Genomic DNA, 72,089 nt, shown 5'->3' with positions numbered 1-72,089 from the left:
ATTCTTTTTTATGACTGAATAATATTCCATTGTGTATATATACCATAATTTCTTTATCCATTCTTCTGTTGAAGGGCATCTAGGTTGGTTCCACAATCTAGCTTTTGTGAATTAATTCTATTTTTGTGGGTAGTCATACTTTCTATTTATCTACTTTCTCAATCCTTGGTGCTGAGGTTTGCTTTGTAGGTTAACCTTATACAGAGTGACTTTCCACTTCGGTTACCCAGTGACATTGGAGGTTGTTATTCTTTCAATAGAACCTCCCATCAGGTTTCCTTTATTAACACACACCTTCAACCTCCTATTTCCTAAAAAGAAAGACACTTATATAATTCTTTCTCATGTCTCTTGACATACATATGTGGTCCTCGATATACAGAATTTAAAAAAAATAAAATATAAAAATAAAAAAAAGCAAATCCCTAATGACCAAGAAAAGGCAACCCAATTGCTGCCTGTTCCTCACCATCTTCCTTTGAGGTATGTACAAAGCACCTGTTGCTCCTTGAGTAGATGCTCTAATTAATAGTATAAATTCCTACAAAGTAGCTACTCTGTGGTGTTTCATTTTCTATATTTGTGTTTCATTTTCTGTATTGGAGATTAAATTTTTAAAATGCTTATTGGAGATTAAATTTTTAAAATGCTATATTTTCCTACCTTCAAAAGTATTTTTCAGTATAATACTCTTGGTTTAAATTATATTATTTTATGTTAGACCAAATTTCAGTTTATTTTACCACATTTGGCTCATTGTATAATGTCATGATTCATAGAAATCCCAAATATTCTCTTTAAATCAGACCTCTGAAATACAAAGAAGACACTAAGAACTGAATGTGAACAAAAAAACCTAGATCACATTAGAAGTATGATTCCTGGATTAATTGGTAGAAAGCTACCTCAGGGTTGTTGCTTCTCAAACTTTCAAATAAGGAACACATTCCATTATTCATTCCACAGTGTTTGGTGAAGGTCTGTTACTGAAGACTCAGTTCTAGTAATTAGAATGCGGCACCAACAGAGTTCACATGTTACAGTGTTCTTACCGAAACAAAGCAATCCTGTGAGGATAGATAATAAAAATTAACCAAAAAGTAAAAAATAAAAAAATAAAAAAAAACAAGAAACAAACAACAATTGTGGTACATACTAAAGAAAATGATAGTAGAATATAAAGACAGAATAATGGGAATTGAGCATGTTCTTTTATCTAAATCCAGTAGTAAAGATCTCTTTGAAGGAGGTATCACACAAATTTAAAAAAAGCATTGTATTGGTAAGCTTTGCATCACTGTGACAAGAAGAAATTAAAGAAGAAAAAGTTTATTTTAGTTCTCCGATTCAGAGATTCATTCCATAGTCAGCAAACTCCATAACTCTGGGCCTGAGGGGAGACAGAAATTGTGGCAGAAGGGGGCTCAGCTCACGACAGCCAGGAAACAGAGAAAGTTGCCTCATCAGGGAAAAAAATATACATCCCAAAGACATGCTTCCAGTGCCCTACTTCCCAATTGCCAAAAGTTAGCAGCCATTTAATCCATTCAATTGGATCAATCCACTGATAAGGTTACAATTTTTATAATCAGATCATTTTTTCTCTAAACATTATTGGGTTATTTCATACATGAGCTACTGGGAGGCACCTCATATCCAAATCATAACCTTACACCCCTGGCCCCCAAAAGCTCATGCCCAACTCTCAATGCAAAATACATTTAATCCATTTATAGGAGTCCACAATTGGTCCTAACAATTCTAACATTACTCAAAAGTCCAAGTCCACCATCTTATCTGAGACTCAAGGCAAATTCTTGACTGGTAAAGATCAAAAGCAAGGGACAGGTAAATGGATGGAAGCAGAGAATACCATGCTAAATGAAATAAGCCAATTCCAAAAAACCAAAGGCCAAATGTTTTCTCTGATAAATGGATGGTGATGCATAGTGGGGGGAGGGACAGTAGGGAAGAATGAAGGAACTTTGGATTGTGCAGATAAGAGTGAGGGGAGGGGTGGTGCAGTGGGGATGGGAAGGGGGTGGAGTGAGACAGACATTATTACCCCATATACATGTGTGATTGCACTACTGGTGTGACTCAGCTCCATGTACAGCCAGGGGAATGAGAAGTTATGCTCAATTTGGGTACAGTGTGTCAAAATGCATTCTACTGTCATGTACAACCACTTAGAACATATTTTATTTTATTTTTTTAAAAAGCAGGTGACATACATTCAATATGTAATGGCACAGAGTAAACATTTCCATTTCACAAGGGATAAATAGGGGCATTGGAGGGATAGAATGAATATAAGACCAAATGCCACTAGGCAGGCAAGTCCTGTAGCATCACATCCTGTATTTGGGGCACATGGCACTGTGATATTTTCTCCAAAGATTTACATAGCTCCATCCCAAGGTTTTGATCATTGCAACCCAGATGGCCTCTTTCTTAACTTGTTTCTGCTTGGTTTCTGCAGATTTCCTTGGCAGACGTTACCCATTGCTGATCTCTTAATCTCGGGGGGCAGGACTTCTCCACTACAGCTTTGGTTTCCTTCCTACATCTTCATGCATCCCCTTCTCAGCGGCTGCCTGAAGGGATTATGATACTGGTGCTCTTCACCCTTCCCTCCCAGTCCTTCTTCAGAAATCATGATGGAAGCCGCCATGATCCCTAACTCCAGCATCCTGCTTTCCTATAGAATAAGTACCACGTAGATAATGCCGAGGTGTGAAACCTTCTTGAGCAGTAACTAGGCCCCCTGAGGCTATGACTGCACTGGTCCCTGAGTCCTTGGGTGGCTTAGCATGAAGAAACCAGTTCCTAGGATGCTGTGCAAGCAGGGTGCCCCACATGGTCTCTTCTCAGGATTTTTGTTTTCCTTATACAGACGTGAGTCTGTAATTGGTGTGGTCTTGCCCATTATAGAGATACATTCAAGCCATCTTTTCCATTGTTTCTGTGTAAAGTACTTAGATTTCTTTAGTGGATTTAATATCTTCAACTATAATGTCTTTCTTGGCCCCAGTTTTATATGTACATTGTTTGCCAAATTGCAGGTTTTTCAAATCTTTATGCTCTTGATTTTCACAATAATCTTGGCTAAAAGCCACCAGCAATATACATGCCAATGCCTGAATGCTGTGTTGCTTTGAAATTTCCTCCACTAGAGTGATTATCCATCTTTAAATTCAGTCTCAAAAAAAGTCTCAGTACATGGGTAAAATGTAGACAACTTCTTTGCTTAACATGAATGGCCCCTACTCCAATTTCCAGTAGAGTTCTCCCTCCCCTCTGAAATCTCATGAGCCCAGTCTTTACTGCTTACATTTTTTTTTATTATACTTTTCTTTATATACAGGTCCTATTTTAGTATCGAGTACTATTATGTTTTAAATTTTTGAATAATATGTTTCTTAACATAAAGATTAGTATTCGAATATTTTGATCACTATGTTGTCCCCACCACTATATGATATTGATCCTAAATAAATTACAATCTATACCTAGCTTTCTTAGTTGAGAATTTAACACTGTTCTCATCTAATATCAATACTTCTAAAGAAGTACACATAAATGGATAAATAAAACTCTATAAAAACAAATGATTCCAATATGATAGGGGATTCTACCAAGTATTGGATTAGAAGAATGAACATTGTCTTGTTTAATATAAATAATCAAAAGCCAGTCAGCAAATAATAATAAACCCACTGTTTAATACAATCCCATAGGTAGATGTCAGACGTGAAATGACATAACATGTGTTAGTTGTATAATACTAGCAGCAATAACAGAATTAAAGAGTAGTATTAGGAATAAGAACAGAACAATGTAGAAAAGGAAGAAAGTGGGAATTAATAGGAATAGTAGCAGCAGAAACATTGTTAGATGTAGTTGTAATTAAAACATGGGCATGAACAGCATTCTTGCCAAAAGTTAATAGTTCATTGGTCTTAAGCAGCTTGGATAATACATGAGTAATATCTTTAATTCCATTCATTGATTTCACTTGGGTTTCATCAATTTGGATAATTCAAAATATGTATTTCTAAGAAGGATTATCCTGGTCAATTGTAAATTTAGTCAGAATTACTGTCAGTGACAGCCTCAATGGTTTTATTCAGGTTGGAAGCAGTGAAGTTTAAATGAGTGATTAATTCATTAAAAATGTATCATGGAATACAGTAACAGACTGAATATACTTCTCACCTATAAAACTAATTAATCCGAACTAAATTTGTCTTGTAAACACTTGAGTCATAAAATAGAATTGACTTATAGAATTAAAGCAGATGGCATTCTTGTTTGCCTAATGATCTTTTTAGTGGAATGACTTATTAATAGAAGGCTATGAAATACGACCACAACAAAACTTTGTTATATGTAGACAGAGTGATATGGAGGTTTGTATAAATCAATTCAGCTAAATAGCCATCCTTTTTGATAGAAATATTAGGTAACCAAGCACATATTTATTTTTTCTTTGAGTAAATCTTATATAAAGATATAGGGTTGGTTACTTAAACAGATAATATCTGCATTTTTCATTAGTCTTTCAAGAAATTATGCAATGTGGCTCAAGTATTAAATTTTAGATGTGAAAGCTAAATAAACATCAACATAGCAATCATTTAGTTTTTTGTTAATATTTGTCATGGCCTATCAGAATCTAATTTCATGTTAAGTTTTCCTTTAATTGCTGGAATTAATTTGAGTGTGCTAGTCTAGCAATTTTCATATTGATTGTCATCATCAAAATAAAGCATATTTTTATGGTGGTTTCTTGTTGTTGCCTTTGTTGCTAAGATTCACATTTTAATTAAATTTTTATGTTAATGGATTTAGAACTAGTTGCCACCTTAATAAATCTGAACTACCAAATCTGTTCAGTTTACTCCAACTGCAATCAATGCTAATTTCCTTTTGGTTCAGCAACTTTATTTACTTTTGTATTGGAAGTTCAATTACTTGCAATTACAGTTTCAATACATTAGGATAAATGTGATATAGCATCTAAATTGTAACGTACAGAAGCTCAATTTTTATTATTTTGTACATTTGAACTTATTTAGAAAAATATCTTTGGAGGGAAGTGTAAATGCTATTAATTTGAATATGTGTGTATTTTGTCCAAAATTATTTATGCAAATACAGGCACATGCATTCCCTGAGAGCACACACATTTTAAATAGTAGTAAAATTATGCAGCAAAAAATGGGGTAGATTAAAGCCACTGAATTACTCTTCCATAGTATGAGTATACTTAACATAGATGTTTTTCTATATTCTATTTACAATTTTTTAACATTTTAGTTTTTGAACAACACAAAAGTTATCATAGCTGCCAATTTTATCACTTTTTACAATTGTACTAGATCAATTCATTTTATACTATATATCTATAATAAATTTTATTTTTAACTTTATTTCCATAAGAGAAATCAACATTTTAATTTGCCATACATATATATGTATATATATATGTATATATAATTGCAAAGACTGATCATCCTTCAGTGAGGAATTTAAAATTTTAATTTCTTTTAAATATGGAGAATGTCAAGTAAGAATATCTAATGATCATTTTATCATTATAGTAAATATTTTAATATGTCATAATATTTTATAGATTGTATGTGAATTTTCTAACTATATATTTTGTGTAAGAAGTAATGCTCCCTATATATTTTAGAATAATATTATAATAAAAATGATGGATGTTTTCTTAATGACAAAGTGGAAGCAATTTGTTGGACATAGTTTTCAAATCATTTGAATTTTTTTTAAATCTGTGCTTAATATTATAATGAAAAGTTTTAAGAGCCACTAATACAATTTCATTAAGAGATTTATTTCATCTTAACTCTTTGAATTATTTTCCCTTACAACCTGCCTATATATCTTATATTTTTACAGGAAAATTTTGAATCTTTTTAGATTTTGATTTAAAAAATTATAAAATCAGAGGTTTTGTAAGAAACCAGATATTTTAAATGGGGAAGTACAACCACTTATCAAAAAAAAAGTGAGAAGATTTTTCATTACTAATTTAACATTAAAAAATTGGAGCCAGATTTCACATTCAATGATTCACACAACTCTAACTCTGTGAGCAATGATTCATAACTCTAATCCTGCTGAAATTCTGTTTCCTATACAATAAATATTTAAAATCCATGATCCCATTGATATATAAATATGAACTCTAATTTCTGTTAATTTCTATTTTAATTGCTCTTTTTAAAGATTTACACTATCTGATATTGGGTAGAAGGATTGAGAACACAAAAATAAAATTATTAATTATGATTTTTAAAGGGAATGGTAACAATTGGGCACTTGAACTGCTGGTCAACTTAATGTTTCCTGGCTAATAATACTTAAGGTGATTATCTTAGAATTTACTTTGGGTTCCATTTAATTTTAAATTAATGTGAAAAATTTATCTTATTATCTATTATTAAAAATATTTACCTTCAATTGATGAATGAATAAAGAAACTGTGGTATATATATACAATGGAATATTACTCAGCCATAAAGAATGATAAAATTATGGCATTTGCAGGCAAATGGATGAAATTGGAGAATATCATGCTAAGTGAGATAAGCCAATCTCAAAAAACCAAAGGTCGAATGATATCGCTAATAAGTGGATGAGGACACATAATGGGGGGAGGGAGGGGTTAGTGTTAGGGTTAGAGTTAGGGTTAGGGAGGGGGGCAAGAATGGAGGAAGGAAGGACTGTATAGAGGGAAAAAGAGGGGTGGGAGGGGAGGGGGAAGGGAAAAAAATAACAGAATGAATCAAACAACATTACTCTATGTAAATTTATGATTACACAAATGGTACGCCTTTAAGCCATGTATAAACAGAGAAACAACATGTATCCCATTTGTTTGCAATTAAAAAAAAAAGTCACCCAGAATTAAAAAAAAAAAAAATATTTACTCAGGTTTTCATTTACCTTTATGCCCACTTTTTGATACAATCTTACATCAGAATTTTTATTATATTAGAAAATATGGTTATGGAATAGTTCATTAGTTTTTAAATTTAATTCATATGTATGAATTTTTTTTCATTCAATTTAGGTTAAAATAACATAATACCTGAGACAAGGTGATTTATCAAAAGCAGAAATTTAGCTGGGGGCAGTGATACATGCCTGAAATCTTAGTGGCTCAGGAAGTTGAGGCAGGATGATCGCATGTTCAAAGCCAGCCTCAGCAATTAGAGAAACCTTGTCTCAAAATAAAATATAAAAAGTTCTGGGGAGTGGCACAGTGGTTAAGTCCCTGGGTTCAATTCCTGGTGCCAAAAATAAATAAATAAATACATAAATAATAAATAAGGCAGAGATTAATTTCTTAAAGATTCAGAGGCTGGGAAGTCCAAGATTATGGAACCAACATTTGGCAGGAGGCTTTGTGTTGTGCCATCCGTGGACAAAGGTGGAAGAGGCAAGAGAGGATGAAAGAGAGAGAGAAAAGGGAAGGGAGTCAAAGACATCCTTTTATCCAGAACCCACACTGAAGATAACTAACCCATTCCTATGATAACAGCATTAATCCATTCCTGAGGGCTCTGCTTTCCTGATCACTTTCTCACAGTTTCACCTCTCAATACTGTTGCACTGGAGATTAAGTTTCTAACACAGGAACCTTGGGGGACACAATTAAACCATAGTATTGATTAAGGTATTTATTAATCTTAATATTTTTTGAATATAGGAAAAGTTCTTTATTTGTATTATAAAGGACACTTAAAAATCTCTAGGCATTTAATAAACACTCGAGTTAAAGATAAGCTTTTTCTATTAAAAAAATCCCCATTAAGAATTATCTAAGAGATTATGATTACACTTGAAAATTTTCAGTGAGATAGCTGGACATAATGCAACGCAGAAATGAAGATTGCCCATGGTTAATTAAATTGCATTTCTTGAAAAAACAGAATGTGAGCCAATCAGATATGAAGCTCTTGCTCTATCTCCCTGCTAAGCATTTAAGACTGAGGAAAAAAAAAATAAAGGAATATGTTGGGTTTAGCAGTATTATAGATGTGAACCACATCACTAGGAGATAATACCATATTATTTTTCTGGAATGACAATGAGGACATTCACCTTAAGAGGCTCCCTTTGATGTGGTATTTAAAATCACAAGTGAGGGATGTGTTAGGAATAAAACAAAACCACAGGTGGTGTTTTGGTTCTCAAGTCCATAATGCTTCAAATAGAATGAATTAACAGATGAAAACAAAAATCTGTATGAAGTCTGGAATAAACTGTTCAAATGCTTAATTTTCTTGTTTAGATCTTATTACCAGTAACAACAAAACACTATATCACAATGGTGAATAAGGTTCATGTAATTACTAGCTAGTGAATAATTATCACTTGTCTGCTATTATTATAATTTGAGGTTTGTTTTATAGGACGGGTAAACTATCTTTTTTGAGAATTTTCCAGTGAACAAACACATTTACTTAGAACACTTTTTATTACATTATCTTTAGACTGCCTATTTTCTTTTTTTTTTTAAGTTAATTCATCAAGCCTTTTCCACTGGAGTAAACCTTGACCATGAAAAGGATGTTCTGTTTTTCTTTCCCTCACTGTAAGGTATGAAACTCCACTAGCTACTGAGGATCACAGTTCACATGACTTCCCACTGAAGTCATGAAGTCACTACCCCCTGCAGGGTGATGAAAGGAAGGATTGCTAGTTAGACTTAAATTTTCAGGACTTCTGCAGAGCTGAAGTCATATTACTTCATTGATGATACTTAGAAATTATCTTAAAAAGTATTATATTAGAGGCGGATTATATTAGAGGCTAGGAAAAGCAGCTCTTTTTTTTTTTTTATTTTCAGGGTTACATCAATGATGTAGCATGGGAGGGATAAACAAAAATCCTTTGGAGAACCTGAAAAAATAAAGTACCATTGTTAAAGAAATACAATACAAACTTAAAAGAGAGTAAAATAAAAATTGGAATAAAAACCTTCCAGGTAACTGTTCAAAGATTTGAAAGTCATCATTAAAAACCATACACTTGAAGGCTATTTTTCATGCATGGGCAACAGATTAATGATTTTGGTAATGAAAAATCATTCTTATTAAAACCAAGAATATTATGATTTATTACAACTTTTGTACACTCATAAAAATATCTGTTCTGAGACAAAGATACAAGCTTCAATGATTATTTTTCACTAGTGGTTCAGTAAAATAGTGTTTGAAAATACTTTGTGTTTTCTTCACTGCAACACCTAAGTAATTTGCAATCTCACTTGATTCTTTTCTGGCTCATGGCTCTTCAGTTCTTTCCCAAGTGGGTTAAACATGACTTTACTTCTTAAATTCACCTATGTCATTTTTATAACAAGAATAATTATTATAAAACATTCTTTGTTAATTTTTTGCATAGCTGTGCTTCTGGTTCTTCTAGAAACAAAAAACAAGGCAGAAATTCAGTACAAAATGTTGGGACAAATTAGAGAAATAAGCTATTGAACTAACACTTGTTCTCTCTAAAAGTTGTAATGTAAACTCAGATACAACACATTTTTTTCTTATGGAATATTGGGCCAATGTTTTCAATAGTCTAACTTTTCCAAAGAGAAAAGAAATTTGGGCTTAATGTCAAGTATCTTGAGTTTCAAATGTAAACAACAAATTGAAATGCTTTTGAACATTCTCTACAGAACAAAAAAATTATAGATGAAGTCTCTATTTGGCATCTATGCTTCCAGTTTTTCATCTCATGTTACTAGAGTGAAAGAGAGAAGAAATATGTGTTGAATGTGTTACTCTTTCCACTGAGATTAATAGTTCATGCAGGCAATCTATTCAAAACTTCAACATTTTTTTGCTATGTTTAAAAGACTGTTTAGTTTTCTGAGTTGCAAAATTACTTTTTATAGTTGTTGAATGCAATACTGTCTAACTACATATGATTGTGTAATAAGTTATAGATAAGGTGGTTTGAGAGTTTAGAAGAGATCATATCCATTTAGTGAACCCTAAAAACATTTCCCTAGAAGAGAGAGAATTTGAACTTAAATATTCCTTCCATTTTGGTAGAACATTTTATTTTAACCAATATTATAAACCATAATTGAAATAAATGGCATAATACTAATAATATTTGTAGTAAGCTTCACAGTTTTGTTATTTAGTTAGTTGTAAAACTATGAAAGCATGAATATTTATGAAGTGCTATTTTGAGGTATACTAGTTTGAGCACTGATTATTCTATTAAGCCCTTATACTCATTCAAATTTCTCACATGCTGCTTCTATTTACTAAATGTTATCCTGGCCTCGAAAGTTTAATGAATTTTTAATTGTGAAGTGATGATATGGCTTTCTGCTAACACTCAAAAACCATCCATCATCAACTATATTTTACTAACCAATTCCCTTTAGCTCCTGATCACCTGAAGCTTACCTCTTCCTTTGACAACTTATAATTTGACTTGTTTGAAACAAAACAAGATACACCCTAGTTTGCTTTTGGATTTCAATCTTATTGTGGTTTCTTAAATTAGAGTTTCTCATTTACATATGGTAACAGCCTAATTGGATTGTTATCTTAGTTTCTCCTGGGAAATCCATTCTGCATACAAAACTCTGCTTTTTAGGCTCACCCATGTTGATCCTGTTTATTTGCAAACATATATCTATTTATTGTTCATTGAAAAACTGCCTGTTCATATTTCTGCATATTCTCATTTTTAAGTTAAGAGAATCTTTGCAAATCATTTAAATATGGTTAACATTCTGTCACCTTCCCAATTAAAAAAAGTGCTGTTAGCTTACCTAAAAAATACCACGTTTACTTAAAAATATAATTTTAATACTTCTACACTTGAATAGTCTGTTTTATAAATGATTGCACCTAGCAATGAAAACTACTTTGACAATCAGTGATTATATGTGTTGTATAATTAAGGTCAAAGTTTCCATTTTATTAATAAGGTTGTTTAGGATCATATGATTTCAGATTTTAATTTAGAACATTATTATAGGAAAAGAAAAATGGTAAAAGGTGAGAGAAATATTAAAATTAGAATGGTTGCAGGGCATTGAAAAAGGCATGAATTGGAATTTCCAAATTCAATGAATTTCTCTGCATCAAGGAGTTAGATGACTTGGATTTTTAATGCAAATTTCAGTCAATGATTTTCTGGTATTTATAAATAATTTTGATTAAAATTAACAATTTTGTGCAATTTTTAATCTTAAATATATTGAATTTCAAATATATACTGAGTGTAAAATATATTTTTTATATTTATATGGATATTTATTATTCTCTCTTACCTTCATTAGATATGACTCTTATTCAAAGCCTTGAAGATAAGAAAGTTTATATAGCAACAAATGACTCTAAATATACAATACTAGATAAGAAATAAACACTCTCATCCATTTATTTTATCCTTACTTTTAATTCTTGTTTCCAAATATCCTGTGGATATCTAAAATACTATTTTCTAATAAAAGCTTCCTCTTGTGTTGAAACAATGGTTCATTCTAGATGATCATTTACTACTTCCATAACAAAGCTGGACTTTTAATTAGGAGGCTTGTTCGTCTCTAATTTCTCACCCACATGCCAGTGTTGGAAATTCTGACTAATAACCATTTCTCTGGGTTAATGCTTTGCCTACTGTTAGAAAACAAATTAAGCCACTTTGGTCATTAACTTTATTGCCAATTCCTATAGCTTGAGTTATGATGCCCCAAACATGTGTCCAATTGACTGTCATATCAAAAAATAATGTTGAAAACATTAAGCCAACAGAAAAGTGTGTGTATACATATATACATACACACACACACACACACACACACACATATATACACTATACACATATATATGTGGTACCAGGGATTAAATCCAAGGGCACTTAGCCACTGAACCACATCTGCAGCTAATTTTGTTTTTTAGAGACAGGGTCTTCTCCAAGTTGCAAATCTGACTTTGAACTTGTGATCCTCCTGCCTCAGACTCATGAGACACTGGGATTATGGTGTGTGCCACCATGCCCTACAAGAATATATTCTAATCTGTTGGAAAACACAGGTTTGAGGAAAGAATGGTGTGTATTTAAATTTTGATTATTAGGTCTCCTACATATGGGTAATTTGCATACCTCCTTAACCATCAGTGACCCCTATATAAAAATGGAACAGACAACACATAACAGTAGAGATCAGACATTTCCAGTGTTTCTCCTCTTTCAATGTGCTTATTAGACCACAGATGCAAGTCTATCTTCCCCAGCAGCTTCCAGCAGTGTGTTTCTTTGAAACACATAAAATAAAAAAATAAATCCTATTTTAATTTTTTTTGTATTTCATAAATATTTGTAAATTACAAGAATGAAGAAAGAATACACATTAGTAACATCTCAAGAATCTCTTTTCAGGGAGAATGCAGGCTGAAAGTCACATGAAAAAATTAATTCAGGGATGTACTTGCATAGTTTTTAATGCCCTTGATAGTGAGTGTCCATAATTTCCTGTGCATGAATAAAACCAGTAATTGACCCCCAGAGAAATGGAGAGAAAAGCTATTGACGCCTAGGTTACTGATACAGTATACAAGGTGAAAAGCTTAGTTTTGGATTTGCACCATTCTTTTTTGGATGAGCCATGATCATCAGTGAGTCATCTAAAGTTCTTCAATTTTAGCAACTAGTAAGTATTTCAAGGAGTGCTTAAAAAAGATATGAGATTATACTTAAGGAGTTTTATGTAAAACAAGTATTTACTAACCATCTTAACTAGCTATGTTTAAGTGCTTACATGGATTAACTCAATCTCCTGCCAATTCCATGAAACAATTTTTATAATTATATCCAGTCATCAGATTGAAAAACTGTTTTACAGCCAGAGAAAATAACTTGCCTAAGATTGCAAAGACGAGAAGAAGTGAACAAAGTTTTCAAGTCCAAACAGTCCAAATTCATAGCATATGTTTTCAAAAAATAGAGTATATTTTTCCTTAATTGTAGTCATAATGTTTATGATTAGAGGGAATGTTTACTTTGTTTCCATGTTAGCTTTATCAAAATAAAAAGATTTTTAATATTACTGTAGTATATCAGTTTTAGACATGGGTAATAGATGTTTCTTGAGTTTATGCATAAGAGTTTGCCTGGGACAAAAGACAGCATAAAAAAGATGATCTACTTTTCAAATTTGTTTCATATTGGTTTAAGAATATTATATGATTTTGTGGTGAAATGCAAAAGAAAGTAAAATTATTGTATATTTTTCAACTTAATTTATTAAATATATATATTCAAATGCTAAAATCATTCTGTTTGTTATCTAAGGATCAAATATAAATAAATTCTTTTGAATCGAACAAGTGAATATAGATTCTTTGAATTCTCCATTGAAATAGATTGACCACTGAATTCTCTACTTATGGTTCAACTCTGTGTGCCTTCTGAAACCTATCATTCTAGTAAAAGCAATTTCACATTTCAAATATAAAGATTTTTTAGGCATTATTTTTCTTTACTCATGGGAACTCTTAACTACAGTATATTTTGCTTCACTAAAGTTTCTCTTCATTTGAAGTCATTCTATTAATTTCCCCTGGCCCTTTCAGAATCTTTGCAAGCTCATCCTGTTCTGTATTTTATTTAATTGAAACCAAGCCCTTGGTTATTGTCTTCTCTCATTGTTGCTCTTCCTAGCAAGACTTTCATCTACACCTCTGTTTGAATCATTGCCTTTTTGTCAAAAAAAACCTTCACTGAATTTCAAAAGTAGTTTGAGTGGCCTGTAAAGTAGTTTGAGTGGCCTGTAAAATATTCCCATCTTAAAATTGCTGAATGATCATGGTGAAAACTAATGTCCTCATCTCTTTTTCTTGGTTGTGTTATGCCAAAACCAAGCCTAAGGCAGAGGTTTTGGAGCAGGTGGTTTACTGAGATGTGACTTCCGGAAGCAGAAGGAAGTACTGGTGAGAGTGAGATGCTTCAGAAAAGACTGTGTGTCTGTGTCATAAATGACTATGATAAGCAACCATCATTTTTCCTTTTGCAAAAACCAAATTTACAGTATGATCTCTTCCATCACATAAGGCACAGACCATGTCTCACTTTGGTAAATCCATTAATAAATTACAAATTGTACAGGGATATGTGTATTTTAAATGTTTATTTAAAATTAAAATCTGTCTCTTAAAGCAACTCTTTGATTCCTTATTACCCTATAAAAACGCTACTCAAAAAACAACAGGTAACCAAATTTTTATTGATGGCAATCCTTCATTGCACAATTTGAATTCCAAAATCAACAGAATAAAATAAAATATTTTATTTTTAAGTCTAAAACCAAAAAAATTCTAATGCAACTAGATTGCAACTTAACTAGAATTAATATGGAAAATGCAAAAGTTTTTTTTTTTTTTAATTTTGCTTGCTTTTTAAAACATGTCTCTGATTTAAAGAGGACACATCATTTAGACAGATGGTAGAATTGTATTTATTTGGATATTTGGGTGTTTATGCTATATGGTCATAGTTTTTATTTTCTTAAACAGAGCAAGTATGTTTTCAAGAAAAACAAATAGCATTTGCAGGTATATTTTCCAGTTTAAGTTGAATTACTTAATACAATGTTTAAATGTATGGCGTTTTTAGATTCCTGTCTGTAGTCAGTTTTCTATGATGATAATATTAGTAGCAAAATTTAGCAAAACAAGGCAAAGACAGACCATGAGATTGTATTTATTATTAGAATATACACATAATATTACAGCAGTGAGTTATTTGTGATCCCTAGATGTGACCACATATTCATACTGTTAGGTTTTCCTTGTAACTCTTTTTCCAATAAAAACTTTCACTTAATAGTATCATTATAGTTACAGAATCAGCACAGGAAGGTGCTATGGTTTGAAATTTTTATCTCCTCTAAAATTCATGTTGAAATTTGATTCCAACATTAATCATTTTTGAGAGGTAAGACCATTGGGCCGTTACTGAGTCATGAAATCTCTGCCTTAAAGAATGGGTTCGGGTGTCCTTATAGAAGGGATTAGTGGAAAGAGTTTGCCTCTTTTGGCCCTTCTGCTGTGTGAGAACACAGTGTCCCCCCGCTCCAGAAAACACTTAATGAAGGTGCCACCTTGGAAGCAGAACTGAACTTTTACCAGGCAACAAATCTGAAGGCATATTGATCTTGGACCTCCCAACCTCCATAATTGCGAGAAGTAAATTTCTGTTCTTTATAATTATCCAGTATTAGCTATTTTGTTAAAACAGTACAGCTCTAAGACATAGGACTCAGAGCTTTCCAGAAGAGATAAGGAGCCAGACAGCTAGGCTTAACTCTCTTCCAATATTTGTGCATGTGTTTCAGATAGAGCCATAACAATCATGGAGATGTGTGACTTATACACTTATTCAGGGGAGAAGAAGCTGTTTTTCTGCAAGGTCTCTATGGAGTTGCCAGCCTCCCCGGACTTAATATTTTCAGGATCCACTTCAGCTTTAGAAGTGTGGCTGTGCTTTTGTCTGAAGGCTCTCAATTGCTATGAGCTGGCCATTCGCCATGGACTAGTGTTCCTCTAATGAACAATCTTTGCTCTAAAACTGCATTGAGGTGACTGAAATATTTTCAGATCTACTTCATCCTCTGTGGCACTCCATGTCAACCTTTTTGCCACCTCTTTATTTTTATAGGAGTCATATCTGCATCATGTATAAAAACATCTTTCTCTCACCAAATATGCTTCATTTTCTTTTTTTTTTTTTTTTTTTTTTTTTTTTTTTTTTTTTTTTTTTTACTTACAGAAGTGTTATCCTAACCCTATAAACGTGCACTCTAAATCCTATCTTGACAGCTGGTTCCCAAAGACCCCAACTGAACACTATAGCATCTCAATTCTCATCCTTGAGACATTCACCAACATGTGACCATAACACAGGACCTCACAAAATTATAGTTACCCTGTAAGTTTTTTGTGTTTAAAAATATTTTCAAAGAACTTCTGGTTTTAAGTTTGATATGTAAAGACTTTGGAACACATTACTCTCATCCAAGAAAATTCTGGACAAATTGGAAATCAATGATTTTCTTGTTGTTATTCCACAAAAAATGAACAAACAACAACAAAACAGCTTAGTTTTCAGGGCAACCTGCCACTCTGAAATCTGGAGGAAAAGGAGAATACAGAGACTCACTGCTCAGATCTGCTTACCAAAACAAAAGCCACGAGAGTGAGAAACGGGTACAGGCACAAAAATAGTAATTTTGTTGAATTGGTGAACACTGCATAGAGACCAATATGAGAAGAGGAAACCCCTGGGACTGCAGTCTAGGGGTCTGAAACCTATACAGACTTTACTTCCAGTAACTTTATAAGATTCTCACAGTAAAGATCTGAAAAAGGTCCCTTTGTAGCTTTCACAGGATAAAAAGAAAAGCAATAGTTGTGAAATACTTGTATACCTTATCTTAACAAAGACATACTCTCTAAGAGAAATGTCCTAACTAGAGTCCTACCTTATAGCCATGGAATAGGGCATTCCTGTCCCTCCAGCTCTCTCTAATCTTCCTGTCCCACCAAAAAGAGAGGGAGCTGTACCTCCCAACCAACCAACCAACCAACCAACATTTCAAGTCACAGATTAAAGACAAAAGACCACTAAAAGACCAGATGTAGTTGTAAGATTATAAAACTCACCTCACCATCACAAGATAGCTCAGTATATAAATACTGGAATAGAAGTCAAAGAGCTGCAAATCATAGACTCTCCCTGATAAAGAGTACTCACAGAAGACCAAAGGAGGGAACAAAAACAAGAACTCTAGAACAATGTACAGTCTCTGACAGCTATAGATGAAATAAATATTAAATTCAAGTCCAACTCCCAGTCATTAACATAAAACTCATGATAAAGACTTTTTTTTACCTGTTTTTCTCTATAGCATGTCTGATTTTCAACAAAAAAGAAAATACAAGGCCTATCAAAAAGCAAGAAAGATAAATGTATACTCTGAGGAGGCAAAAGTTTCAGAACAAGACTTAAATGTGACATACTTATGAGATTAGTCAGACAAGCCACACAAAATAACTATAATTAATATGTTAAGTGCACTGAAGAATAAGTAGACAATATGCAAGAATAAGTAGGAAATGTAATCAGAGAGTTGAAAATTCTAAGAAAGGAACAAAATAAGATGATAGATAACCAAAGCACTCTAACAAAAATGAATAATGCCATTAATGGTCTCATCAGTACACTCAGCACAAGAGAAAGCATCAGTGAGTTTGAAGACTGTCAATGGAAACTTCCCAAACTGGAATGCAAAAAGATGTAAGAATGATACCACAGAGCAGAAGACTCAAGTGCAACTGGATCATTTTAGATGACATAACATTGGGAATTTAGTACATCAGAAACATAAAGAGAAATGGAGCAGAAAATATTTAAGTAATAATGGCCAAGAGTTTTCCATATTACTATTGAGCACCAAAATGTTAGATTCAGATACCCTTTAAAGAACATCAAATTAGATAAATATCACTAAATACACATCTAGACATATCATACTCAAATGGAAAAAAAACTGAGACAAAGCGAAACTCTTGAAGAAAGCTAAAAAGTCCTACACATTTTACCTATGAAGAAACAACAAAAATTACAGTGGCCTTCCCAGGAGAAATCAGGCAAACAAACATAGTACAGTGTAACATTTAAAATGTTAAAATCAGAAACAAAGCAATGTCAAAATGACCCCCACTATTATGTATAACTATAATGAACTAAAATTTAAAAAAAGGAAAGCAAACCACTGTGCTTGAATTCCAGATTCAATAAAATTACTTTTCAAAAGTGAAGAGAGAAGGAATTTTCTGGAGACTATAATGGTAGAAATGCATTGCCTTTAAGATATTTGTCAAAAACAAATTCCTCTACTGGAAAGAAAATTATATAAGTCAGAAGTAAATGTACATAATAAAAGGAAACATGTTTAGAAGAAACAAATATGAGTAAAAATTATTCTTAATCTAAAAGGTAATGTTATGATTCAGATACGAGTTATCTCCCCAGAGCATATGTGTGACACAATGCAAGAATGTTCAGAGGTGCAATGATGAAGTTACAAGAGAAGTAACCTAATCAGCAGATTTATTCACTGTTACAGATTAACTGGACAGTAGCATGGGTGTGGCTGGATGAAGTAGGTCATGGGGATGTGCCTTTGGGGGTTTATAGTTTGTCCTTGGCCAACAGAGTTCTCTTTCTGCTTCCTGGCTGTCATGTCCTGAGCTGCTTCTCTCTGCCATGCACTTGCACTGTAACCTTCTGCCTCACTGTGGGCCCTGAGTTATGGAGTCAACTGACCATAAACTGAATCTCTGACCCTTGAGCCCCAAATAATCGTTTCCTCCTCTAAATTGTTCTCCTCAGATCTTTTAGTCATAGTGACAAAAAAAAAAAAAAAAAAAAAAACTAAAACAGGTAACTATCAGTTTAAAATAATAGAATAAATGTTTTGAGAGATTTTACTACATGAACAAGAGAAGTAAGTATTACTAGTGACAGGGGGAAGAAGGAATTTGAATCCTATGATTTCATTTTTCTACACAAAAGGTGAAAAGAATTGTATATTTTAGGAAATGGGTTTAGATTAGTTAAAAATGTACATTTTGCACTCTGGGAAATACACTAAAAAATTCGTTAAGATAAATAAATTGATATACTGAGTGGCTACAAGGTGAAATCATATTAAATGCTTAATTAGAACCAGAAAGTGAAATAGGAACCTCAAGCCATGGAAAAGGGAAAAAGAAACAATAACACAGAAAATAAAAATTTAATTACATCAGCAATCACTTCAATTAGTGTTCTAAATACATCAACTACACAAATACTTTCAGGGTGAATCTTTACAAAACTTTAACTCTTGAGTGTAATACTTTAGCATCTAAAAATTCTGATAGATTAAAGGTAGAAACACAGAAAGTGAACCATGGTAATGCTAATCATAGGAAAGTTAAAGTTAACTATCTGAATTTCAAACAATACAGACTTCAGAACAAGAGAAATTAAAATATTCCAAGATGACAGACCAATCTTAAGAATATGTGCATCTAACAAATGGACATCAAAATTTGTGAGGGAACAACTTATGTAAGTGAAAATAAAAACAAATATATAATTATTGTATTTTAAAACTTTACTATATCTCTATCTGGATGCAATAGATCAAGTGGACATAATTTAATAAGATATATTTGACCAGAAATAGAATAGATCTGATTGACAATTAGAAAATACTACATCTAACAAAAGCAGAATACATATTCTCATATCCTCACATAAAACCATAAAACATACTTTATCAAATGTAAAAGAGTGGCAATCTTACAAAGTGTTTTTCACTATAATGCAATCAAATAGTAATAAAAAAAGAAAAAACTGAAAAATTACTGAATTTTTGGAATGTAAACCACATGTGACTATGGAGACATAAGAAAAATTAAATGAATTTTAACTTAGAATACAAATGAAATTTATCAAAATTAAATTTTGAAGACATCAACAGGTTTCTAGAGACAAATGAATTGCCTAAACTGAACGAGGAAGACATACACAATTTAAATAGACCAATTTCAAGTACTGAAATAGAAGAAGTCATCAAAAGCCTACCAACAAAGAAAAGTCCAGGACCAGTTCTACAAGTCTGGGTCAGAGATTCAGTTTATGGTTCTCAGCCGAGTTCTACAAAACCTTTAAAGAAGAGCCCATTCCAATACTTCTCAAAGTATTCCATGAAATAGAAGAGGAGGGAACCCTCCCAAACTCATTCTATGAAGCCAATATCATGCTGATACCTAAACCAGACAGAGACTCATCAAGGAAAGAAAATTTCAGACCAATATCCTTAATGAACATCAACGCAAAAATTCTCAACAAAATTGTAGCAAATCGCATACAAAAACATATTAAAAAGATAGTGCACCATGATCAAGTGGCTTTCATCTCAGGGATGCAAGGTTGGTTGAACATCAGGAAATCAATAAATGTCATTCACCATATCAATAGACTTAAAGTCAAGAATCACATGATTATTTCAATAGATGCAGAAAAAGCATTTGATAAAATACAGCACCCCTTCATGCTCAAAACACTAGAAAAAATAGGGATAGTGGGAACATTCCTTAACATTGTAAAGGCCATTTATGCTAAGCCCATGGCTAATATCATTCTAAATGGTGAAAAACTGAAAGCATTCCCCCTAAAAACTGGAACAAGGCAGGGATGCCCTCTTTCACCACTTCTATTCAACATCCTTCTTGAGACTCTGGCCAGAGCAATTAGACAAACCAAAGAAATTAAAGGGATACAAATTGGAAAAGAAGAACTCAAACTATCCCTGTTCGCTGATGACATGATTATATATTTAGAGGAACCTGGAAATTCCACCAGAAAACTCTCAGAACTTATAAGTGAATTCAGTAAAGTAGCAGGTTACAAGATCAATGCTCATAAATCCAATGCATTTTTATACATAAGTGATGAATCTTCAGAAAGAGAAATTAGGAAAACTACCCTATTCACAATAGCATTGAAAAAAATAAAATACTTGGGAATCAATCTCACAAAAGAGGTGAAAGACCTCTACAATGAGAACTATACAACACTAAAGAAAGAAATTAACGAACACCTTAGAAGATGGAAAGATCTTCCATGTTCTTGGATAGGGAGAATTAATATTGTCAAAATGGCCATACTACCTAGAGTGCTATACAAATTCAATGCAATTCCAATTCAAATCCCAATGACGTACCTTACGGAAATAGAGCAAGCAATTATGAAATTCATCTGGAAGAATAAGAAACCCAGAATAGCTAAAGCAATCCTTAGCAGGAAGAGTGAAACAGGGGGTATTGCAATACCAGATCTTCAACTCTACTACAAAGCAATAGTAACCAAAACGGCATGGTATTGGTACCAAAACAGAAAGGTAGATCAATGGTACGGAATAGAGGACACGGACACAAACCCAAATAAATACAATTTTCTCATACTACACAAAGGTGCCAAAAATATGCAATGGAGAAAAGATAGCCTCTTCAACAAATGGTGCTGGGAGAATTGGAAATCCATATGCAACAGAATGAAACTAAACCCATATCTCTCACCATGCACGAAACTCTACTCAAAATGGATTAAGGACCTCAGAATCAGACCAGAGACCCTGCAGATTATAGAAGAAAAAGTAGGTCCAGATCTTCAACATGTCAGCTTAGGACCAGACTTCCTTAGCAGGACTCCCATAAGCACAAGAAATAAAAGCAAGAATCAATAACTGGGATAGATTCAAACTAAAAAGCTTTCTCTCAGCAAAGGAAACTATCAGCAATGCGAAGAAAGAGCCTACAGAGTGGGAGAATATCTTTGCCAATCATACTTCAGATAGAGCACTAATCTCCAGAATCTATAAAGAACTCAAAAACTCTACTCCAAGAATTCAAATAATCCAGTCAACAAATGGGCTAAGGAAATGAATAGACACTTCACAGAACAAGATCTACAAGCAATCAACAAACACATGGAAAAATGTTCAACATCTCTAGTAATAAGAGAAATGCAAATCAAAGCCACCCTAAGATTCCATCTCACTCCAATTAGAATGGCGATTATCAAGAATATGAGCAACAACAGGTGTTGGTGAGGATGTGGGGAGAAAGGTACACTCATACATTGCTGGTGGGATTGCAGATTAGTGCAGCCACTCTGGAAAGCAGTGTGGAGATTCCTTAGAAAACTTGGAATGGACCCTCCATTTGACCCAGCTATCCCACTCCTTGGCCTATACCCAAAGGACTTAAAATCAGCATACTACAGAGATACAGCCACATCAATGTTCATAGCTGCTCAATTCACAATAGCCAGACTGTGGAACCAACCTAGATGTCCTTCAATTGATGAATGGATAAAGAAACTGTGGTATATATATACAATGGAATATTACTCAGCCATAAAGAATGATAAAATTATGGCATTTGCAGGGAAATGGATGAAATTGGAGAATATCATGCTAAGTGAGATAAGCCAATCTCAAAAAGCCAAAGGACGAATGATTTCGCTAATAAGTGGATGATGACACATAATGGGGGGAGGGAAGGGTTAGTGTTAGGGTTAGAGCTAGGGTTAGGGAGGGGGCAAGTATGGAGGAAGAAGCACTGTATAGAGGGAAAAGAGGGATGGGAGGGGTGGGGGGAAGGGAAAAAATAACAGAATGAATCAAACAACATTACTCTATGTAAATTTATGATTACACAAATGGTATGCCTTTACGCCATGTACAAACAGAGAAATAACATGTATCCCATTTGTTTACAAGAAAATAAAAATAAATTTATTAGAGCTTAGAGAAAAATATGAAGCGTTCAATACCTATGTTAGAAAAGAAGAAATATTTCAAAAGTGAAATCAGAAGTAAGGTAGGATAAGAGGCTCCTGATTTCTCCCTACCCACAAATGCCCTGAATAAATATTTGTAGATGAGTCGATATTCTCTGAAAGTGAGAAATTAGTTGAGAAACTTTTACTGTCAGTCAACTTGTGCTAATCTAACAAACTACCGTAGACTCAGTAGTGTATAAATGATCAACAGTACTGGAGTCTGAAAAGTCCAGGATAGAATTGCCACCAGGTTGCAGTCTGGTGAGAGTGCTTTCTGCTTCCAGCTTGGCACCTCATTCTTGCATCCTCTGGAAGAGATGACCACTGTGTTCTCACATGGCAGAAAGGTCAGAAGTACAAAAGAGATGATCACTACTTCCCTTCAGCCCCTTTATAAGGTTCGGCTTTTAAAAGGCTGCATCCTCATGACTTTATCACATTCTAAAAGTCCATCACTTGGCAATTAAGATTCAACACAGGAATTTGAGGGGACACTGAGACTATATCAGCTGCACAATAGATGACTGACAAAATGTCCACATCAAATGGGTAGAAAAAAACTGATGCACACTTGGGAACAAATGGCACCCTGACTCTATGCCATAGAAACAGAAAGAAATTTCTAACACTTTGCTTCTACATGAGGAGAGATGTATACATGAGGAAGACCAGATGTATAGGGTCCTAAGTCTAATGTTTATTAGAGCTTTTAATTCATAGCTTTAGGAGCAGATGTGACCAGATTTACATAAGTATTTCTGGACCACAAAACAAATTAGCAGCTTCATGCAAGAGCACAAGTGCTTACAGAGGTTTCATTCCCTGTGATCAGGGCAGAGAAAGGACCAAAACATATGGATCCTAGCATCTCTTTGAAGGGATATACCAGCATATTCTTCTATATGCTGCTGACACTTAAGTCTCTAACTAACCAGTATCAGAGACTTAGCTAGTCTGACAGACTACTTTCTGGAACCTGATTGATAGCTTAGCATTCCACAAGCTTTCTCCTATGACTCACTCCAGCATTAAATCCAGGTCTACTAAATTTTCCTTAAAAAAAGTTTGTCCACACAATAAATAGTTCAGATTTTGCAACTCCCATCTAAGGGACTGAATTCTAAATTTCTCATCCCTTAGAGTCAAAATGAGTAGACATGAACTCTTCCTTGATCACAATATAAAAATTTATTTTAAACAGGCATGAAAGCAGTTCCAAGGCTACAGTTACCTGTGCATTTTAGCAACAGGTAAGTCACTAAAATATACAATTTATGCACAGGTAAATCACTAAAATGCACAACTCCTGGCTTCTCCTGCAATAGTGTTTTGCTATATGTTCTTCCAGTTGCCACCTGATAGTGTGGCTTCTAACTCACCTGTATCACAGAGTTATGGATCTAACAAACAGTCCATCTTTTGAGAACTGAATGGGAACCCAGGTACACCCTTAGTTATTTCCTTTGGCTCACTGTAGTGATAAATCCTGGTCGGACAATACTTCCTGGAAGTAAATTGTTCACACAATTAAGCATTCTACATTTTTCATCTTCTATCCAAAGAACTGAATTCTAAAGTTCCAAGAATGAAAGGAACTTGACTTTCGCTAGCTTTCATAGATTACAGAAGATAGAGGTGGTTTTACACACTCACACATGCATTTCCAGGAGCTACCCAACCTACCCAACCAGTATGCATATCTAATAGTTTGTCCATACAGTACGTGTGTTTACATACTTTTCTGCAGCTCCTTGAAGTTAGATCTCTTATCTAACCTGCCTCTGGGAGTTAATAGGGATGACACACAATAGAACTCCAGGAAGCTATATAGAAATTGGAGTATTTCCTGAACCTTTTCCTCTGACTTGCTTTAGCAGTAAAGCCAGGTCTGTAATTTCTTTCTGAAAGGTAGTTTTTTACACATCAAGAACCAAAGCTTCTAGATCTACCTAAGAAATTGCCTTTTTAACCACCATCTTTTTCTAGGAATTGATAGGGTTCTACATTCCTGAATCTCCCTAGACTACAGAAAAACACAAAGGAATATACTCAATGTCCTAGCTCATAATCTATATTCCCATGAACAGTGAGTGTAATCTTAATGAGCGTGTAGGAATTTGCTACAGGTGTCCTCCTCAGTTCAGTGTAGACAGAGTGTAAGATAAACTCCTACTCTTATGTTCACTCTAAGATAGAAAGAACTAAAACACGAATGTAACACTCCAATGTTATAGCTGCATCAGGAGGGACAACCTTCTGATGGCATTGACAGGACTTGGTACATCCTGATTTACTACTTTTAGAATAAGAATTACATTGGTTCAGTCCAACACAAAGATTTGAGAAGCAACAGAAATCTGTGACCAAGTTGATTGGTTATGCTAGTCTCCCACATAAAGCCACTCTTACAGAAATGGGAGAAGTCTGTCTTATTATGACATCAGATTTGTCATTTGTAAATGACAATACTGAGAAATTTAACTGTATCACATTAGAAAGTGTCTCCTCACTTGGAGAGTCAACCAGAGAAATATTTACACAGAATCAAGGAAGAATCTGCAGCTTTGAGGTTTTAAATATGACCAATCCCAGTCACTGCTCCCTCCTCCTTACCAAGGTTTGTACTATACTGTCACCTAATCCCACAGAATAGTTTAATAAGCTTCCTGACTTTATATTACTGATATTTGCAGTACTCTAAAATCTGACATTTCTTCAATTTAATGTCCTCTGAGACCCATATATGTTATTCAGGTATATTAACTTGTTATTTTATATTGCTGTAAGGTGCTTGTTATACGGATATGATATTCTACTGTTGATGAACACTTAGGTCCTAGATTTTCACTGCTATAAAAAAAAGATGTTATAAACATTTTTTGTGTATGTCTCTTAGAGCAAATGTGGACTCGTTTCTGATAGGCATATACTGAGGATTTGAGTTGTTCCCTTCAAATGTTTGCAAAAGTTCAATTCTAAAAGATGCCGGAAAAGAGTTTAACTCTGTAAATCTGTATCACTAATTTATATTCCTTTCAGTAGTGATGAGTACTCTTCATTATGATTTCAATTTCTGTCTGTCTGAAGACTAAAATGTAAAGCATCTTTTCATATGCTTCCAACTCATTTAGATTTTTTTGGCAAATTATCTCTCTACTTTTTTCACTGAGTTGGTACAGGCAATTCAGGGCTTATCAGATGGTTCATGGACCACATTTTAGTAGAAGCATTATAAAGGATAAGTGACCTCAAATGCTAGGCTCTGTTCTCTCTCTTCTGTTCTGTCCTGTATTGACTGTCATTTTTCAGGTCTTGTAATTTCTCTGATGCTATCAAAAAGGTATTTGTGGCTTGCTGGGTTTTTCTAATTCTTCTCAGTAGGAGTATGTAGTCCTATTTACCTAGACCTCCTTTAATAGAAATGGAACACACAATTCTGTTTTCAAGAATGTCAACTATTTTTGTTATTTCTAGCATCAATTATCTAGTCTAAAATTTTCCCTTTATCAAAGTGAATGCCCTGGCAGGGAAGAAGAATGTCTTGGGGGTTTTACTTTAATCTCTAAGTTTTAGAATTCTTCAAAACCTAATGTAACCTCTATTATTTTCATAAAAATAATATGATAATTATAAACAATCATTTAGAATTTATTATTTTTCTTAATCACTTAGAAAAAACAAAAATCAAGTTAGATTTTAATTTATTAATATGTAGTTTCAATTAATGTATAATGAAGGCATATGGTTGTTTTTAGAACTCTACATCTAAAAAAACTGAATGGGGTTGAAATTAAGTAAGAAAAGAAAACAAACAAAAGATTGATTACAGTAGAGTACAGTTTTGTCTGGTAACTGGTAACCTTGCTGTGACAATACACCATTTTCTGTGGTGAGCCATAGTTATTAGTCCAAACAAGTACTGATACTAACCTTTGTACCAAAGTAGTACAGAATTAGTTGCATTACATTATAAGTATATAATATTTTTAAGCAGAGAGTATATTGATTAATCAAAATGATCATATATATTGTTCACAAAAGACTTGTGTAAAATTTCTAGCTACCTCCAAATATCAAACTGACCAAATGCAACTTTGTAAACTAACATAGATGTCTGAGGCAATTTTAAACTATTGAAAAATTAATATATTTTTGAAATTGTTCATACATATATTGAATTCTGAAAATCTTATAAATTACTAAAATACTAGGCTAATTGATCTAGTTATTATAAAGTGTACAGAATGACATTTAAACATTTGTTACTTTTGTTACAGAAATTCTCTTCTGATTATTCATAATTTAAGAATTACTTTATTTCATATTTTAATTGTTTGATTTATGTCATATAATTATTTTCTTAATACTTGTATGTTACTTAAAATCTATTTGCTGTATGTTTCCATCAATTGAATGTTCAAATTGAACTCTAAGCTCTGATCATGTAATTTAAAGGGCTATATGATCTAGTCCAGAGTCTATATTATTTAACATAATATTTTCATCTATTATCTCTCTAGCACAGAATATTTTGTAAATTTTATCATTTATTAGTATAATGCTTTAGTACAGTAGCATATAAATGTATTTCTTTTTTTTATTGTAAACAAATGGGATACATGTTGTTTTTCTGTACATGGAGTAAAGGCATATCATTTGTGTAATCATAAATTTACATAGGGTAATGTTGTTTGATTCATTCTGTTATTTTTCCCTTCCCCCCCACCCATCCCACCCCTCTTTTCCCTCTATACAGTCCTTTTTTCCATTCTTGCCACCCTCCCTAACCCTAACCGTAAACCTAACCCTAACCCCTCCCACCCCCCATTATGTGTCATCATCCACTTATAAGTCAGATCATTTGTCCTTCGGTTTTTTGAGATTGGCTTATCTCACTTAGCATGATAATCTCCAATTTCATCCATTTGCCTGAAAATGCCATAATATTATCATTCTTTATGGTGGAGTAATAATCCATTGTTTATATATACCACAGTTTCTTTATCCATTCATCAATTGAAGGACATCTAAGTTGGTTCCACAATCTGGCTATTGTGAATTGGGCAGCTATGAATATTGATGTGGCTATATCTCTGTAGTATGCTGATTTTAAGTCCTCTGGGTTATAGGCCAAGGAGTGGGATAGCTGAGTCAAATGGTGGTTCCATTCCAAGCTTTCTGAGGAATCTCCATACTTCTTTCCAGAGTGGCTGCACTAATTTGCAACCCCACCAGCAATGTATGAGTGTACCTTTTTCCCCACACCCTCGTCAACACCTATTGTTGCTTGTGTTCTTGATAATCACCATTCTAATTGGGGTGAGATGGAATCTTAGGGTTGTTTTGATTTGCATTTCTCTTATTACTAGAGATGTTGAACATTTTTTCATATATCTGTTGATTGCTTGTACATCTTCTGTGAAGTGTCTGTTCATTCCCTTAGCCAATTTGTTGATTGGATTATTAGTATTCTTGGTGTAGAGTTTTTTGAGTTCTTTATATACTCTGGAAATTAGTGCTCTATCTGAAGTATGAGTGGCAAAGATATTCTCCCACTATGTGGGCTCTCTCTTCATATTACTGATAGTTTCCTTTGCTGAGAGAAAGCTTTTTAGTTTGAATCTATGTCAGTTGTTGATTCTAGCTTTTATTTCTTGTGCTATGGGAGTCCTGTTAAGAAAGTCTGATCGTAAGCCAAGATGTTGAAGATTTGGACATACTTTTTCTTCTATAAGATGCAGAGTCTCTGGTCTGATTCCGAGGACCTTAATTCATTTAGAGTTGTGTTTTGTGCAGGGTGAGAGATAGGGGTTTAATTTCATTCTGTTGCATATGGTTTTCCAGTATTCCCAGCACCATTTGTTGAAGAGGCTATCTTTTCTCCATTGCATATTTTTGGCCCCTTTGTCTAATATGAGAAAATTGTATTTATTTGGGTTTATGTCCATGTCTTCTATTGTGTACCATTGATCTACCTGTCTATTTTGGTACCAATACCATGCCGTTTTTGTCACAATTGCTTTGTAGTATAGTTGAAGATCTGGTATTGCGATACCCCCTGCTTTGCTCCTTCTGCTAAGGATTGCTTTAGCTATTCTGGGTTTCTTATTCTTCCAGATGAATTTCATAATTGCTTGCTCTATTTCTGTAAGGTACAACATTGGGATTTTAATTGGAATTGCATTGAATCTGTATAGCACTTTTGGTAGTATGGCCATTTTGACAATATTAATTCTGCCTATCCAAGAACATGGGAGACTTTTCCATCTTCTAAGGTTTTCTTTAGTGTTCTGTAGTTCTCATTGTAGAGGTCCTTCACCTCTTTTGTGAAGTATTTTATTTTTTTCGAGGTTATTGAGTGGGGTAATTTTCCTAACTTCTCTTTCTGAACATTCATCACTTATACATAATGATGCATTGGATTTATGAGCGTTGATCTAGTAACCTGCTACTTTACTGAATTCACTTATGAGTTCTAAGAGTTTTCTCGTGGAATGTCTGGGTTCCTCTAAATATAAAATCATGTCATCAGCAAATAGGGATAGTTTGAGTTCTTCTTTTCCTATTCGTATCCCTTTAATTTCTTTGGTTTGCCTAATTGCTCTGGCTAGATTTTCAAGAACATTGTTGAATAGAAGTGGTGAAAGAGGACATCCCTGACTTGCTCCAGTTTTTAATGGGAATGCTTTCAGTTTTTCACCACTTAGAATATTGGCCATGGGCTTAGCGTAGATGGCCATTACAATGTTAAGGAATGTTCCCACTATCCCTATTTTTTCTAGTGTTTTGAGCATGAAGGGGTGCTGTATTTTATCAAATGCTTTTACTGCATCTATTGAAATAGTCATGTGATTCTTAACTTTGAGTCTGTTGATATGGTGAATGACATTTATTGATTTCCGGCTGTTGAACCAACCTTGCATCCCTGGGATAAAAGCCACTTGATCGTGGTGCACTATGTTTTCAATTTATTTTTGTATGCGATTTGCTAAAATTTTGTTGAGAATTTTTGCGTTGATGTTCATTAAGGATATTGGTCTGAAATTTTCTTTCCTCGATGTGTCTCTGTCTGGTTTAGGTATCAGGGTGACATTGGCTTCATAGATTGAGTTTGGGAGGGTTCCCTCCTCTTCTATTTCATGGAATACTTTGAGGAGTATTGGAATGAGCTCTTCATTAAAGGTTTTGTAGAACTCGCCTGAGACCCCATCTAGTCCAGGACTTTTCTTTGTTGGTAGGCTTTTGATGACCTCTTCTATTTCATTGCTTGAAATTGATTTATTTAAGTTGTGTATATCCTCCTCGTTCAGTTTAGGTAATACATATGTCTCTAGAAACTTGTTGATGTCTTTGATGTTTTCTGTTTTGTTGGAGTATAGATTTTCAAAATAGCTTCTAATTATGTTTTGTATTTCCCTCGTGTCTGTTGTGATATTTCCTTGTTCTTTCCGAATTTTGGTAATGTGAGTTTTCTCTCTCTTTCTCTTTGTTAGTGTGGCTAAGGGTTTATCAATTTTGTTTATTTTTTCAAAGAACCAACTCTTTAGTTTGTTAATATTTTTTGATTGTTTCTTTTGTTTCAATTTCGTTGATTTCGGCTCTGATTTTAACAATTTCCTGTTTTCTATTAATTTTGATGTTGTTTGCTCTTCTTTTTCTAGGGCTTTGAGCTGTAGTTTTATGACATTTATTTGTTGATTTCTCCTTTTTTTGTTGAATGTGCCCCATGAAATAAATCTTCCTGTAAGTACTGCTTTCATAGTGTCCCAGAGATTTTGATATGATATGTCTTTGTTCTCGTTTACTTCTAAGAATTTTTTTATTCCCCTCCTGATGTCCTCTGTTATCCATTCATCATATAATAGTGTATTATTTAATCTCCAGGTATTGGAGAAGTTTCTGTTTTTTATTCTGTTATTTATTTCTAATTTCAATCCATTATGATTTGATAGAATACAAGGTAGTATCTCTATCTTCTTGTATTTGTTAAGAGTAGTTTTGTGGCATAAAACATGGTCTCTTTTAGAGAAGGATCCAAGAGCTGCTGAGAAGAAAGTGTATTCATTCTTTGTTGGATGGTATATTCTATTCATGTCCATTAAGTCTAAATTGTTGATTGTGTTATTGAGATCTATGGTTTCTTTATTCAATTTTTGTTTCGAAGATCTATCCAGTGGTAAGAGAGGTGTGCTTAAATAGCCTAGTATTATTGTGTTGTGGTCTATTTGATTTCTGGAATTGACAAGGATTTGTTTGACATGCATGGATGAGCCAATGTTTGTGGCATAGATATTTATGATTGTTATGTCTTGCTGACTTATGCTTCCCTTAAGCAGTATGTAATGTCCTTCTTTATCCCTTCTGACTAGTTTTAGCTTGAAGTCCACATTATCTGAAATGAGGATGGACACTCCAGCTTTTTTGCTGTTTCTGTGTGCATGGTATGTTTTTTCCCATTCTTTCATTTTAGTCTGTGGGTATCTCTTTCTATGAGATGAGTCTCTTGCAGGCAGCATATTGTTCGATTTTTTTTTAAATTCAATCTGCCAGTCTATGTCTTTTGATTGATGAGTTCAGGCCATTAATATTCAGGGTTATTATTGTGATATGATTTGTATTCTCAGTCATTTGACTCATTTTTGTTTTTTAACATGATTTTGTTTCTCCTTTATTTGGCTATTCCTTTAGGCTAGTTCCTCCCGTTGCTGATTTGCATCGTTGTTTTTGATCTCTTCCTCATGAAATATTTTGCTGAGAATGTTCTGTAATGCTGGCTTTCTTTTTGTAAATTCCTTTAGCTTTTGTTTATCATGGAAGGATCTTATTTCGTTGTCAAATCTGAAAGTAAGTTTTGCTGGTTTTAAGATTCTTTTTTGGCATCCGTTTTCTTTCAGGGCTTGGTAAATGTTGTTCCAGGCCCTTCTAGCTTTTAGGGTCTGGATTGAAAAATCTGCTGATATTCTTATTGTTTTCCCCCTGAATATAATTTTATCCTTTTCTCTTGCATCCTTTAAAATTCTGTCTTTATTTTGTATGTTAGATATTTTCATAATAATGTGACTTGGTGTGGGTCTGTTGTAATTTTGTATATTTGGAATCCTATAAGCCTCTTGTACCTGGTTTTCCATTTCATTCTTCAAATTTGGGAAATTTTCTGATATTATTTCATTTAATAAATTGTTCATTCCTTTGGTTTGTTTCTCTAAGCCTTCCTCAATCCCAATAATTCTTAAATTTGGCCCTTTCATGATATCCCATAATTCTTGTAGATTCTGTTCATGATTTCTTACCATCTTCTCTGTTTGGTCAATTTTGTTTTCAAGATTAAATATTTTGTCCTCAATGTCTGAGGTTCTGTCTTCCAGGTGTTCTACCCTATTGGTTATGCTTTCTATGGAGTTTTTAACTTGGTTTATTGTTTCCTTCATTTCAAGGATTTCTCTGTTTGTTTTTCAGTATCTCTAACTCTTTATTGAAATGATCTTTTGCTTCCAGTATTTGCTGTTTTAACTGTTGATTGGTGTGATCATTTAATGCCTGCATTTGCTCTTTCATCTCCTCGTTTCCTTCCCTGATTGTTCTAATATATGTACATTCTGAACTCCCTTTCTGACATTTCTTCTGCTGTGCTATCATTGGGTTTTATTGTTATAGTATCTAGGTTTGTTTGGAACATATTCTTCCCTTGTTTTCTCATATTGGTCAGATATCAGTGGGACTCTGAGATATTGCAGATTTCCTCTATTGGCTTATAGTGTCCTTGTAGATTTCCAGTATATCACCTCCCAGCCTTCAGTAGCCTGAATTATTGGAGGAACTTGATAATGCAGTGCTTCCGAGGAAAGCTGCCCCTAGCCCACTACTGGGTCCAGGGCTGGGGGCTGGTTTTGCTTGGAAATCCTCTCATAGGCTGGCCTTCTCTGAGGAGCTGGCTGTAGATCGTGCCTGCTGCAGGAGGGAGCAGGGCTGCTTGGGAAAGTCTCTCACTACCCTGCCCAGGTCCCAGAAGCTGCCTGCGGGCCGGGGCCCACTGCTGGGTTGGGGGCTTGGGGTTGGCTCTGTGCAGAAAAGCTCTCACTGGGCAGGCCTGCTCCTAGAAGCTGGCTGTGGATCGCGCCTGCTGCCAGAGAGAGCAGGGCTGCTTGGGGAAGACTCTTGCTGCCCTGCCCTGCTCAGAGAAGCTGCCTCTGTCAGGGCCTCCCACCTGGGCCAAGCTTCACTCACCCTGAGGCTCTATGTTGGTCCGAGTCTTTCAATACCTGCCCTTCTTGAATCCTGAGTTCTGGAGCGACAGGAGATGCAGTCACCCTCTCTAAATGTATTTCTTATATACTATAAGCAAATTTCATGTACTATGAAAATAATTTGCATTGTAAAAAAGGTGTATATTTTTAAAGACAATTCATATAAATTTCATGTTTGGCATCAATTCATAAATATATTTGTTTCAAAAACACAAGTGTATCTGGAATTTTCCCAGTCTGTCCTTTCTTTTGCCTTGAATTTTCCAATGTAGTGACCTTCCAACAGCTTTAGAAAATGTGCATTCAACAGTTTTCCACTAAGTTCCAATTTGTGATACTAAGAGGGTACTCTAAGGGTCCATTTAGATGACGATGGAAACATTTTCTTCTTTTACTGAATACCACTTTAAGAACATAATATGTTCACCGTAGTTGTCACACTATCCTTTAGTTCAAGAATTCTGTTGTTAAGTCTGTTAAAAATTAGAAAAGGTAGATAACAGATTTTCCCATTTATTTGCACATTACATTTCTTCAGTATCAATTGCTAGCTTCTAAAATATGGTATTATTGAAGATGTTTATGGATAAACCATGAAGTGACTAACCACTTTTCAGGTCCCTATTTTCTTTTTTTGATTTTCGTAATTCTCATAATCCTTTTATTAAAATGAAATCCATAGCTACAAATTTTACTTTAACATATCTGATGATAATTACGAACTAGATTTTATAGGTTTCATTCCTCTGGAATCAGTTAAACAGAATCCACTAGAAAAGCTAAGTAACTTTTGTCAAGAAAATGTTTTACATAATCTTTATGACCTCTATAATTCAAAAATTTACTTAAATTCTATTCTCCATTTTGGGTCATATTTCAATCATATTGGGCTTTAAAGATGCTTCTTCTATAATCAAGCACTTCACAACATCAGACCTAAGGCATTCTTGTGAATAAAATACCTATGAACCATAGCATTGGGAATCACATCTGGTCAATATGCAATCTTTGTAGCGCTATGAGAAAGGTTCTTCCTCAGCAGTGAACTGGTGAGGTGAATAATTCAGGTAAGAATTGACATTGCTGGAGGCCAAATTGCTGAAATATTTCTCGATTAGAATTATAAGAACACCAGAGATTTTTGGAGAGAGAATAAAGGTCATTTGGTCCATCAAGGCATATTCTTTTTAGTCTCCATTTCCCCAAGGATGGCATCTAATTGTTTCTTGAATGACATTCCTGCTTTTTTGCCTCAACAACTTTGCCTGCAGGCTCTTCTAAGCATTTATTATTCTTCTCATGAAAAGGTACTTTCTGAAATATGTGCTGAATTTATTTTTTAATTTCCATTTATGTCTTCTTGTCCTATAATCTGTGTTGAAATGGAAATAATAATTTGGGTTGACATTATCTATGGCAGTTAAGACTTTATATGCTTCAAATCAGACAGCTCCAACCCTGTCCTTAATATTATATGCCCTGATTTACAGTCCAGGCCACCAGCCCTGAATAATAAACAGTGGTAGAGGTCCCAGTTACAACACTGTTTCCAAAATGTATATTCTTTCAACATACATTTTTTTTCTTTGCAGAATGAAGATTATCACTTACTGAAAACAACTGAAAAATTAATGGGTTAATGGGTATTTCTAGGTCACTTGTAAATATGTAGGAATATGTGCAGGTATTACATGTGTATAGGTGTATACACATATACATATATACATAGTGTACAGATATATTGTATTTTTGCATGTATATGTGTATTATGTGTATATATGTGTGTACTTGTATATAGTTTTTCTGATTTTTCTCCTAGAAGAGTAATGAACAAAGATACTAGAAGTTTAGTGTTATCTAGACATTTTATTAAATATATTGGCCCAAAATTAAATAATAGTTTCATTGCTTTTGAATAAATAATTATAAAATATAAATTATAATAAAATCTCATAAATTCAAAAATATGTAAGTAAAATACATTATATTTTAGTTGATTTAAAAAATAGTGATAACTATTTTACAGACAAAAATTTTTTAAGTCTGAGAACTCAAGTCCATTTTGCTTTGGTTTTTGGAAATTCTGGGGAAAAGAGATCATTATGGACCCAATATATATTTCCCTTCTTAATATCAATGAAATTTCAAAACTATCAAACTTTCCCATTTGTCTTATACTAGTGCTGTTTGTCTCATTACCAGCAACCTTGTAATCATATCTCCATCACAATGATGGCTGGTTCTAGAATGAGCAATAATCCAGGATAAAGGATTTAGTTAATCCAGTCATCTCCTGATATCACACAGGCAGTAATGACTGGTTTGGTTTATCTAATAGAAGTAAGTTTGAGGACCCTGTACTCACTATGCAACAGAATCATTTTTTTTTTTTTTTTTTTTAATGTAAAGCAAGAAGCATGTGGCTTATTACTGCTGGTATATTGCCATCATGAAGGAACTCAGGAGAGACCCAGCAAATGTGCAAGAGGCAGAGACTCTTAAGGTGGGAACTGGAGATCGTAGGCCAAATTTACCTAATGAACATTACATTACATTGTTTAAACCAATGGAACTTGGATTTTGTTGCCTGCAAATAAAAACGTTCAAGTCAATAGTCTAAGCTTTATTTTTAGTTTAATTTATTTTACTTTTGCCTTGCTGGTCTTTACATATTTGTTTACTTTTTATATTTGTGTTAGTCTGAAAATTATTAGTTGCCTTCATACTATAACATAAATCAGTTTTAAAGAACTCACATAAAATCATTAAAAATAATAAAGACTCTCCACAGGTAACAGTCTGTGGCTGGGCAAACACACACACACAGACACACAGACACAAATATAGTATACACTAAAAGAGCAGTACATGGGCTAGGGTGGCAACAAACTTGGTCTATTGCTGGTCCTAGCTGCTTATTGAACTCAACAACTGCTGGTATAAATATCAGTCCCTGACTTGACTATTTTTTTTTTTTTTTAAATACAAGATGGGCAACATCAACCCAGTTACCCAAAGAAGATCTAGCTGAGGAAATGAACATTCTTTCAGAATATACTGAAATAGGATGTCCAGTGTGGACTTATCATTTATGTGTTGTTTCTAAAAAGGAACACAGGAGAAGAGATGTAATTCTTTTTATTATCAGGGTCCTTGTCATTAGTTTTATTGTCACAAGAGTAGGGGAGACTTCTCTATGATCGTGAAAGATTCTTTAATCACAAAGGAAGAGGAAATTTTTGACAAGAGATATCTTTTTTATTCCTTTTATCATAAAAGCAGCAGGATACTCTCCCTTTATCATGAGTAAAGTGAATGTCTTTTCCCATCTCTCCTTTGAAACAACTTTTGGAAGGAGAGGGTCATAAAGTTTCAGAAGAAAATGGTGATTCTGAGAGTATTAAGAATTTCTAGGCCTATTTCCTAGACAATAGTGGTTTGAATCTTTCAGATTGCATTTTAAACTACAAAAACCTTCATAAATCCCAATCCTCAATGACCTGGACATTTTTAAAAAATTAAACTATGTTTTTCACAAATTTATTAATACTTTCTGAGATTCTCTGAGTTCATCAGGACTGTCCAACAAGAGACCTTTTTTACGTTACAAAACCTTAAAGTTTAGAATGTGTGCAATATAAAATCATGTAAGACTTCATAATATTGAGAGATGAAATTTAGTCCACAGTTATTGGTCTGAAGTGACAATTGTAAATTGACATCCTAGAAAATAAACTCTACAATTCCTATCACATGATAGACACTACACATACATTCAACTATGATTAATTTTGTGTTGCTGTTCTTTTAGTGAAAACTTATTTTTAGTTGATGTATAAAAAATATAAAATTTGTACACATTAATGGGGTACAACATGATAATAATATGCTGGTATACATTATCTGATTTTAAACCATGTTAAACATATCTCCTCAAATATTTATCATTTCTCTTTGGTGAAAACATTGAAAATCTTTTCTTCTAGCTTAATTTTCTAATGTCACTCCTCTGTACAATAGTGCTCCAGATATTCTTACTCCCATATAACTATTTTAGTACACACCAAGCAACTTTTCCCCATCCATTTCTCCTCCCGTATGATGTTCTTTGATATTATCAGTGTATTGAAAGTTAACAAAAAAAAGGAGCAGTAGCAATAAGATTTGTTGTGGTACATTGTCAAATGTGAATGCTCCCTATTTTTATGACATATTATGCTATTATCTAATATCTCAATAAGAGAAAATAACTGAATTCAGAAGATATTTATAATGTCTATTATTCTAACAAATAACTGTATTCACATTTTACTTTAAAATAGTTTCAGATATATTTCTGCTAAGGAAGGATAGCTTGGAGTAAGTGTAACTATGCACATTGTCAAAGATATAAGTATTGCACATATTTTTGAGCCAAATTTCAATAGTCAATAATTTAATATATTTAATAGAGTACCACCATAGAGATATTTTATTAATTAATATATTAGGAAAAGTCAAAACTTATAAGTATGATTAGAGAAATTTATGAAATCCTGCCTTTAATATTTCAATCTAAACTGTCAGATTTTATTATTCAAAGCAAATGAAGATACATTTGCTCTTGGGTGTTAATTAGATTGGCACAATTATAAATTTATAATTTACAAAAAGGTCTAAAGATGACTGCTATAGCATGAAGTTCATGCTCACCATACACCACAGTTATTCTAATAAATGACAACGGATTTCTAAGGCAAATAATTATCTGTGAGTAAATTGCATGTTGGCTTGACACTGGCTCCCACAGAAGCTGGCATATCCCTCGCCAATCTCTTTCTTCCTCCTGATCTATCCCTTTTCAACAAACACATCTAACAGCTGTGAATGCAAACAAGGCACATTTGGCAAAAGTGGGAAGCAGATGCCAAAGTCTGAATGTATGTTCTATTCACAGCATCAGGGCCTGTTGCTAACTCCTTGGTGTCACCTCGGCTGGCTCCCTTTTTAGATTGTCTACTGGCAGGCAACAGAGGCGCATCTGGAAGTATTGTTGAGGTCATGCAGCTGTGACCTGGTCTTGATTAATTTATTAGATTACACCCATTTTAAGGAGGTTTCTTGTCTCTAAGAATATTTTGGAAAAAAATAATACAATAACACCACATTTCACATATTTATATAGCTTTTTTAAAATAATACTAGTGATCTTGATGATAAAAATCCCCAAATTTCAGAATTTCAAATTATTGCCTGTGAAGCATTGGTATCTGAAATAGTTAAAATGCAGCACCATTGCAAAAGATTTTGAACTAGTATAAGGAATAAATTTATGTTAGAAACTATATAATAAATAATTTCAATTACATAAGCAGAAAATTACCAGCTTGTCTTACTTCAGAAGCTCTTTAAGCCTACTGTAGGCTTGCATGTACAAACTTTATGGGGACATCAGTATGCGCGAACCAGAAGGTAGGAACGGCATGCAAGGCGAGAGGGTAAGAAAACAAAATGGGAAGTTCAACAACAAGGTAGACAACTCTCGATTACTGCTGGATCTTACAGTAATTTCCGGGGATCCTTCTGGGATATTTCTTTGAGAGGTTCATATCTGAGGAAGAAAAGGAAGAGTTATTGGTTTCCATTCCCCTGTGGCCAAAAATTATATGTCATTCTCCTCTACAACCCTGGAACTTCTAGGTTGTGTATGTGAGAATATTGACAGGTTTCTACAATTTTTTCATTTTATGGAATAAGAAAAAAAAGTGCATAGGCCCACATCAAGGCATTGTCAGATTATACCTGAAATAAAAGTGCATAACTGGATTCTTGAAGAAATGATGTAACGTATGAGAGTTGAAATAGTAAACAAGCAGTAACTAATACCCAGTCACTATTTAAAAAAAAAAAAATCCTATTTGATGGTCATTCAGAAAACCTGGGAACCAGAAATCATGCAAAAATTATAAATCTTGATAAAGAATATTTCTCTAAAGATACCCTTAATACCAAAGCATATTTAGATCATCTATTGAAATCTATCAAGGCTTTCTCTGAGCTCTTAACATATATTATTGTTTTCATTCTCACAATAACTCTAAATGTAGAAATTCTTATCATCATTATTTTACTTTGTAGTTGATATAGCAAAGGTATAGAAAAGTCAAGCAATTTGCTCAGAATTATTCAGGTAAAGAAGTCCAGACTAGAACATGCCCTTTATTCTGGACACTGCAAAAAGTACAGTAACTATTAAGGAACTCTTCCCTAGTGGAGAAGAAATGCTTACTCACTTCAGAGCATGAGCATTATTCTGGAGTTTCCCACTCACAAACAACTTGCTGAATTTGGCCATACATCTCCCCATCAGGAGATCTTCATGTAGTGTCTCAGTGATCTTCTTCCTTCACAATTATCCACTCACATGGCCATTTTATTTGTCTTTGCTTTCAAAGACATCTTTGAAGAATAAATCATAATTAAACTAACCAAAAAGAAAAAAAAAAAAGAATATTTGCTTCCTAAGATTTTGCATTAGTAATCTGATAAACTTACTTTTCTTCAAAGGAACGATGGATGACTGACTCACTGGAAAAATGAAATTGAAGAAAAAAAAAACATACTAAATTGAGATGTAGCTCTCTCTGTACTGGAGTGCTTGCCTAGTGTGTATGAGGTTCTGGGTTTGATCCTGAGCTTCACAAAATCAACACCAAAAAGACTAAATGGAAAAATACTATTACCTGCCATCATTGTATATGTAAAAGGAAACTAATTTTTATAAATTATATCTTCAGATTTTATTAAGTTTGGAAACCAGAAAAGAATAAGGGTTAATTAGTTCTGAATTGGTGTAGTATAGATCATTTGATTTAGCAAGTAGAGTGCCATGTAATATAAATTCAATTACAAATGATATGTACTGTATGGGAATAATGAAGAACAATAACAGTTTTTCTGTTTTTTTTTTTTTTTTGGTACTGGGGAACCCATGGGCACTTGACCACTGAGCCCCATTCCCAACCCTTTTTTAATATTTTCTTCAGAGACAGAGTCTCACTAAGTTGCTTAGGGCCTCGCTAAATTGCTGAGGTTTCAAACTTGTGATCCTCTTTCCTCAGCCACGCAAGTAGCTGGGATTACCCGTGTGTGCCACCACATCCGGCACTAACAGTTATCTTGAGTCTAAGATGAAGAGGAATTTGTATTTGAAAGCAGAGTGAAATCAATTTAGGTCCTCAGACAAGAGCAAGGGAGTAGATGATATTTGAAAAAGAGAATCCTACCAACTAAATTTGGGGTTAGGTTGAATTGGTAGTGAAGCAATTGAAATGAGAAAAATAAAAGATAGTTGATCTATGTATTCAAACAAGAATTAGTGAGGAATTCAGAAGATTTATCAAAAACATAATTGCTAAGATGGAAAGAGTTATGAAATATATGAATATGTGACTCTAAATCAAATCTTTGAATGCTAAGATCTGTTTAGAATTATAGAGACATTATACAGGAGAGGCAATTTCAGGAAAAATAAAGGATACATGTTTATTTTTTTAACTATGTTAAACTTTATTTTTAAACTGTGTTCTAATAGTTCAATCCACATGGATTTGTGAATGAACAAATTAAAAAGCTATAAATGAGTTAACAAATGAATGACTGAGAACAGAGCAAAGGATGTTTATTATTACCTAAGACCAGAATTTATACTTTAGGACTTCAGATGTTTTCCACGTTGGTTGCTTAAAAGAAAAAAAAAGAAGGAGGATAGCAGTGAAAGGAGACCATATGCCACGTGTAGTCAAAAAGATCATAAAGGAATCAGAGATGATGTTATCAACATAGAAAAAAAGAGGGGAAACTGGTGTCCAATCCTCCAATCCTACATGAAACATAAACAGTGTGGAAAAAAAAAATTTTGATGTGAAGAAATGGCACGTGATAGAATGATGTTGGTGCTGCAGAAAGAATAGGCCCTAGAATGCAAGAGACAAGAATATTGACAAACACTGTGCAATGCTGTGTCAAATGGGCTGGAAACTGTGTTTTTAAAGGCTTTTTCCCTGATTCATCTTCACATCTCCAAAACTGCATTTAGTTTTGCATATGAAGGAAATTCTTAATTAAAGCAAAACATTTGGACTGGTACCTTGTAAATAAGAAAAATAAATGAAATGTGTTTGTATTTTTAAGAATAGTCATAAAATATTAAGGTGCAATGAGACAAAAATATATCTCAATTAGAGTATTATATTAAAAACAAGCAATTTATACGTTAGGAATTGTGGAAGTTTTGCTGGATGAAACAAAGTCCTTCATTTGTGAATTTTAAAATTTTAACTTCTAAATGAGGATATGATGGAAAGTAACACTTCTAGTCCATCTTTCTAAATACCATGATTATATACATTTCAATGCAGAGTTATACCCAGTAATGGGGTTAGCAAAGATGCAGCTATTCTTCCACCTACATGATTGGAAAAATGGTGTTCTTAGACTTTTTTGTTATTGTTGTTCAGTTAGAACTTAAAGGGTACCAGGACAGTTTGAAAAATATTATTAAAGAAGTGGGAATTTTTATTTGGACATTTGAAGCAACTAATGAAAATGTCTTTTCTAAACTTCTTTTAAGTTAACAGGAATATGCTAACAATGCTAGCAATATGTCTCTATTTCTACTTTATAACTATGAAGGAATTACTTTGAATAAGAAACTATATTAATTGTGAAAGTTAACAATTATTTGTGAAAATTAAAGATGTGGCTCCACTTAAAAAACAATTTGTTAGTTCTAACTCATAGTCGTGAACATGTTTAAAACTTCATTTTATTAGACAAGTATGATTATAAAGCATGATGTCCAGAGATAGTTTATACATTAAATCCCTTGTTTACTATTTAACATAAGATACCCTTGTAATTTTAAATATGAAGTTATTATTATTATATTTATAATATGAAATACAGCAATGTCTACTGGTTGAACAGGGTTTCCTTTTTCTTTTCTGTTTGTATTTTAATGATGAAGTTGTAAGTAGCTTTAAGAACTATCTGGCAATTTAAAAATTGAAAACTTACACTATGAATATTAAATGGTCAAGAATTGAAATGAAGAAAGAAAAAGAAAAGGAGAAGCAGATGGGGAGGATGTGAAGCCAACCAAATTTAAGAAGTGAAACCAATTAGAAAGTTATCACTGAAACCCTTCCACAGCAGACCTAAGACAGAAAGTAAGTATAATGATAAAATGCCCTGGATGAAATCTCCTAAAGTTGGTGGAATGTCAAGATACAGGAAAGCATAATGTTGGAACCTTCAGAAGCGATGTATGAGTTGTTCAATGCAAGACTGTTTTTCTGGTCTTGGAATCCACATTGAGCACAGGATGAAATGAGGAAGAGATTGGCAATACTATCAGTCTATGACCTGGCCACATGCTCAGAGCTTCTGTGGGCCTGATAATTGGCAACAGGTTGAAAAGTTCCTTATGTGGTAAGGATTTAAATACAGTAATGTTATATTCTTTGAAGAAAAGGGGAAAAATGAACATAGAGAAAAATGAAAGATTAATCAGTAAGTTCAATTTTTCTCTACATTCTTCATATCTACTTTGGTAGACTTCGATTTTATCAAAATTAAAGATTCAAATCTGTATTAGTGAACCTGATATTTTGAAAGAAAGCAAATACTCTTTACCTAATAAATCTTCAAAAAAATTCAAAAATTTTCTCAATATCTATCACAATAAAATGACTTCATATACAACATTTCAAAACATGCAGTATGATTCACTTTAATTTGTGTTCTGTAGTTTTGAGGATCACATAGTAACATACATTCTGATTTTGGTTGTAGAGCATGGCTGATCTGATTGTTTTAGGTACTCTATGTTTGAAAAGAAAAATAATAATTAAAATATGCTTGTTAATTATTTAAAAAAAATGTTAAACATACCAGTATTCACTTGTAGCTCTGCAGAGAAAATAACTAAAGCCATATATTATTCAAATAGGTTGCAGATCAGATACTTTGAAGTGTATTTTTCAAGTTACTTAAAATAACATTATGGATTCATATTAATTTACAATGATGAACATTTATATATGAAAGTAAAGCAATGTAATTGAAATTTCAACATCATGATTAAATGAAATTTTGAATAATGTCAATTAGGAAAATATGTTGTGCATTCTTTGACTTAATACATGCTACCTAGAATATATTAGATAAAGATTATTTTTTCAGTAGGAAACTTGTCTGTACATTAAACAAATAAACAACAACAATAGAAAACAGGTTTTCCTGGATACTCATTTCATATTGAGAACAAAAGTAAATCAATAGAAAAGGAAGTCAGTTGAAAACCTGGAACCTGTTCAATACTTTTATATTCCACTCAGGAGCTACATTTTATTTATAAAGATTCTGAGGTATAAGGAAAATAATCACTATTCTCCTTATAAATGCCATATATGGATATTATAATTTCTGAATCTTATACTGAACATTGTCTATGAACTACAGAGTTTTCCTTGCTTACTATGTTGTTTAAAATATAGAAAAGAAATTATGCAGTGGAAAATACATTTGGTGTGGAAAGTCATGAATGTTGCAATCATCAACTTATTAATCCCATCACAGTATTCAAGCCTTCAATTGGAGAAAAAAAATGGGGGCAAACAAGAATAGTGCTTCATATGGTGTACCGCCCACACCCCTTTTTCCTTCTCTAAGTCTCTATGAAGAAAAAAATATATTGAGACAAGAGGGTCCATTATTTGGCTCAGTTTTACAATAATTATGCATTATCTGTCTGTAGATATTTGGATAGCTTTAACCAAGCTTCATTTTTCCCAATAGATTATATTTTTCAAAGTTTATAGAATATACATAAAATGATCACTGATCAACCAGTTATGCTATGAAAAAGCACCCAAATCATACTGAGACACTGTATCATCATAGAAATTAAATTAATAAAGTTATTTTTACTTAAATGTGTCTCAGGGAAAAGAGAAACATGTAGCTGTAGGTAAAAGTTAAGAAGCCAACGTGGGTTAAGGGACCACTTATACAACCCCTCAAAATCATATTCAAAAAGCAGTACTGTTTTACCTAGCTGATTATAAGGAGATTGGGTTTTGAAACTTGTATGATTATTGTTTGGATAAGTGTGGTATGTAATTTGGGGTATGTCTTAGCTTTTTAATCACAATATCAAAATATTTGAGATAAATAAAGAGATGTGGGCGTGGATGTGGGGAAAAAGGCACACTTTTACATTGCTGGTGGAGTTGCAAATTGGTGCAGCCACTCTGGAAAGCAGTGTGGGGAATCCTAAGAAAACTTAGAATGGACCCACCTTTTGACAGTTATCACACTCCTCGGTTTATACCCAAAGGACCTAAAATCAACAAACTACAGTGACACAGCCACATCAATGTTTATAGCAGTTCAGTTCACAGTAGCTAGATTGTGGAACCAACCTAGATGCCCTTTGACAGATGAATGGATAAAGAAACTCTGGTATATATACACAGTGGAATACTATTCAGTCATAAAGAAGAATAATATTATGACATTTGCAAATAAATGGATCTAATTGGAGAATATCATGCTAAGTGAAATAAGCCAAGTCCAAAAAACCAAAGGTGAAATGTATTCCCTGATAAGTGGAGGATGATATATAATGGGGGTGGGGGGTGGGGAATGAAAAATAATGGGTGAACTTTAGGATATGTAGAAGGAAATGAGGGGGAGGGGGGTATGAAAAATGGTGGAATAAGACAGACATCACTATCCTATGTTCATGTATGATTACACGAATGGTATGAATCTACATTGTGCACAACCATAGAAATGAAATTATGTACCCCATTTGTGTACAATGAATCAAAATGCAGTCTGTAAAAAATTAAAAGCTAAATAAAAATAATAATAATAAAAATAAAAGAAATAAGTCTTACTAGTTCTCATTGTTTTGGAGATTGCAGTTCATGATAAATTGGCTTCAGTGCTTATGGGCCTATAGTAGCCCATCCAGCAGGAGAATGTGACGGAGAAAATCTGTTCATCTAATTACTAGGAAACAACAGAGAAGAGGAACTGACTGATGTCTCACAACCCCTTGAAGGACATGCATCCCATAACCTAGACTTCACATTAAGTGTTACCACTTAACAGCTTCTCACTTCCCAATATTGTCACCTTAGGGACCAAACTTTAATACATGGACCTTTGGAGGACATTCATTCAAGCCACAGTAGATCACAATTTATCATCCAGGTAATATACTAGAATCTGAGTATGTCCACTGAGCGTTCTAATTCTCATTATTTCCTCTTATCTCCAGAGTACTTGGTGTCTTTAGCTGTAAATAAAATGAATGCTTAATGAATATACCTATACACAACACATTGTTTGCTTGCTTAAGTATGCAAGCATTTTGAATGGACTCAGCCATCTGTAAAATGCAGAGGGTTGAAAACGCAATAGATATGCTAACTATCTGTCCTTTGCTTGTGAAAGTAACAAAATTGCCAGAAAACCTTTAGACATCTAGACCCACCACTGAGATGATATTTTACAACAAAGTGACCAAATCAACTAACTCTTTCTATGATGTACAGGGTCAGTTTCACTATGTTCTACAGATTCCCTCTTGCCCTCTTAGTACATGCCCCAGATTATGGGGGAAAAAAAAAAAAGAAGAAGAAGAAGAAAAAAACAGAACCTGCCTGTGGTTTAAGTAGTTTCATACTCTGATTTCCAGAGGACAATTTTATCATGTCTTGTTCTTTCTCCATTTAATTTAAAAGTAAATGGCAATCACTGATTTATAAATGTTAATTCCCAAACTGTTCTGTATGTTCTTTTAAATTTCTGGTGCTAAACATGCACTTGACTCCTCCGAAAAAGGTGAAGTTTTCTTTTCACAATAATTAAAGAAGTGAGGTACTACTGGCATTTAAAGGCTTGGATTCAAAAATAATAGATATAATTTGACTTTCTAGATTTGGGTGACAAGCATGTTGTTCATGAATCTGACCTTACCTTTAACAAATCATTTTTTACAAAGAGATGGGTATGTTTTCAGCAAACTGTTTTTTTTTTTTTTTAAAGGCTGTGATTCCCCTCTCTCTCTCCAGGATTTTTTAACTATGCAAATCAAGGATGATTATACATTTTTTACAGTTTCTAAATTTTTTAAATTTTAAATTTTTTATTTATCTAGTTTTATTTGTTCCAATTAATTATACATGACAGGAGAATGAATTTTAACATAATTATTTTAAATGGCACCTCACCAAAATTACTTATGTTGTAAGAAAATCGATTTAACAATAGCCTCATAGTACAGCACACTACAGGTTGTCTGCATTTTTCACCTTTTACAATTTGATTCTAAAAAAGAGATTTCTGTCTATGTGATTATATCTTGTGATAGAGCCATTTCTGAGCATTTAATATGTTTAATATAAATAATTTTCCTTTATTTGTTCAATTACTCTTAGGATATATCATTGATTTTTAAATGTGTTTTCAAACTGTTTATATATTTTATGAATTATACTTCACACTCTCACAGTGGCATTGTACAATATTTGTTATAAAATGGGACTTTGACACTGATATAAATTTGAAAAACTTTGCCCCCTTCAGTCTACATGAGCTGATATAGTTTAGTGGCCTACAGACAGTATAATGTTATTTGGCATGGTTCTGGAGGCAAGGAACTTCACAATCAAGGTACCAGCAGATTTGGCATCTCTTAAGGTGCCAGTTCCTTCCTCTCGTCCTCACACAGAGAAAAGGGTGAGCTTTCTACTGGGAGGGATCTGGTTTATAAGGACACTAATCCCATCATTAGAACTCAACCTTCAAGGCCTAATCACCTCCGGCCTCTCAATCTTGTCATGGTGTTGACAGGATATCCACCTAGACATGTTGGGTTGACATAAACTTTCAGTCCAAGGCAGTTCCCATCCAGCCTCTTGTCAACTTCTAAAGTGTTCCCCTCTTGTCGTTTCTAGGTAAACTCCTCTTCTGCCAAGCCACCCCCTTCTTGCTTTAATTCAAATCCAGCTGTCTCTGAATATGGTATTTCCTCTGCAGCCTCTTAAAATATAGAAAATTTCAACTTCTCCTACCTGTGTGCCAAATGGCATGAAAGAGATATAAGTAAAACCCTTGCTTCGTCTTGTTGCTGCCAGTTATTTCACATCTTTCCTTCCTAAACTATAGTCCACAAGAAGTAAAGATCATCAGATCTCGTAGCATACCTTCATGCTCTCTTGACATTCTCTGATAAGCTCAGTTCTTCCTTCACTTTGTCTTCTTCCCGTTATCCTCATTATCATCAATGATTTAATGACCATCTGACCTAAACTCTCAGTTTTCTCACCTATTAAAAATACATTTGTATCATTTTTGCCTAAATAGACATTTGTGTCTCATTTTAATTTTTTTAATATTAAAGACTAAAAAAATCAAATAAATTACAAAATATTTTGAAATGTAATAATTTAAGCTTTTTGCCTCCATTTTTCTGTGAATTATGCAAAATTAAAGGCTTTACTGAGATCTATCAAATGCTCGTAATTTTATGTTATAGTTTGATAGAAACATTTTAAAAATTATCACTAAAAATATTTATGGAAATTGAAATATGGCCAATTTAAAATACCTTTAATATTAGCATTTTTGATAAAGTCTTGTCATGTGCTTTCCATATATTTTTGACTAAAAAGGTGCAGATTTAGATCTTTCAGGATGTTTGAAGTATTTGACATTTATCTGAATTTGCAGAGATAATCAGTTAAACAAACAAGACTTATTTTGATATTTTTCTCCCTTGAAATATAACTGACTGTGCCAGGCGCATGGCACAAACCTAAAATTCCAGTGGCTGAGGAGGCTGCAACAGGAGATTTGTGAGTTCAAAATCAGCCTCAGCAACTTAGTGAGACCCTAAGCAACTTAGTGAGACCCAGTCTCTAAATAAAAATATAAAAAAGGGCTGGTGATGTGTCTTAGTAATTAAATGCCCCTGAGTCCAATCCCCAGTGTCATAAATAAATAAATAAAAGGAAGAAAGAAAGAAAAAAAGAAAGAAAGAAAGAAATCTGATTGTGTCTAGTTAGGAAAGGTATGGAAGACACAGGATGTAAAACTGTACTTTCATTAGTAGATTACTAAATCTTCAGATTCCTTCTTAAATATTGTGCTAGGAAACTACCCCCACCCTTTGCATCACAGAAACCAAAGGGATCAATGGGAATCTTAACTTTCAATTTAAAAGAATCTTTCCTGTATCCCCTAGTGGAAGGATTACTCACTGGGGTGCCAATAACACCTCTTCAGTCAGTAGAGCTCAGACTTGAGGTCAGACTTCTTAAACTAGCAGAGCCTCTTAAATCAGCAGAGTCTAGATTTGGGGGTCAGAGAATAAGTATTTACATATAGTTTTGGGGATATAATAGTGATGAATACTAGCCCCACTTCTACTCCTTGGGTTCTGGACTCAACACTCATGTATTCTGGCTCTATGACTGTGGGAAAAAATATATCATGTATCATACAGTGGCTCAGAGCACAGAGGACTGAAAACCTAAAACTTTTTTTTATTTGTTCTTTTTAGATATACATGACAATATTTTTTGATATATTATACATATATGGAGTATAAATTATTCTAATTAGGATCCCATTCTTGTGATTGTACATGATGTGGAGATTTGCTGGTCACATATTCATATATGAGTATAGGAAAGTTATGTCTGATTCATTCTACTGTCTTTTCTATCCCCATTCCTGTCCCTTTCCTTCATTCCTTTTTCTAATCCAATGAATTTCTATTCTTCTCTTTCCCTTGTTGTGGGTAAGCATCCACATATCAGAGAAAACATTCAGCCTTTGTTTCTTTGGGACTGGTGTATTGCACTTAGCATGATAGTCTCCAGTTCCATCCATTTCTGGCAAATGCCATAATTTCATTCTTCTTCATGGCTGAGTAATAGTACACCGATGATAATCTAAATCTTAACATCATGCTCGAGTAAGCACAGTAACTGAGTATTGAATATAATAAACTATTGAATAACTCTGAAAATCAAGTTGTTGGTTTAGGAAGTTCTAGTGAAAGCATTATTCAACTAGACTAATGAAAGTACTAATTCTGGTGCTCCTGGTTATATTATTTCTAAAAAGTATAATAATCACTGCTGCTAGTGAGACAAACACTTGTTTATGGTTGTGGTCACATCAGACTTGGCAAAGGATACCATGGCCTTGAGATCCTGTTTACTCTACACTACTGCCACCATGATTTATTTGTCCCCAAATCCATGAGTGAATATTATGGACTGAGTTGTGCTTCCCCCGGTTTGTATGCTGAAGTCTTAAACACACATGTCTCACAATGTGACTTTACTTGGAGGTAGAATCTCCAAATAAATTATAGAGAAAATTACAGTAAAATTAGATTGGGTGGATTGGTCTTAATATTGTGATTGATGTGTTTATGAAAAATAGGAGATTAGATCATAGATAAGCTCAGAGGAATAAGCTTATGAATGCAAGGGGAAAGGACAATCATTTCCAAGCCAGTCTCAAAACAAAAACAAAAAAACAACCCTACCAACACCTTAGCTTGCACTTCTAGCTTCCACAAGTATGAAACAACTTTTTTGTTCAGTCTGTGAAATTTTGTTATGGCAACCCTAACAGATTAATGCACCAAGGGAGGAGGCAACAAATAATCACATGTCAATTCCTATTGTGCGTTTGATCATCAAAAACCTTCATCTCAGAGGTCCCACATTTTTCTATGCTAGGTCCCATTTTGGAGATTTGTCATTATACCAAACCCTCTGTTCAGGCAGTACTTGTTTTTGTTTTTGGTTTTTCCTCTGATAATGCACACTAACAAGAAAGGATTTGACATCAAATGAAAGACTTTGCTGTATGTATTTTGGAAATATTTCTGTAATTTTCCCATTAATGTTTTTGACAGTCAATATTTATTTTGGTTATATAGGTCAAGTGAATATGTAATTCATTTCTAGAAAATGGATGATCAATAAGTCAACAGAGCCAGGAGGGGTGGTGCATGCCTATAATCACAGCGACTTGGGATGCTGATACAGGAGGATTCAGAGTTCAAAGCCAGCCTCAGCAAAAGCGAAATGCTAAGCAATTCAGTGAGACCCTGTCTCTAAATAAAATACAAAATAGGGCTGGGGATGTGGCTCAGAGGTCCAGTGCCTCTGAGTTCAATCCCCAGTACACCCTCACCTGAAAAGATAAAATAAAATAACAAACGAACAAATCAGACATTTGCAAATACTATTTTACCCTGCCATTTACTAATTTGTCCCCTTGTTCATCTTGTTAAATACTTTTAAGTAGCTTCTGCTTTCATAATTGCCTGTTTGAGTGGTAGCAATACCTATTTCCAAAACTAATATATGGAAGAGATACACTATAGCAATTTTTCACAAATGCTTATGCAATCCTTACACTATATTTCTCCAAAATTTCATAAATCATATTCTCTGTCTTTTGATTTTATATATAATATTTTACATCATATATGATAAAATAATTGAAGAGTTCCTATCTCCTTGACTTTCAATCTCTTCTACATTGTACTAAGATAGGACCAGCTTCATGAACATGCAGTCCGTGTTGTTATATAGTGACATGCGTCAGGAATTATCACCCACTTGGCTTAATGTTTGCAATAGGGTTCTTCAATTGGAGTCACCACCTGATTAAACTTAGGAAAATTAACTTTCATTCTCAAAAGATCCCTCTACCTTCTGTGCAGAACAAACAGGATAGTTAAATGGGGATGTGGTGGGATGACCACACCTGCATCATTCAAGTCCTGGACGGTAGCACTAATCTCTAATCCCTCCAGGGACCCAATATTGTTTTGATTTTCTATTCTCCCACGTACAGGCAGCTCCAGTTTTCATTTGATTTTTTCCACATAAGAACCTTCACTTCACAGGCTAGAGAACCAATATAGGGGTTCTGCCAAAGGCTACGTTTATCTATCCCAATTTTGCATTCTGGAACTGAAGAGATAACTACCGGACGCACTGTTAGTCATACATTGACCAACACTCTGGTGATCACCTAATCACCATGAGTCCATACTTTTACTGGAGGGTCACAATGATGATTTGGATCTCCCAGAATCAATGTCAGTTTAGAACCAGTGTCTAGTAGTCACTAAAATTATTAAAATTATTAAAGGCAATTATGATTGCCTTTTCCTCAGCATTTAGTTATCCTGGTAAAAATTCATAGGTCCCTTTGGGGAAGAGTGGAAAAAAGATTAACAGTAAACATTTTTGATGCTACACCAGTGTTCTTGCTCAGGGAAATCTTGCCTATCTTTCATCCAAGGGATTCTGGTCTGCATACTGGCTCAAGTATGGGAATTGCTTGGGATTTAAGGTAGACTTTTGTACCTTTGCCATGGAATTTTTCGGCTTACATAAGTCAATTAAGAATTTGGTGGGTTTCAGTCTATTTCATTTCTGGGATCAGGATGATTAATCGTTCAACACCACAGCTCTTCATGAGTCAGAACTTTCTATTCGTGGCCTCCCCTTTGCTACCCATTACGGTTGGTATGACCACCTTGCCTTTAGTGGTTGAGCGTCACCTCTTAGCTCCTGCCACTTCAAGGTCCAATTATAATTATTACATTTAAGTTTCCCTATTGAGTTTCTGTGGCTCCCATGGTAAAAGATGAACTATGAAAAAGCTGTTCAAGAATGCTGATGTACCCCTAGCAAATTTGTTAAATTATTGAGGGATGACACATCTTCTGGACCCTTCCAGTGCAGGGAAGAAGGTTCTACATGGGAAATCCACTTCAGCATTCCAGAGTCTTTGAATCTCATCATTAATTGTAAACCAATGGATAGCACATATTTCCAGCTCATTCACATTAGGCTATCATTTGATCCACGCCTCAGCCAACCAACCAAAACAAACAAACAAACAAACAAACTATTTATACCTTTTCTATGCTATAAACTGCTACATTAAATCTAGAATCTCTTTATAATGAATCCATTTTAATAGATTTAATCCACATAATTTTATGTTCCTTCTACCATTATCCCACATCCTTAAAATTCATTCACATACATATTGCCTAGATCTCTACTTGTCTGAATTAGAAACCTCAAAAAGTCCCTTTGAAGCATAGTGCATCTCTTTTTAGGTCATACTTTCCTTGCATCTCAAGGCCTGCGTACTCTTACAACTAATTATGGTTTTGCTTCTATAGGTCTAGAGGCAAAAGAGGGAGGTGAGTGGGGATCCTGAGAAATATCAGCATTGTTATGCTGGGCAACTGCATTATGGGAGGCCATTAGTATTTCCACTGGCAATCAGAACTTACTCCCTCAGCAGAGGTAGAGAGGCCAATACCACAGAAAGTGGAGGTGGGGAATGCCACTTCCTCTGGCAAAAGAAACCCATCAGAGTATAGGTGTTCAACGTCCCCTGGCTCTTCAGGCTTCCTGTCATTAGTCTCCATTCAAATTTACAGGATCCCACTTAACTTGAATTGCATTTCAGCCAGTTGCAGGATGGGGGCCTGTGTTTGGTTTTCAACAATCTCAGTTTTAGGACTATAAGAAAATTCTCCTTCAGTGCACACTGAAAAACCTTTAGATTGATTATGCACATCTGGATCTGAGAAACTCAGTCTCTAAACTCATCTTTCTCTTTTCTTATTTTTTCCAGTGAAACCAAGAGCAACCAGCCAACATTATAAGAATCCTTAGTTTTCCTAAAATTTGCAGTCACTAAACTTGCTTCTCTAAGTAACAAATCAGAAACATCAAATGTATTCAGTGTACATATCTCTTTATACAGGCCGCTCCATGAATTATCAGTGCTCTCTAAACTACCAAAAGGAGAAACATTAGCAACTTTATGACTAACCAATTCAGAGTGCCAATCTAGAGACCACAAAGTTAAGTAAGGAAATTCATCCTTGTAATTCTGTTTTCTTCCGAACCACTCCTGATACCAGAATCTTATTAGTTAGGGTTCTCTAGAGGAACAGAGTCAACAGGTTGTGTATGTGTATGATTATGAAAAGGGATTTATTAGATTGACTTAAATGATCAGAGGCTGGATAGTTCCACAATGATCATCTGTACTCTGGAAAATCAGAGAGATCATTAACTGCTGAGTCCAATAAACTGAACCTCAGAAGAAGAGGGCTAATGATGTAGCCCCAGTTAGAGACTAAAAGCCTAAGAGTTCCCTACAGAAGAGCTGGTGAAAATCCACATCGTAAAAGTGAGGATACTGGAGTACAAAGTCCTTGAATAATAGCAGTGGCAACAGAGGCACCCATTCGAAAAGAATTGATCTTGCTTCAGAGCTGCACATTTTTCCACCTTTGGTCCATCTGACCCACAATCAGGGCAGGTCCTCCCCTTAGTATGCAGTTCCACATGCCAATCACTTCTGGAAACACACTCATCCACATATTTAATTATCTTAATACTGAGCATCTCTCAGTTCAATCAAGTTGACGATCCAGATTTATCACCAAATGTTCTACTGCCCAACTGGGCCAGAGGAATATGCATATAAACATAGGAAATATACACAATATCTGTATTCTTCATTCCCTGCCTATCTCTCTGCATACAGCATTTTCAGTGTCCTCTGAGCATGGAATTCCACAGGACCCATAATTTCTGGGGATTCAAAAAGGCTCAAAACAAATACAAAGTAAATTTGTTTCCTGTATTATTAAACAAAAAGGGATGTTGACTGCACTGAGAATCCATGGTTTATGTTAAAATAAAAATGTTTAATTCAAAAGCAGAAAGAAAAGCATGGTTTTCTTAAATGACCAAGGAACCCTATCCTTTCCTTTCTTGCTTGTGTAACTTCCCTCATCGCAACTTGGAGAGTGTTGGTAGAAAGAGTATTAAGAAGTAAAATAAAAGCATTTGACTTAGCCTGGTGCAGTATTTCCACTGATCTGATAAAATTAAATGCATATGAATGATGAGCTGTACAGATTTTAACGATTCAGCCTGAGTTAAATGTTCTTATATTTGCATCTAAAACTGGCATTTCAAAATATAAAAATGAACTGTAAAATTCATTCTAATCATTTAAAATTTTAAATAACAAAAAAAATAAAAAATCACTAGGGTCGAGGGAGGCCACAAGAGAAAGTGAAAAGCTTTATATTTTAGTACTTTTCACAGTTCAGTTTTCCTACTTTTTGAATAAGAGAAACTCACATTTTCATTTTTATACTTGGTCTCAAAAATTATGCAGCAGAGCCAGCACAAATACATTTCTGGGATTTCAACCTCAATAGGCCACTTATGGAGTCCAAGTTTCAGTCAACCAACAAGCAAATAATTAGAAACACACTCAGATAGTTGAGGGATGTAAACAAGATTAACACTCAGTCTAGTTCATACATTCTCCTTTCCTATTCTAATAGAGTTAATATTTATTCTCACATGTACTTCCTAAAATTCTGTACCTTCAGTACATCTCTTCCTGGGTTTGAATTTGATTTTGTGATCATCACTCAGAGTAGTAAACTCTGGCTCTAATCCTAAATCTGAGGACACTTAATGACAGCTTGTTAAAAATAAAACAAAGCAAACAAAACAACCCTCCCACCCCACAAAGAAAACACAAGAAAAAGTTTCATCAGATAAAAAATAGTCTTCACTGTGCATGAGTGAGGTGTTTGGACTTTTGGGGCATTAGAGTCATTTCCTCCTGCCCTATATCACTAAGGCAGTGATATCTGTTCTGCTGGTTTTTTTTTTGTTTTGTTTTGTTTTTTTTTTTTTATTCAGACTTTGATTCCTACTGCTTGCACATTCTGTTGTCCTCATTAGCGTTAACACAGTTGCATGGTTTACTGACCCTGGCCATCATGAGGAGGTAAGGTTACTATTACACAATGGAGGAAAAAAAGAATAAATGTAACACTCAGGTGATCTACTGCAACTTCTCTTTGCAGGCTACAGTTGTAAATGGTTGTCCAGTGATCTTTGCCTGCTAAGAGTTATGGCAATCAGTTGTGGTAGGCACAGACATGTACCCTCTTTACCTAAAGGGGTAGTGCCCTACCTTGTTTCAATCAGGATAGTCAGAAGATAGTTGCTAGTTGCTACTTGTCATCAGCTTTAGTGTTGGCCATAGTTATACAGAATCACTTCTTCCCAAATAATACTCTTCCAGGAAGTCTTCCTCTGCTGACTAGATGAAGTTCAGGTAGAGGACTGGCTATTTTGACCTAATTAGGGACAATGCCAGACAGCTAATGCCAACATTAGCTCTAAAACTCACTACTGATCTGGTCAAAATATTGTCAGACTCACATTGTATTTTCCTTCTGTATAATCCTACTACCTCTTCCTGCTTTTATAAGTAATCATCTTATTTATTTATTAATTTATCCATTCATTCATTCATAATCATCTTATTTATTTATTCATTTATTCATTCATTCATTTAATATAGTACTGAGGATTGAACCCAGGGATGCTTTACCACCAAATATACCCAACTCTTTTTGTTTTTTTCTTTCTTTCTTTTTTTTTTTTTATTGTAAACAAATGGGATACATGCTGTTTCTCTATTTGTACATGGCGTAAAGGCATACCATTTGTGTAATCATAAATTTACACAGGGTAATGTTGCTTGATTCATTCTGTTATTTTTTCCTTTTCCCCCACCCCTCCCATGTTTTTTTATTTCAAGTTAGGGTTTCACTAATTTACCTGGACTGACTTCAAACTTGCCATTCTCCTGCTTCAGCTCCAGAGTTGCTTGCTGGGATTACGTCACTGCACCTGGCATGAATAATGATTTTTAATTTAAATCATGGGTCCCAAACATGTTAGCTTCTTTTCCGAAGAGCTCAATCTGTGACACAGAGTCTCTGATCTTTCAATGACAAAAGCCTGGATCATCCAAACCAGCAAACTACCTACATCAGCAGAAGTACTAGGTGCCCATCTGGAAAGAAAAAGGCAAATGTGAATTATGGTTAGGGAAGCAAGATCAGCCCATTATCGTTCCTCTATGCCAACTGATTTTTCTCCTAATATGCAAAAGATGAAAGTGAAATTACTTTTATATATATCCCCTTATGTCATTATAACTTAGGGGAAAATATCCAAGAAACAAGATCACTGGGTCAACTTAGAAAGTATTTGCAATGGTTTGATATTATGATAGAAGAAATGAATGTTTTATTTACTATACCCGGACATGATATTTTTGTGGTTTACAATTGTAGTTATATTTTGAGTACAGTTATTAAATCAATTTTCAACAAATAAAGGCAGTTTGAATGGCTATAGTGGTGCTCAAAATAAATTATAACACTACAGAAAAACAAAGTATGCAAAATGCTTGGCACATTAGCAAAATATTGGTATCGATGCTCCTGTGGATTATTCTCAAATTAATGAGGTAAGGTATTTACAACTTTAAGTTAAGAAATAATTTTTTATTATGTAAGTATTGTTTAGAAAGAACAAAACAGATATAATACGTACATTTGTTTCTGAAAATAAAATGTGTTTAGCAATTTCTGCATGTAACATATGTTCCAGAGAAAACACTGATTATCTTTCAAGGGTGTTACACATCAAATGGCTTGAACTTTAGCCTGGGAACCTGACATGATCACTCTTTCGAGCAGCGTAGGCATTGATATTATGCTTTCTCACTTGAAAGCACATTAACCAAAATGATTCATCTGTTTATTCTTTCATTACTTATGCATGCATGTATTCAAGCATTTGTCCAACAATTGTTTGCAGGCCACTGACTATGACCTGGGCCTTGTTGTAGATTTGGAAATACTTTGGTGAAAAAAACCCAAAAAAACAAAAGAACAAAATACGATCATTTGTTTCTGCTCTAAGTGTTCTGTTGTTTCATTAGTAAAACAATTACATTATTATTTGATTTTCAAAAAGGCATTTGATCTAAAACCTCAGTAAGGGAGTCTATATTTCCCCCCTGCTTACCAATACATTAAGATCCAAGTCTCTGATTATATCACTCTGAATTATGAAATTATTCCATAGTGCACACATGCAAAAGAATGAAAAGCAGAAAATAATCAGTGGCAATGAAACTACATTTACATATCCAGTGTACAACCAGGGTGGTAGATCTAGACACAGGCATTGCTTGGTGGGAGAAAAGAACATCCAAGACTGAAACTGAGAGCCAGAGTCTGGCAGATGGCTCCCCATGATCATTTTCTTTTGATGTGGATGTTCTTGTATAATCACCTCGACATTGTCCCCAACCCTCTCCATGTAACGGGACTCTAACATTGAAACCATTGATAGGACACAGGTGACGGAAGGTCCCTTTCATAAAGAAGTTACCTTATACAATACGCCTTGGTGTCAGACTCTTCCTAATCTTTCTTTTTCCCCTTGTTAACAAAAGCCATCTCCTATGATTGTTACCATTACATAATCAAATGCTGGTATTAGGCACAAGAATAGAAAGTAGATGCTTTCCTAGTCAACCTTCCACAAAAGAAGCCAATTTTTGCCAACACCTAAATTGAAGCTATGTAAGACCCTCTGCACAGGACACAGTTAAGCCACATCCAAATTTCTGGCCCATAGAAATTGTAGCATAATACACGCATGCTGTTTTAAAATTAATTTTGTGATGGTTTGTTATATGATACATAAAAATAATCAAATGATTCTAGCATAATTTATTTTGCCTTTTTAACTAAAGTATTTCTATATCTACAACAAACTGCAGGTTATAGTCAGTGGTATGCAAATAGTTATTGGACAAATGCTTGAATACATGGACAAATCATTTTGGTTAATGTGTTTTAAGGAGAAAAACATGGATGATAATCTCTGTTCTCATTATACTAGTAACAAGGAAAAGAGAAAGGAGAAAATAAACAAGATATATTTCATGCACTTCAATCTGAAATGAAAGAATGAGTCCTAAAGAGAAATGAAGAAGCAAGAAAGTTTTTCTCTTGAGGCCAATGGTGTGCCCATTAGACACTATCTCATCATTATGTACCTAATTATGTCACTCCTACTGCTTCAAATGCTGAGTTGGTTTTCATTTACTTTTATAACAGAATCATTAGAAAGTTTCAGAAAGCCTGCATGGAGCTCTCATGCTAAGTTATTAAGCACTCCTTGGCATCAGCAGGTCTTCTCACCTTCCAGGTCTCAAAAAAATCATGCTCCTCTTTCCTTGAGATCTCGCATGTCTCACATCTTGAATTAGGTTCTCTGCACTTGACTTAATTACTAGATTTTACTCATTTTTATGACTTTGTAACCAACTGTCATTATTTCTTGGACACTTTTCATGGTCCCTAAGACTAGTACAAATCCTTTATTGTAAATCTTATTCTATCGTGTATCTTAATTATATCTCTATGATATTTCACTCTGTAAAATCTGTATCTCTCATATATTAGAGAGTGAGGAAGTAACTGAAAACCTGGAAAATAGATAAAAGAAAGAGAGACTTGAGAGAAATTAAACATACAAATATAATTTATTGACTAACAATTATTAAGAAATAATGAACCAGGTGTGGGGGCACACGCCTGTAATTCCAGTGACTTGGGATGCTGAGGCAGGAGGATTGAGAGTTCAAAGCCAGCCTCAGTAAAAGGGAAATGCTAAGCCACTGAGTGAGATCCTGTCTCTAAATAAAGTACGAAATAGGGCTGGGGATGTGGCTCAGTGGCCAAGTGTTCTGAATTCAATCCCCATACATCCCCAACCTGCCAAAATAAAACAAAGAATGAGAGGGTGACTGCTTTTCTCAGTGACAAACACATCTGAAATTATTAATATAGAAGATGCAAACTTCCAAGGAGGTTGGATGACAAGTCAAATATATGGTCATTTCACAATCCATTTAACATGGCAATCAATACAGTTATGTCTCTAGAACAACCTCTTAGAAAAATCATTCAAAATACTTGGTGTAGTTTTAACATATGCCAAGAATGTTGAGCTTAGGGAAATATAAAACACATATTACAATACTTTTATTTTCCTTCAGACAGTGAACTTCTATGTTAAAAATTTAGCATTTTTAGACAGAGACAATGATTCAATAAAATATCTTTTTATGAGATTTGTATTTTTATTTTTTGTATTTTCTTTATAAATCTATCATAAAACATTCATGATTAATTTCACAAATATTCTCTAATCATGTACTATGTTCCAAGATACACATTATTAAATTTAATTTGGAATAAATTTTCTACAATGATTGTTTATCGGTTGTGACAAATGTCAAATGTTAAGAGAACTCATTGACAGTTGTGAACTGAGAATACCACCACTGACAATTCTCCTCTTTCTTTCGACAATGTATTCATAAAAAAACAAAACAAAAACCAAAAAACATTGACTATGTATTTACTCTCTTATTATGCTGAACAGAAAAAGCTCTTCTAACAACTGTGCCTTAAATAATTCTTTTTTGTTTTACATTAGCTTGGTCTGAAATATATGGTTCTTCCCGCTTGATTTCAAAATGTGCTGAAACAGCAGAAGTCAGCGTTTATTGAACATTTTCTAATCTCGCCATGCAATAAAATCTTTTTTAAAAGACTCCATGTATGAATTATTTATTTTTATATTTTATACTACCTTCCCATCAAAAACTCAAACATTCTTACATAAAATTTTAAACATGTAAAATATGAAAGCAGCAAATGAAAAACCAGTATATGAAGATCAATACAAAGAGGGTTATACTCAGGAAAATAAATGAAGAAGAAAGAAGTAAAAATGAAGAAAAAGTAGGCTTAGGAAGTATTAGTGAAGCATTTTTACATGATGCTCATAATCCTGTCAAGGCTTTGCAATACTTCTGTTGAGATTCATACTTTCCACCATTAAAATATATATGTACCATATTCAAAGTCAATGATCAGATATACTGCTCCAAGGTGGTCACAGGTGCCTGCAGTCCATGAAGTTTAAAATTCATGATAAGCAGCAAGAGTTTAATAATTTTATAACTACATTTTTAAACTTTATAAGAATATTTGAATCTAAATCTAAAAAGTATATTAATTTTAATTTCTGTCATAGAAATCTATTATACACTTAATGACTTTAAGCAGCAACCATTTCAGATATTAAATTTTCTGTGATTCAGATATTCAGTAGACTTAGCTGGTATCCATTTTAGCAGTCCCCAAGACCTGAAATCAACGTGCTTGTTGGACTGTATTCCTTTTGGGAGGCACTGTGAGAGAATACATCTCCAAATCAACACAGGTTGTTAACAGATAGCATTTCCTTGGAGGTTAAGACTGAGGTTCTATTTCCATGTGATCAATGGTGGGGGTCATCCTTAGTTTCTGAAAAACACCTGCATTCTTTGGGTGACAGTGCCTGCCTTTCATATCAAAACTGCAATAGCTCATTTTTAAGTCCTTTTAGACTTCGTATTTTCCTGACTTCACTTTCTACTTGTCTCTCCTCTGTTTCCTTCTTTTGTGCCATTTCTAATTATTCAGAATCTCTGTTCATAAACACACACACACACACACACACACACACACACACAGATGTGCAAGTTTAACCAAACATTGTTAGCCAATTTTGAACCAATGAGCAGATATCACTGCTTTTAATGAAAACATTTTTAAGTAACTGTTTTTTAAAAAACAATTACAAAGCTATTATTAATTACAACTTATTCCATTTCTGCTTTTAAGTCAAGTTTTAGGAGAGTTCCTTTTTTTGTAATGATCAAGAGTATTAATCCTGATGCCAAATTTGTTAGACTACTTGTATTGGCAATATGAATTCCTCCCAGAAAATTTGTGTACACCTGCTCTCCTATAACTAACTTCATCATTAAGCAATTTCATACTAAGCTTCTAAAAAATATAAATCTACATAGTATTTAAGTTAATTTTATATTCGATTTTCATAATCATTTCAACATTCAGTCATTTTTACACATAAACTATAAATTTATCATCTGATACCCTAGAAACAGCACAATGAAAAAAATTTATTCTCAATGAGATTATATTTAACATACCCATGAGAAACCATAAACAGTATCTAATGAAGGTTGATGGCTGTGTATTTTTAGAAAGACTCATGAATATGTTATGTGATATGGGAATGGGTAAATAATGGATATTGGAAAATATATAGATGCGAATGGACATTATTGGAAGAAATGTACTAATTTAAAATGTTGTGATAGTGGAATGAGATGACTAACTGCTAAATATCAGAAAACAGATTACAGCAATATTGAAGACTGATTGAAACTTCATCTTCAGGTCCAAGCATGAAAACATTCTCTGAATATTATTTTGTCCAGAAAAATTTAACAGTTACTTTTATACTTGCTATAAAGTTGAACTGCTGAAACTTGTTCACTGAAACATTTTGACTTTCATTAATGCTTTACTTTTCTGCATTTATAGTAAAAAATCACACACAAACAAAAATGAAAAAACAACCAATACCTGATTTCTTTTCTCCGATTTTTTCACTCAAAATCATATACTTAGGTATCTTTTGACTCCATTGTGAGGAAAAAATATCTAACATTCAGAACTACCAATAACAGGAAAAATAAATATATTTTTTTTGAGAATGAAATGTTTCCCATTAAAGAGAACGGTAAGCACATTCTCCACGGATACGGTGTACTAGTTGGATGTCTTTTGGCATATTTGTTACAGGTTTGGCATGGATAGCATATAGACTGGTGTCTTCAAAAAGGTCAACCAGATAGACTTTACCTGCCTCCTGCAAAGCACCAATACAGGCGCTCCAGAAGTACAGATCTGTTTTAAAGTCCTGAGCAATTTCTTGCACTAGATGCTTGAAGGGGATTTTGCCTATCAGAAGTTCCGCAGACTTCTGATAACATCTGATTTCAGAGTGCCCCAGTACCAGGCCTGTAATGATAAAGTTTCCTCAACCCTCCAGTAAAGCGCACCTTTGAGATCGGCTTTTGTAGACAGCTGTTTCTGGGGGCTTTACCACCAATTTGCAGACAGTCTGCTTTTTAGGAGACATGGTAGAAAGACCTTACCTACCCCACTTCTTTGGCTGGAGCTCAGCGAGCGAGAGGTGGTGCTGACATAGCTCTCAATAATTTTACTTCTACTTTTCCTTTATTAAAAATAAAAAACTATCTACCATATGGCAGTGACTTCTCTCTCTCTCTGACTCTACCTCTTCATTTCACCCTTAGTTGTACATTCAACTTCTTCTTTTTATAATTATACACTCCTTTTGTCTTCATTTTGGAGACTAGAAGGCTGAAGTCACAGTGTCTGCATGGTTGGTTCTACCTGAAGACTGTGAGAAATAACCTGTTTTATGTTTCTTACCTAGCTTCTGGTGGATTGCTGGCAATCATTGGTATTCCTTGGTTTGGTGATGAAAATTCATGCTGTCTTCAGCATCTCCCTTTGTGTCTGATTTTTTTTTTTTTTTTTTTTTTTTTTGTCTAAATTACCCCTTTGAATGTGAGCACCACTTATGAGATTAAGATGCTCTCCAATGACCTCATCTTCAAAAATTAATTATATCCAAAGTTATTTGTAAGTTGCATCACATTCTGTGGTCCTAGGAGTTATAATTTCAACATATAAATTTTGAGGGGACACCACCTCATAATAACATCACCCTGGTGACTGAACTTCAACAAGTGGAATTTTGGGGGAAGATTATTCATATTCAACAATAGTTACAACGTGTCAGTTTTCTCATCTGTGAAGCAATAATAAGTATTTACGCTTTATGGGAATATTATGAGAGTAAAGCATATAACATGTATAAAGACTTAAAGGACTATGTATGTGTCATCAACAGTATTGACATTTTTGAAAACTAAATGTAAATGTTTACAAAAAAAAATGTCACCCAGGAATTTTTTTTACTCTGAGAACAATTTTAACATTATGCTAGTATGGTGAATGAGTTTGCTGTTTATCAAAGATAGACCTAAGTCATTCATTCCTCAGACATAAGTATTAGTAACACCATTTCCAAGAAAGTGTTTCTGTTTGGGTAATATAAAATACATGGCATTGCTTATATAATTACTAGTCTATATCATATGACTTAATAAACAGGTACCCTAAGGATTTGAACATAAATTCATTAGTTAAGTATGATGTATGATGAATAATTTCAAAGTGAATCTAATATATCCTGCCTTACTCCTTGATCAGAAATAAAATTGACAGCCAAATCTCAAGAAGAATTTGGGGGTTGGTGATATAGATCGGTAGCAGGGCATTTTCCTAGAATGCATGAGGCCCTGTGTTTGATCCCCAGAATAAAGAAGAAAAGTAAGAAGCAGAATCTGCTACTCTTTGTACTACACATTTTGCTTAAGGTTTCTAGATGCTAATTTAATTCTCACAATCACCCTATGATGGAATGCATATCACTATTACCTCTATTCTATTGAGAAGAGCACTAAGAATTTAAACAATTCATGTGAAAGTAATCAATTAATTAATCAATAAATAGATTTAGATCCCTTAGGTAGTCATTCCTAAGCTCTGTTTTCAATTCAAGGTGGTTGATTCCTGAGTCCATGCAGACAATATGCCATTTTACTGTACCATCTCTGTAAATAGCTTATTGATCAATGTTTTATACTTGAAAGTGGTGGAATGGATGCATGCAGATACAGTCCAATGACTCCAACCTTGTCATAGTTTTCTCTTTCTTGACAATAGTTCTAGAGGAGATTTACTTGGATCTCAAGTGATTTCTATACAGTCTATTATTTCTGTTGCTAGAAACTATTTATTTCATTCTCTTTTTAAAAAATTAGATATTTTTTACAGCCAGGCATGGTGCATGCCTGTAATCCCAGTCACTCAGATGGCTGGGTCAGGAGTCCAAGTTTGAGGTCAACTTCAGCAGTTTAGCGAGGCCCTGTGCAACTTACCAAGACCCTGTCTCAAAGTCAAAAATAAAAAAGGGTTGGGGATGTGATTCAGTAGTAAAGCCCTCCTGGGTTCAATACCAATAACCTCCATAAAGAAATAAATAAATAAATAAATAAATAAAAAAACGTTAGTAGATTTAAAAAATTCTTAACAAAATAAATAGGCATTTAATTTGCAACCATTAATAAATACTAGGGTTTTTTGTTTGTTTATCTGAAAACAACCTGACAACTGTGTAATTTTTTCCTTAACACTTTAGTGTATCAAAGATCAAATTGCCCTTGCCAATAGCATCATTCTTTGCTCTTTCCAAAACAAACAAACATACAAATGAAGGTATATGAAAGAGTAACCTGAGGGTGAAATTCAAATTCTATTTATGTGACTTCCCATCACTTATCTTTGGTCCCTCATACTTGTTCACCCCCTTTTCTAGAACTCTATACTGGGTAATCACTGATATCTGCTCTTTCTTTAACCTCTAAAAGCTTAAATTTAGAATTTTCTTATCCTTGGAAAACTCTCCTCCACCATTTTGTCTAGCTAACTCCATTCATCTTAAGATTCAGTTTATGTGCAATTTATTTTGTGAATCATTTTGTCTCTGCCAGCTGGCTCTTTCCCTCCCTGCTACATCCATCAAAAAATAAATCACATTACATAAATCTCCTATTGATTTCCAAGTCACTTACCACTCTGAGTAGTTGCCTACTAACGTATTTTTCCTGTTTTAAGTACAATTATGCTTCATTGGATAGTATCAATGCCATATTAACTACTAATGAGACACTTATCAGTTTGTTAATTAGTAGTCAACAAATGTATTACTGACCTTATTTTTTTTCTGTCACACAGTAACCTATAACCTCTAATTTCTGTATTTATTAGTTATCTGTATGCAAAAACTCAACATAACAATAATCAATAAAAATAAATATTCAAGGTAAATTTAATGTTACTATAAAATTCAATATTTGCTTTAAGGTTTCACCATGAAAAGCATTACTAATGTGCCGCATAAGAATCATTCTAAAATGCCAATGCTAACATAAACAGGTGTGATGGATACTAATTTAATTTAGATAAAGAAAAGGGAGAAGAACTAAGATATTCCAAAGTCTTTATTTTTTCCCCTCAAATGAATCCTGTCCTAATCTAAAATTACCAGTTCATCAGGCCTACATTTAAGTTAATACAAAACATGGCAATGAGAAAAAGAAATAAGGAATGCATTATTTTAAGTCTAGGAAGAGTTAGGAAAGAAAGCAGCGATATAAAAACAACAGGGAATAGCTTAAGAGCCTGCTGCTTCTTGTGATACCTGTGCTTTTAATCCAGTTTTGATTTTAATAAAAAAATGAACACTCAGAGAATTAGAGGTGGATAAGAGGAAAGTATGAGTTTGTTTTTGGACAAAAGCAATTGATTTCAATGTAATGACAAATTGATACTGAGAAGTTTTGTGTGTGTATGTGTGTGTGTTAGTTGTAAAAAATAGAATATAAATTTTTTACTTACTGATCTTATATAGCTATAGAAACATTCACTAGTGATTAGTGATTGAACAATAATATCTCATTACTTCATAACAACTGTTTGTTATGTCATCATCAACATCCATAATGATTTTTAATTCTATATGAAAATATATATTAATTTCACTCTTGAAACACCGTCCTTGGTGTTTAAATAAACAGTGTTGAAATTTATCAGGTTTAAGAAGTCAGTAAAGATTTAAACTATAAATACTAACTTCAAATAATCTGGAAATTACTTATTTTAATAAAATCATATAAACAATTGAACTTATAATTTATCAAGTAAATTGTCAAACAAATATTCAAAAGATATACTTTAATGTTCAAAATATTTTTCAGAATAAAATTAGTTTTTCTTCAGTAGAATTCATAAAATTATATATTTATATAGAAAAGGTAAATCTCATTTCATGAAAAGAATGATCCAAAGAGGAAAAAAGATGTATATTTATTATCTATCTGGAAAATATTAGATAATAGAATTCATAGTTGAATTTTAGCCATTGTAACAAATGCAGCAAATTGTATCATGCTTATTCTACTACTTATTTAATGGAAATTATGAAAAATCTATTTTTCTCTACATTAGTAAATGCCTACACATATTATTTAACTGTCACTAATTATGCCAACACTTTAATTTGATTAAATAGAGAATTGTTGGTATGATTTGGAACCAGAAACATCAATATCTCAGAGCATGATGACTTTAATAGTTTGAAATAGTAAATGAAAGTTTAAATACAAAAATTGCATCACAAAATATATTGTGTTTTCATCTTTATAAGTGTGTGATATATTATATAATTTTTAGTATTCTAATATAATCTAATATAATCATAGTTGAATTTTATAATAAACATGCAATGGCCAGTTTAACATAGTAAATATGAGAAAAAAGCATATAGAATTAAATAAAATTGTTTAAATTTTGGTATGTTGGCATTAAGAGGGAATACCTTCATACAACTGAATGAAGTTTTGATTAATTCAAATTTTACCTATTTGCTCTTTTCGTAGAAGGTACTATATAGTTCATAAGAAGAAAAAACAAGTATGTTTATGGTAATTTTGTGTGTAGGAAATGTTTGAAGCAAACTTGTCCTACTTCCTTTCCTAATCTTGAAAATAATACAGGAAACTTTAAAATTATAGGGGCCCAAAAGAGATGAACAATTATTTAATTTAATTTTTTATTTCTTTAAAATATTTTTTAGTTCTCAATGGACCTTTATTTTATTTATTTATTTATATGTGGTGCTAAGGATTGAACCCAGGGCCTCACACATGCCAGGTAAGTGCTCTACCACTGAGCCACAACCCTCACCTCTAATTTATTTTTCACATATCATCTTCATATATGACAGCCAATTATTCTGAGCATTATCAGTAGCAATAAACTTGGAATGACATGATAGTATTTCTTCATATCTCTAGTTCTTTTCTGATTATATATATATGAACATTTCCTTGTGCAGTTTTATCTTGCATTTATTGTCTTTATGCAATTCTGTACCATTAATAACATATAAACAAATTTAAATAAGGTAAGCATTGGGATATTGCTCAGTGGTAGAACATTTGGCTAGTGTATGCAAGAATCTGAGTTCAATCCTTAGTATAAAAAAAGAGAATATATTAAATAACAATTGTTTTCCCTCAAAAAGCATCTCTAGAAAAAAGCTTGTATCAATTCTTTTTGTATATTTCTTTCTCTAGCACCAATTTATTTAAATGAGAAAAAGTATACTTTCTTTTAAGCAAAGATGGTTAAGTACATATATTGTTTTAGTTTGTTCAAACAGCTATTAAAAAGTACCATACACAGGGTAATATGTAAGTTACAGAAAGACTGGGTACAGTGGCATTACAGTGCCTGTAATTTTAGCAACTTGGAAAGCTGAGGAGAATAACAAATTTAAGGGTAGCCTCAGAAACTTAAGACCTTGTCTCAAAAAGTCAATAAGAGTTGGGGATATAGCTCAGTGGTAAGGCAGCCCTGGGGGTTCAATTTCTAGAATTTAAAAACAAAATCAAAACAGAAAGGTATTTCTCAAAATTCTGAGGACAGAGAAGCCCAAGATCAAAGTATGGAAGCAGATTCCATGCTTGGTGATGGCCTTGACCTTGTGGATGTCACCTCCCACATATCTTCACCTAATTGAAGGTATAAGCTTTGTTCCCTTAGGAACCAATTCATGAAGAGAGAGCACTCATGACCCATTCACTAATCCCAAACTTCTTTCTTCATAGTACTGCAATGAAGATTAGATTTCAACATAAGAATTTGTGGGGAAAACAAACATTTAGACCACAGTATAAATTTACTGGATCTTTTCATAACCTAAAATTCTTTGCATAAGGAATTAGGAGACATCAATAAATTATATGTACATAAATTTTAAAAAATTATATACATATTCATATTATATAATCTATAATCTCTGTACAATTTATATTGTATATAATGCATAATTTATAAGGTGTTTTATATATAATGTATATTATATTATAGTCAATCGATGACATATTTGTGTTACATATAGAAGTTTAAATATATAGAGACATATTTATATATTTACAATTATCTGAGACACTATTTTAATCAGTGTTCGCATTGCTGTGATAAAAAGAGGTGGAAAGAACAATTTTAGAGAAGGAAATGTTTATTTGGGGGCTCATGGTTTCAGAGGTCTCAGTCTATTGTAGACAGTTGGCTATATTTCTCCAGGTGAGGCTGAACATCAGAGAAGAAGAGTGTAGTGAAGGGAAATAGCTCAAGACATCACACCAGGAAGGAGGGGGGGAGAGCAGCGCTCCACTCCATAAGGACAAAATATATACCCTAAAGACCCACCTCCAATGACCCACCTCCTCTAGCCACAACTTATCTGCCTATAGTTACCATCCAGTTAATCTCTATCAGGGGATCAATACACTAATTGGGTTAAAACCCTCATAACCCAATAATTTCACCTCTAAACTTTTTTGCATTGTTTCATGCATGATCTTTTGGCAGACTCCACATCCAAACCATAACAGAGGTACATACGTAATTGTCATTCACACATATATGTGGAGATATATATAAATTTTCCCACTAACACTTGTTGAAATTTATAATGTGCCTATAGAAAATTGAATAACAATCTTATATATATGATTCCTTAATTTTAAAAAAATATACCGAAATTAAGTTTCAATAAATTCCATTTAATTGTCTATCCAGATTGTAGTTTCTAATATTGTTTAAAAAAATAGTGCTTCTTAGAATAAGGACTGCTTATATTAAAACAAGGAATATATGATGACCCTATAGCATTTTGTAGTGCAGAAAGTAAGAAAATTATAAAAGAAGAAAGAAAGAAAGAAAAAAAAAGAAAAAAATGAACTTTGTGATGATAAACTTATATAAAAGAGACAAAGGTACACAGAAGCCAAAAGAAAAAGTTTCAAACTCCCATAGCTGGAGCAATGTCAGAAATAAATGAGGAATTATAGTTCTTAATTGGACAAGAAGAGTGAAAAATAGCCTATAATCCCCCACTGATAAAACAAATAATTGACTAAGTAAATGGGAAGAGTAGAGACATGACTCAGACAGACTTGCAAGTAACTCATGTGGTGACTCTATCTTTCAGGAGACAGAGCATAATTCTCCACTTCTTTAGGATGCCCTGTATATAGTGACTTTTTTTCTAAAATATAGAGTAAAGAAACACAAAGGTGATAGTAACTTTACGTTGAGTAACTTGATAAACACTCCCAAAGTCACATGATAAAGGTTAACATGAACAGAGGTAAGCCATGTAGATTGTAGATAACTTTTGCTATGATGTGTTAAGAATCAGCCTTTACCTCTGTGGTATTCCTTATCTAAATTCATAAATCTAGTGTAATCATGAGAGCAATACTAGACATACCTCTAGTTAGAAGTACAGACAAATGACTCACTGGTAGCTCTCAAAACTGTCAAGGACATCAAAAAGAACCTTTCTGAGAAACTCTCACAGACAAGGAGACATAGTAAGAAAATACAGTGTGGTATCCTGGATGGGATCCTGCCAGAGAAAATGCTATATTATGATTTGGATACAAGGTGTCCCCCAAAAGCTCCTGTGTTAATGCAGGAATGTTCAGAGGTGAAATGACTGCATTACAAGAACTATAATCAAATGTGTCTATCCTAGTTTGAATGGACCAACTGGGTACTAACTGTAGACAGGGAAGTCTGACTGGAGGAGGTGAGAAACTGGGGATGTGCCCTGGAAGGGCTCTTCCGTGTCCCTTTCCCTCTCTCTCTGATTCCCAGCCACCAGGAACTGAGCAGTTTTGCTCTGCCACAATGCTGTTCCTTATCTTGGGCCCAGTACTGGGGAATCAGCCTAACATGAATTAAACCTCTAAAACTGTGAGTTAAAATACTTTTTTCCTCCTTTAAGTTGTTCCTATGAGGTGTTTTGGTCAGAGCACAAAAACCTGACACAGGATGTTAGGTAGAAAAATAAGGAAAAACGAATACAGAATGAAGGTCAGTTAATTATAATTTATCAGTTTTGGGTTCACTAATTGTGACAAATGCACATACTAATAAAAATATTAATAAAGGGAAAATTGGGTGTGGCATATATTAGAAACACTTTGATCTTCATTTGTAGTGTTTCTGAGAAGTTGAAATTATTCTAAAATAAAATTTTATTTAGAATATTATGCAAATACTTAGACCTATGAGTATACAGTAAGCATTCAGTAACCATTAGCTATTTGTTTTATTTATATTGTCCAATTTTTAAACTTATATAGTACTTTGATTATACCATAATACCAAGTAATAGTGTCAGAATTCAAACCCCAATCTATTTGTTTTCTTAACCATTAAACCAAACTGTCTCTTACTAGAATTATAAAGTGTTCTGAGCTTTTGAAAACTGAATGTAAAAATTAATACAAAAACATTTTCCTTCAGCACATTTTTAATCAGCAAGGATTCTCTTTTATGTTCTATAGTATATACTGATTGTGCTACATTTTTTCAGTCATCCGTTAGTTTCCTTAACATGGTTTACTCTTTTCTGCAATATAAAGCATTAAAATGAAATGTCAAATGATAAGTCCTTCAAACAATATCAAAATAATCTCACTCATAAAAAATAAAATCAATCAATGTTGACACGTAAGATTGTAGCAATATCAAATTTCCAGGACCTTTGTTTTCAGCAATGATTTAAAACTTAACACCTACTCTTAGAGTTTTTAAATATAAATTATAAACATTCTCCACATCTAACTGTGATAAAAATCATAAAGAGGAAGTTTCTTATGGCTATCTTATTATCTGGAAGAAATTTTTATTTTCTTTATAACAAAAATAAATCCAAATAGATGTTTCCTAGAGAAATGCATTTTGAAATGCTTAAAGTAAGATGTCTTTGTCTGTGAGATTTCAAGTTAATGATAAACATGTCTCATCTAATATGGATTGTTCAACCTATTTTTGTTCATTCCATTGCTAATTTTGATGATTAAAATATTCTGGCCAGGATGTGGGCAAAAAAGTACACTCATATAATGTTGCCTGGACAGCAAATGAGTACAACTACTCAGGAAAACTAAGAATGAAACCACCCATTTGACCCAGCTATACTACTCTTTGGAATATTTTCAAAATCTAAATTAAGCATACTATAAGAATATAGCTACTTCAATATTTATAGCAGCACAATTGACAATAACCAAATTATGGAATCTGTCCAGATGCCCATCAGTAGATGAATGGATTAACAAAAATGTGGTATATATGCTTAATGGAGTTTTACTCAGCCATAGAGAAGAAAGAGATTATGTTATTTGCTGGTAAATGGATGGAAATGGAGAAAATCATGCTTAGTGAAATAAGCCAGACTCAGAGAATTAAGTCTAATGTTTTCTCTTGTGTGGAAGCTAGAGCAAAGGGGGAAAGAAGCAAGTGGGAGTGGGTGGGTGAGATATCACAAAGATTCATGGAAAATCTGCTGATCTTTCCTAAGAGGGTGAGGTAAGGAAAGACAGGAAAGGGAAGGAATTGTGGAAGGCATTCAACAAGACCACATTATGTGCATGTATAAATATACAATGGTGAGTTTCACCTTTGGGTGTGGAAGGCACCATTCAAGGATAGATACATGGCTGAGCAAGTGGAGGCTCAGTGGAATGGAGAAGGTTGGGAGAGTAAGAGGAATAAGGGGGAGGAATGTGCTCTGAAACAGTGTTGGTTAGACTCTGAATGCACCCAGATACTATGTATAATTACAAAAACTTCAATTTTTTAAAAAAATCAGTGATGTACTCCTAAACGGTAGAATTATTTAATCATGTTTTAGATAGTTAAAATCAAATACCTCATTGGCACAACATTAAATTATTTTGGCTTCAGTTAATTACAGATTGTATATAATACCAGGCTCCATCTCATTTTTCTCCTGAATAATATATGTGAAAATAAGTTACGCGACTGACTCCTAGCTTAACGGTAGTAAAAGGGGATAGTAGCTGTTGTAAGAATTTTGTAAAGTAAATCTCCTTGGGAAACATTATGAAGTTGTGAGACCCGAGTAAACTTTTTCTCCTCTATAATGGTTCTTCTCTTGTCTTTTGGTCACAGCAGTGAAAAAACTGATTAAAACAAGTACATCTAACACCATAATATACTACACACTAGAGGGATGTTTTAGCCAGCTTTTTTACTGCTGTGACTTAAGGACCCAAAAAGAACAATTAGAGAAGAGGGAAAGTTTATTTGGGGGATCATGCTTTCAGAGGTTTCATTCCATAGACAGCTGTCTCCATTTCTCAAGGGGCTCAAGG

Source organism: Sciurus vulgaris (assembly GCF_902686455.1).
Source record: "Sciurus vulgaris genome assembly, chromosome: 10".
Classification (NCBI taxonomy): Eukaryota; Metazoa; Chordata; class Mammalia; order Rodentia; family Sciuridae; genus Sciurus; species Sciurus vulgaris.
Note: the sequence above shows the minus strand (reverse complement) of the source record.